The 66942-nt window shown below is 42.6% G+C and overlaps 1 long non-coding RNA gene across 1 annotated transcript; it reads left to right on the top strand.

Annotated features, from left to right (window-relative positions):
- Positions 1-16900: 16900 nt before the first annotated feature.
- Positions 16901-47938, top strand: LOC114805837. The gene is made up of 3 exons (XR_003753877.2): positions 16901-16996; positions 38665-38772; positions 47743-47938. It is a non-coding gene; the product is annotated as an uncharacterized LOC114805837 (long non-coding RNA).
- Positions 47939-66942: the final 19004 nt, after the last annotated feature.

Genomic DNA, 66942 nt, shown 5'->3' with positions numbered 1-66942 from the left:
TCACATAGCACCCCCAACTCCCCCCTACCCCCCCTTCACCCAGGGCCTAACTGTTACTATTCAGAATTCCTGCCCGGTTGAATTTAAGAATCATTTGTTTCAAAAAGTTATATGTCAAAAGTCCCTGAAAGTCACCGAAAAAGTCAAAGCAGCAAAATCTGCCATCTGTAGCCGCACACATAAATGAGTCCAAATCCCTATTGGTGCATTTTCATTACTGGCTAAAAAGTGTATGCTCTTCAAATGGTCCAACCTGCCTGTAGGTTACTACGGTTACCAGAGAATGACCATCAGATTAAAAAAAAATAATCATGTGAACAAACTACCTTGCAGTTGTAGGATTTAAAATATGTATATATGTGGGATTAAAATGGAAAGGAGATTTACAGCACTTCTACGAAATCATCTCAATTGATTGAACTCAAGATTTTTATTTTTTTGAGTTCCAAAATGATCTACATGCTCTACTTCTCAGCATTTGAGTTCTAAATTATAAGGATTTTAACATTTTGGAGAAGATCTGTTTACATTTCACTTCAAAATAACTGGTACTGCGCTCCCATAAAGTCCTCTTTAAGTAAGAACATTAGCAACAATACTTGTGTGAAAATAAATGATCACAGTTACATTTTATAACATTTGACAGATATGTGCCAGGATATCCCTTAAAAAATTTAATTTCAAAAAGTTTAAGCTTGTTGAACAAACATCATGCATTGACTTTCAGATGCAGCCAATATAAAACTATTCCCTAATTTTCTTTTCACACCAAAATTACCTCACCAGGTTATTTCAGTCTATTTGTGTGTGTGTGTGTGTGTGTGTGGTGGTTGTTAAGCACTTGCTTTGCTCCATGTACTGGACTAAGCACTGGGGTAGAAAGCAGCTAATCAGGTTGGACACCGTCCACTTTCATTCAATAGTATTTATTGAGCGCTTACTATGTGCAGAGCACTGTACTAAGCGCTTGGGATGAACAAGTCGGCAACAGATAGAGACAGTCCCTGCCGTTTGACGGGCTTACAGTCTAATCGGGGGAGACAGACAGACAAGAACAATGGCAATAAACAGCGTCAAGGGGAAGAACATCTCGTAAAAACAATGGCAACTAAATAGAATCAAGGCGATGTACAATTCATTAACAAAATAAATAGGGTAACGAAAATATATACAGTTGAGCGGACGAGTACAGTGCTGTGGGGATGGGAAGGGAGAGGTGGAGGAGCAGAGGGAAAAGGGGAAAATGAGGCTTTAGCTGCGGAGAGGTAAAGGGGGGATGGCAGAGGGAGTAGAGGGGGAAGAGGAGCTCACTTCCCGCATGAGGCTCACAGTTTTAATTCCCAATTTGCAGTCAAGGAGATAATTGAGGCAAAGAGAAGTTAAGTGACTCGCCCAAGATGTACAACAGACAAGTGGTGGAGTCAGGATTAGAACCCAGATCTTTTTACTCCTCGGCCTGTGCTCTATCCACTAAGGCACACTCCTTCAGTCTATGATAAGTAAGGTCTACAAAACATCTATAATTAAAATGAACCTCTGAAAGCAAATAGAAAATACTAATTTTAAAATGATTCAAAATAGAAAAAAAAAACCCAAAATGAAGAGCGACTGTTTTACTACCTTTTTATAAGTAAAGAGGGTAGCATGGCCTAATGGAATTACCTACAGGCCTGGGAGTGAGAAAATTCAGCTCTAATTCCAGCTTGGCTAGTCAATCTAGATGCGGAGACAGTCATTAATATAAATAAATCATCTGTCTTCTAGACTAAACTCATTTTGGGCAGGAAACGTGTCTATCAATTCTGCTATATTGTACTTTGCCAAGTGCTTAGTACAGTGCTCTGTACACAATAAACTCTCAGTAAATATATTTGATTGATTGATTGAATGCCCACAGTAAGGGCCCAGTAAATACCATTGATTGATTCATTGGTCGATTGGGTCAGTGGATAAGTCATTTAACTTCTCTGTTCCTCAACTTCCTCATCTGTAAAATGGGGATAAGGTAGTTGCTGTCCTTTCCTCTTCGATTGTCATGTATGTTATAGGGGTGGCATCCAATCTAATCTTCTTGAATCAAACCCTAACACTTACCACAGTGCTCTAGCACTCAGTAAATATCATAATCATTAAAATTCCTTTGTGGCAATTTTATTATTGCCAGAATGTTCATTCATTCAGTTGTATTTATTGAGATCTTATTATGTACAAAGCCCTGTACTAAGGGCTTGGGGGAGTACAGTATAACAACAAATGGACCCAGTGCCTGCCCACAATGAGTTCACAGTCTAGAGAGGGGAACAGACATTAATATGCATAAATAAATAAATAAATTACAGATATATACAGGTATATACACATGTGCAGTGGGGATGGGAGGGAGGATGAATGAAGGAGCAAATCAGGGCGATGCAGAAGGGAGTGGGAGAAGAGGTGAGGAGGGCTTAGTTAGGGAAGGCTTCTTGGAGGAGTTGTGCCTTCAATAAGACTTTGAAGTAGAAGAGAGCAATTCCTCCTCCCTTCCTCGTCACCATGATTTGCCCCCTTTGCTGTTCCCCCCTCAATGCCCCCCCGCCCTCCCCAGCCCTTATGTATATAAGTATACTTCTATAATTCTATTTATATTGATGCCAGTTTACTTGTATTGATGTCTGTCTCTCCCTGCCCCTTCCCCTCCCCCACACCTTCCCCCATCTAGACTGTGAGCCTGTTATGGGCAGTGATTGCCTCTCTTTATTGCTGTATCATACTTTCCAAGCGCTTAGTATAGTGTTCTGTACACAGTAAGCACTCAATAAATATGATTGAATAAATCCATCTGATATGAAGAGGGAAGGAGCTCCAGGCCAGAGGTAGGATGTGAAATAGGTAGGATAATTTCATCTTTATTATCCATACATGCTTTGAAATCTAGGTGAAAATCAGTTCACCAAGCATTTGTTCTGCTAGAAGAGCCTGGTTATAGTCTCACAGGATCTTTCTTTCTCTTATTTGGTGTCAGTCATGAATTCATTCATTCAGTCATATTTATTGAGCGCTTACTGTGTGCAAAGCACTATACTAAGTGCTTCATTTGGCATTGAACAATTCACTTACTAACCATGTCTTTATAGGAGATTTTTTGTTTAAAAATCCAGAATCCATATGTTCCTTACTGATTTAACTGGATGTGACCTTATTTCAACCAAGTGAAGGAGGAATTAGCAGACGTGTTCCCTGTCCATAAAGTGCTTGCCGTCTAGAGGGATATATGGACATTAATATGAATAATTAAGTCATTTATAAGATATAATTTAAAGATATGTGCTATGTGCTGTGGGGTTAGGGAGGAGAATGTCAAATGTCCAAAGTTCACAGCTCCAAGTGCACAGAGACTGAAGGGAGAGGGAGCAGGGGAAAAGGGGGATTAATCAGAGAAGGCCTTTTGGAAGAGTTGTGATCATGGAAAGGAGTGGATATATCACACACTTCCTTTCTCATCCTGGGAGAGGATGCTGGCCATGGCAGCCATGAAGGTAACAGCAGTAATTTGTACTTTTACTGGCTCCTGTTTCTACTTCTTTATGTGTTCTCTTGTGCATACCCTTTTACAAAAAAGAAACAAATGGTACTTGTTAATCAATCACTCAGGGGTGTTTATTGAGTGCTTACTACATGCAGAGTACTATACTAAGCACTTAGGAGAGCACAATACAAACTAGCCGTTAAGTGCTGTCGAGTCGTCTCTGACCCATAGCAACACCAGAGACACATCTAAACCAGAAGGCCTCACCTCCACCTGCAATTGTCTGGTAGCATATCCATAGAGTTTTCTACGTAAAAATACAGAAGTGGTTTACCACTGCCTCCTTCAGTGCAGTAAACTTTAGTCTCCAACCTCAACTCTCTACCATGCCATTGCTGTCCAGCACAGGTGGGATTTGACTTGTAACAGAGATTGCCTTCCGCTCGTTAGCCACTGCCCAAGCTAGGAATGGAACGGGTAGGCCTCTGTTTGACTCTCCCTCCCGGCGTCAAGACTGGTAGAGTAGTGAAAACTCTCTAGGTGCGACCCTGAGAGGAGGATACGTTCCCTTCCCATAATGAATTTAGAGTCTAGAGGGGGAGACAGACTTTAGCATGAATAAATAATTTAGAATATATAAATTAGAGATATGTATACCAGTGTTGTGGGGAGCACTTACTATGTGCCAGGCACTGTACTAGGCATTGGGGTTGATAGAAGATAATCAGGTTGGACACAGTCTATGTCCCACATGGGGCTCACGTCTTAATGCCATTTTACAGATGAGGTAACTGAGGTACAGAGAAGTTAAGTGATTTGGCAAAGATCACACAGCAGAGATGTGGTGGAGTTGGGATTAGAACACAGATTTCCGACTCCCAGGCACTTGCTCTTCACAATAGGTCATGCTGTTTCCCTATCTCTTTGAAGTATGATGCTCTATTAATAGTAATAATAATAATGATGATGGTATTTAAGTGCTTACAATGTGTTAAGCACTATTCTAAGCGTTGGGGAAGATACAAGGTAATCAGGTTGTCCCACGTGGGGCTCACAGTCTTAATCCCCATTTTACAGATGAGATAACTGAGGCACAGAGAAGTTAAATGACCTGCCCAAAGTCACACAGCTGACACGTGACAGAACCGGGATTAGAACCCACAACCTCTGACTCCCAAGTCCTTGCTCTTTCCACCGAGCCACGCTGCTTCTCTTAGTAACAAATAGTATCAACAATCACCAGTTATTAATGCCAATAATGATTATGGACAATAATTTATTATTAGCATGGTCCCTGCCCCACCTGGGCTCAAAGTTTTAGGTTGGGGGGAGAGCAAATATTCAATGTCCATTTTACAGATGAGGAAACTAAGGCATACAGCAGGCAAGTGACAGAATCGGGATTAAAACCTGGCTCTCCTGTCTCCCCTGTGCTATGCTCTTTCCTTGCTTTTTCTCTGTTTTGAATCCTTTCTACCTTTTCCAGGTAGCCAAAAAAAAAAATGCTACTCAATTTAAGCAGACTGTATAACCTTTGCTCTTTAGCTCTTCTCCAGCGTTACTTTGGAAAGCTGAATTTTCTGACAAGTTTTCATCTCTTAAAATTCATTCACTATCTTCGTTACAAAGTTTACCTTGTAATTTCGTTTTTACCTTGGGCTATAAAGTCTGGAGTTGGAAAAATATCTGGTGCTATAAAAGAAAGCCTAGACTGGTATTTCAACTCTAACACCATGGGCATAAAGTTAGAAGAAGAAACCTTTTCCAATGTGTCAAATAACATGGAACTTTATGTCTTTCCAATTTGAATAAGAAAGATGACAGTAGCAGCCTGCATCAAAGGATGACTAATATTTCTCACAAGCTTATACGTAATTTTTAATTGCAGGTAAATGTCTAAATTTAAAGTTTTTTTTGGTAGCCCAATATCAGTAAATCTCAATTTAATGGGAAAATTGACCTCTACCTTTCACATTATTTAGGAAGTGCAAAATCTTTCCACCAGAGCTTATTTAGGAGACTTCCCTGGTAGTTCCACACTTATGGAAAAGGAATCCCTTGCATTTATCTAAATTATTTCTTCAGACACTTCAAGATTTGGTCAGGCACTGTGTTAGTTTTTCTTCTATCTTTATGCAATTGGCAAAGGGCAGGTATCCCTATTTCTGTTTTACAGGTGGGACAATTGAGTAAAGAAAAATGGAGTAACACCCCTCCCTCAAAACAATGTAGATTTGATGAAGTTTGAAGAAGTCTGCTATTCTATTTTCATTGAGTCTCTCTGCTTCTGGTTTTAAACACACACTTAACATACCCTATTTATTTTGTCATTACCCTATTTATTTTGTTAATGAATTGTACATCGCCTTGATTCTATTTAGTTGCCATTGTTTTTACGAGATGTTCTTCCCCTTGACTCTATTTATTGCCATTGTTCTTGTCTGTCCGTCTCCCCCGATTAGACTGTAAGCCCGTCAAATGGCAGGGACTGTCTCTATCTGTTGCTGACTTGTTCATCCCAAGCGCTTAGTACAGTGCTCTGCACATAGTAAGCGCTCAATAAATGCTATTGAATGAATTAACATACGTGCACGGGCCTGGGCTTGAGAAGGTCCTGGATTCGAATTCCAACTATGCCACTTTTCTGCTCTGTGACCTTGAGCAAGTCACTTAACATCTTTATGCCTCAGTTACCTCGTCTTTAAAATGGACATTAACACTGTGAGCCCCATGTGGGGCATCTACTGTGTCTCACCTAATTAACTTGGATCTACCCAGTGCTTAGTACAGTGCCTGGTGCATAGTAAGCACTTAACAAAAACCATAAGAAAAATTATGTGCACATTAAAAATGCATACACCTACAAATACATTATTCCTTACTGAGTCTTATATCCTAACTGCTAAATGCAAAATATGATTTGAACTAAAAGCTATGGAACATGAGGTCAAGTCAAGGACTATGCAAATGTTTGCTCTTTAACAACTAATCTCCAACACTAACCTAGTATCTTTCCAAGCTCTTAACTTACTTAATTTAACTTTACTTAACTTACTTAACTTTTTGCACCCAGAATGTTAGAGCTGGAAAGAGATCTTAATCAAAACTGATCTTTGGTATCTGGAGTTTTGAACTAGATCTCATTCCTCCTAAAGTTTTCTTTGCTTTTCACTTTGGATGTTTTCTCTACTTTCCTCTATCCTCACATTTTCAATCTCTCTTTTCCATCTCTTTCTTTGTATGCCATTTTTCAGCTCCCCTTTGCTACCCCATTCTAATTCCAGAGGTAGTTGCTGTTGATTTCTTACTGTCTAACCCTAACAAAATTTTATTGGGACAGTTATATACAAAACCACAAGTTTCCAAAGATTTTTTCTAAGAAACTGATCTGCCTTCTCTTCTGCCAAGTCAAATCATTTCTCCATCCTTATTGGTTCCCATGCTCATTACCTTACCAGTTGTTCCAGACATTCAACTCCCTTCTCAAACCCACTGTTCTCCCTGCCTCCCCCATCTCTTGCCCCTATTGACCTGACTAGGTACTTTACTGAGAAAATTAAAACCATTAGGTGTGATCTCCCTAAAATCTCTCTTGCTCATCTCCAATCCCTCCCTCCTCCTGCTCCCTCCCTCCGCCTGTCCCTTTTTCAACTTTCCCAGGAGTATCTCAAAATATTATTGACTCTTATCAAAATCCACCCCCGTCCACCTGTGCTTCCTATCCCATCCCTTCACACTTTATCAAACTTTCTTCCCCCTGCCTCTTTCCCTTCCTGACCACCAACTTCAACTTTTTGGTCTCCAGTGGCTTCTTCCCCACTTTTTTCAAAGATGCTCCTGTCTCCCCTAACCTAAAAAAGCCCTCCCTTGATCCCACAGCTCCCTCCAGTTATGGCTCCAGCTCCCTCCTACCATTCTTCTCCAAACTCCTAGAATGAGTTGTCTACACCTGATGTCTCAAGTTCCTTTCCTCCAATTCTCTCTTAGATGCCCATCAATTTGGCTTCTGCCCCCTTTGCTCCACAGAAAATGCCCTCTCAGAGGTCACCAGTGATTTCTTTCATGCCACAGTCAATGACCTCTATTTCATCCTAATCCTCTTTGACCTCTCAGTGGCCTCTTTACACTGTCAACCACCCCTTCTTCCTGGAAACATTATCCAACCTTGGCTTCACTGATACTGTCCACCTTTGGTTTACCTTCTATCTTTCTGGTTGTTCATTTTCAATTCCTTTAGGGGGAGCCTCCTCTGCCTCCCACCCTCTAACTAAGGGAGTCCTTTAAGGTTCAGTTCTAGGTCTCCTTCTCTGGTCTGTCTACACCCACTCTCTTGGTGAACTCATTCACTCCCATAGATTCGACTACCATCTCTGTGTAGATGATTCTCAAATCTACATCTCCAGCCCCAATCTCTCTCCTTCTCTTCACTCTCACATTTCCTCCTCTGATTTCATGACATCTCTACTTGGATGTCCCACTGACACCTCAAACTCAACATGTTCAAAACAGAGCTCCTTATCTTTCCAGACAAACCCTGGCCTCTGTCTGACTTTCCTGTCACTGTAGACAGCATCATTAACCATCCTGTATCAAAGCCTGTAACCTTGGATTTATCCTTGATTCATTTCTCTCACTCAACCCACATGTTCGATCTGTCCCTAAATCTTGTTGGTTCAACTTTCACAACATCGCTAAAATCTGCCCTTTCCTCTCCATCCAAACTGCTCTCATGTTAATCCCAGCATTTATCCTATGATACCTTGATTACCACATCAGCCTCGTTGCTGAACTCCCTGCCTCCTGTCTCTTCCCAATCCGGTCAATACTTCAATCTGCTGCCCGGATTATTTATCTACAAGAATGTTAAATCCATGTTTCCACACTCCTCAAGAACCTCCAGTGGTTACCCAGCTGTCTCTGCATCGAGCACAAACTCCTTAATATCGGGTTTAAAGCACTTAATCACCGTGCACCCTCTTACCTTACCTCTCTGCTTTCCTACTATAACCTAGCTCACAAACTTTGCTCCTCTAATACCAATTTACTCGGTGTACCTCAGTCTCCTCTGTCTCAGCACTGGCCTCTCTCCCATATCATGCTTCTGGTGCTTCTGGCCTGGAACACCCTCTCTCTTCATATCTGACAATCACTCTCCCCACCTTCAAAACCATGTTGAAGGTACATCTCCTCTAAAAGACCTTCCCTCACTAGACTCTCATTTTCTCTTCCCCCACTCCTTTCTGTGTTGCCTTTGCACTCATATTTGAATTCTTTAACTTCGCTGCTTAGAATTCCTTAACTCCCATTCTCTCCTGGACTCCCTCCAATCTGGCTTCCGTCCCCTCCACTCTACCGAGACTGCTCTCTCTAAGGTCACCCATGACCTCCTTCTTGCCAAATCCAATGGCTCCTACTCCATTCTAATCCTTCTTGACCTCTCAGCTACCTTTGACACTGTCAACCATCCGCTCCTCCTCCCCACCTTATCTCTCCTTGGCTTCACGGACTCCGTCCTCTCCTGGTTCTCCTCTTATTTCTCTGGCCGGTCATTCTCAGTCTCCTTCACAGGTGCCTCCCCCCCCTCCCATCCTTTAACTGTTGGAGTTCCTCAAGGGTCAGTTCTTGGCCCTCTTCTGTTCTCCATTTACACTCACTTGCTTGGTAAACTCATTTGTTCTCACGGCTTTGACTACCATCTCTACACAGATGACATGCAGATCTACATCTCTGCCCCATCCTCTCCCCCTCCTTTCAGGCTTGCATCTCCTCCTGCCTCCAGGATGTCTCCACCTGGATGTCTGCCCGCCACCTAAAACTCAACATGAGCAAGACTGAGCTCCTCGTCTTCCCTCCCAAGCCTGGTCCTCTCCCAGACTTTCCTATCACTGTGGATGGTACGACCATCCTTCCCGTCTCTCAGGCCCGCAACCATCTTTGACTTGTCTCTCTTGTTCACCCCACACATCCGTTCCGTGACCAAGACCTGTCGGTCTCACCTTTATAACATGGCCAAGATCCGCCCTTTCCTCTCCACCCAAACGGCTACCTTACTGCTACAGGCTCTTGTTATATCCCGGCTAGACTACTGTGTCAGCCTTCTCTCTGATCTCCCTTCCTCCTCTCTCGCCCCGCTCCAGTCTATACTTCACTCCGCTGCCCGGCTCATCTTCCTGCAGAAACTATCTGGGCATGTCACTCTCCTCCTTAAACACCTCCAGTGGTTGCCTATCGACCTCCGCTCCAAACAAAAACTCCTCACTCTAGGCTTCAAGGCTCTCCATCACCTTGCCCCTTCATACCTCTCCTCCCTTCTCTCTTTCTACTGCCCACCCCGCACGCTCCGCTCCTCTGCCACCCACTTCCTCACCGTCCCTCGTTCTCACCTATCCCGCCGTCGACCCCTGGGCCACCTCTTCCTGCGGTCCTGGTATGCCCTCCCTCCTCACCTCCGACAATCTAATTCTCTTCCCCTCTTCAAATCCCTACTTAAAACTCACCTCCTCCAAGAGGCCTTCCCTGACTGAGCTCCCCCCTTTTTCCCTCTGCTCCCTCTACCCCCTCTTCACCTCTCCTCAGCTAAACCCTCTTCTCCCCCCTTTCCCTCTCCTCCTCCCCCTCTCCCGTCCCACCCCCTCAGCACTGTACTCGTCCGCTCAACTGTATATATCTTCATCACCCTATTTATTTTGTTAATTTTGTTTAATGAGATGAACATCACCCTGATTCTATTTAGTTGCCATTATTTTTATGAGATGTTCTTCCCCTTGACTCTATTTATTGGCATCGTTCTTGTCTGCCTGTCTCCTCCGATTAGACTGTAAGCCCATCAAATGGCAGGGACTGTCTCTATCTGTTGCCGACTTGTACATTCCAAGCGCTTAGTACAGTGCTCTGCACATAGTAAGTGCTCAATGAATACTATTGAATGAATGAATGAATATTTGTACCCTATACTCACACCTCCATCAGCCCCACAACAGTTATGAAGATAGCCATGATTTACTTATTTGTATTAATGTCTGTTACCAATTAGACTATAAACTTACAGCAGGGAACGTGTCTACCAACTGTTATATTGTACTCTCCCAAGAGGTTAGTTCAGTGCTCATCACACATTAGGCACTCAATAAAAATGATTGATTTATTGATTGATTGTTCCTCTCCTGACACTTCGTGAGAGCAAAATCTAACACTTGCAGACTACATCACAAACACTGAAAAAAAATATTGAAAAAATGTCAGACGTTCATTTTCTTACTCAGTAGGAGATATTTCTCAAGAAAGGGATCTAATAAAAAAGGTCATCCTGAAACACAACTATAATCAGTTAATCATATTTATCCAGCACTTACTATATGCAGAGCTCTGTACTAAATGCTTAGGCGAGTACAATATAGCAGAGTTGGTAGACGTTCGCTGACATCTTACATTCTAGAAGGGGAGACAGACATTCATGTACTAGTCAAGAGACACATTGTAGGCAAGAAGTTGGCAGTGAGATATGAGATTGAGGTATGGTAAGTAGGTTGGCATTAGAGGAGCGAAGTGTGCAGGCTGGGTTGTAGTAGCATCTTTAGCATCCTTGCTGCAAATTATTTATTTCTCACCATGTTGATAAGGACATGGCATTCTACGTTTTCATTTAAGGATGCAAAGAGAAAGTAAAGATTTGTTACCTGTCTATACTGTTTTGAGAAAGAATGTGCTGGGGAGCAATATCTTAACTTTAAAACTGTCAACTCCCAAAACAATGAACTGAAACATTCCTTTCAAATTGGCAAATTCTGCCATTTTGATAGGACGGTTCCACCTGAAACATGACTTTCTGTGATATGGACTGCCAGCACTTCATCATGTTAGGCTTTAGAACACTAAAGTCTTCTGAGTGGGTGGAGAAGGAGGGGTGAAGAAGTGCGATATGGGTTTAGGGGAACTTACACTGTGACTCAGTGCCTAGGAACTGCCAGTGATAGCGCCTCAGAATGACTTCACTGCTGTTATGGGAGGCTCCAGGATTGCTTTTCAGACATGTTGAAGAGTTGAATGTCTGGAAATGTCAGGGTCAAGCCACTGTTATATCATTCACCTCTCTCTAGACAACTGGAGGTAAGGGGAAGAGCAGGTTGAGGGTGAACAGCTAGGACCCATTTGAGGGCTATTTTGGCTGTCTCCCTACCAGTAAATTAATGTTTTGGCTGGAAACCTTTTCCCCATTTGGCAGGACTCTACAGTTGAAAATAAACACTTTGATTAATACTTCTGGTCCTCCAGGTATTACTCGTGCCCATTCCTGTCAGCTTCAGTTAATCCCCCCTGCCCCAGCTGACCTAAGCCCAGAAGGCCTTCAATAATGGTCACAGGTACTGGAAGAGAAAGCAAAGGAGCACTGGCATCCTAGAGGAAGGAGAGAGTACAGTGGAACCGGGAACACTGAGCATTACGTGTTAAATTTGGAGAGAGACCACTTTCCTAAGTTTTATATTCTTAAATAATATGCAGCTTCACTCAGTTGTCCTAAATGTCTCAGACATCTGCAGTGCTACTCTTTGGACTTACCCGGGAAGCAGCGTGGCCTGGTGGATAGAGAATGGGCCTGGGAGTTAGAAGGACCTGGGTTCTAATTCTGGCTCCACCACCTGTTTGCTGTGTGACATTGGGCAAGTCACTTCACTTCTCTGTGCCTTAGTTACCTCATCTGTAAAATGGGGATTAAGACTGTGAGCCCCATGATGGACAGGGACTGTGTACAACCTGATTACCTTTTATCTACCTCAGAACTTTGAACTGTGCTTGACACTTAGTAAGCATTTGATAAATAAAATCATCATTATTATTATTACACACTCAGGTACTGAGTGTAGCAAGAATGGGGGTTCAGTAATGGTGCTGCTCATCACAGACAGAAAATTTAGAAAAGCAGCATGGCATAATGTATAGAGCACAGGCCTGTGAGTCAGAAGGACATGAGTTCTAATCCCAGCTCTGCCACTTGTCTGCTGGGTGACCTCGGGCAAGTCACTTCACTTCTCTGTGCCTCAGATACCTCATCTGCAAAATGGAGATTGAGACTGTGAGCCCCATGGAGGACAGTGACTGTATCCAGTCTGATTTGCTTGTACCCACCTGTGCACAGTGCCTGGAACATAGTAAGTGCTTGACAAATACCATTATTATTATTATTATTCTGAATGGGAGTAGGTCAGTGTAGATGTCTCAGGTTTTCTGCAGTGCCATTATCATTTGGCTGAGGATGCTACCTTTTTATGGGTCCCCTATCCCCTTCAATCCTCTAGCTGTGGTCAGGGGGAATCCCAGAAGGTTCTGTTCTTGACCCCCTATTCCTTGTTTCACACTCACTATCTCAAGGGATTTATTCACTCACATGGCTTTATCACCTCCATGTGGATTACGCTCCAATCTCTCTCTCCAGTCCTGACTGCAGTGTGGTTTAGTGGAAAGAGCACAGGTTTGGGAGTCAGAGGTCGTGGGTTCCAATACTGACTCTGCCACTTGTCAGCTGTGTGACTTTGCAGCAAGTCACTTAACTTCTCTGTGCCTCTGTTACCTCATCTGTATAATGGGGATTGAGATTGTGAGCCCCACCTGCGATGAGCTAATAGCTTTGTATCTCCCCCAGCACTTGGAACAGTGCTTGGCACATAGTAAGTGTTTAACAACTACAACTATTATTATTATTATTCCCTCTTGCCGCCCAATATATCCGTGTGGATGCTCTGCTGATACATCAAATTCAGCGTTTCCAAAACTGAATTTCTCACCTCCTTCCCTAGAACAATTCTTCCTAAATTTCCTGTCGCTGTCAATAACACCATCATCCTCCTTTTCCTAGAAGTGTGTAACCTTGACAGCATTCTTGACTCCTCACTATATTTTGAGCCCTCACATCCAGTCAACTTGCTGAACTTGCTGATTCTTCCTCCATAATAATTCCCACAAGCCATTACTTTCTTTCCACTCAACACCTACCATCTTGGTCCAAGCTCTTGTTATGTCATGACTAGATTACTGCATCAGCCTCCTTGCTGGTTTCCTTGAATCCAATCTCCCCCTCCTCCCTTCAGTCCATTCTTCACCATGCCCTTATTGTACCCTCCTAAGTGCTTATTGCAATGTCTAGTGCTAAAATAATACCATCACATGATTGACTGATGGACTTAGAGCATCACAGAAACATTTAGGAGTAAATGTTTCACACTTCATTGGTTGCCAATAAATGTGCAGGGAAAATGTTTTGGCTGGATGGTCTTCCGAGGGTAGACATGGTCTTAATGGGTCCATGCCACTCCCTCATTATAAAATGACACTTTTGAGAAATGGATGGACTTGTTCAGTCCCCTAAGGGGAATTCCTGCTTCAGAACATAATGGTATTCTAGATGATCAGAAAGAGTTTATAAATGCAGCATCCAATTTAAGCGAACCTTTAGCACCTTGAACCAGTAAAGTGCATCTTCAAAGTTCCGTATAAATATTTGTTGATGCACCCATCACCAACATACATAGGGTGCTGACCTGTTTGCTTCATGAAAGGAAAATTAAACAGTGCAAGATTCTTGTTACCTTCCAATCCAGAGTTAAAACACTGAGAAGCCAAATATCTGAAAATGAGTGGACTTGAACAAGTAGAGGATATGCATAAAATACATTTTAAAAGCTGTATATTCTATGCTTTTATGTTTTCATTAATTCATATTTGAGTGTCTACTATATGTAGGGCCCTCTCAGGATCACTTGGAATGTTTCCAGTACGCTACCAGTTTCAGCTACGGGAGGGAGAGTCAAGCAGAGGAATATCCATTCCATTCCTAGCTTGGACAGTGGCTAGCGAGTGGAAGCCAATCTGCTATGAGTCAAAAGTCACCTGTGTTATGCAGCAGTGGCATGGGAGAGAGTCGAGGACAGTGACTCAAATTTGCTGTGCAGAAGGAGGCAGTGGTAAACCACTTCCATATTTTTACCAAGAAAACTCTATGGATACACTACCAGAGTGATTGCAGATGGAGGTGAGGCGTTCTGGGAGGGATGTGTCCAGGGAGTCTCTATGGGTCAGAAATGAGTTGACAGCATAAGACAAGACTATTTGTAGAGCAGTGAACTAAGGTTTTGGAAGATACCCTAAAAGTAACAGACATCATCTCTGCTCTTCAAGGAACTTACAATATAATAAAGGAGTTTACAATCTAATTTTCAAATCCTGTGTTTCAGGTTCATTGCTGGATTAGAGTTGTGAGGTAGGGCTGGGGACAGAACCAAGATAGGAATCTGATATGGGAACAGAAAGATGAGGTGAGAATGAAAAAGAAAGGAAATGAAAGAGGCAAAGGGAGTAAAAATGGGGGCTACTTCTTAGGTCTGCGTTGACCACTGGTGTCATCCCTCTGCCCCCTTCAGCAGCTGGCTCTGCTTCCTCAGCCCAGTACTGGGGGAGGCCCAGCCTAGGAACCAGCTACAGATCCTAATGCAAAAAGCATGAGCCTGGGAGTCAGTGGCCCTGCATTCTTATCTAGGCTCTGAACTTTCCTGCTGGGTGACCTTGGGCAATTCACTTAACTTCTCTTTGCCTCAGTTTTCTCTTGTGTAAAATGAGGATTCAATACTTGTTCTCCCTTCCCCTTAGACAGTGAACCCATGTGAGACAGGGACATGCCCAACCTGATTAGAACAGTGCAGAGCGTATAGTTAAGTGCTCAACAGATAGCAAAGTTACTCTGTCTTGTGCTTTATTCTTGAACAGGGCCCAGGCCAATCTCTCTGCCTCCCTCAGGCAGTGGAGAATTGCTTCAGACTTTATTCACTCCTGCCCCCCTCCCAGCTCCACAAAGCTTCTGTACTTATCTGTAAGCCCGTCAAAGGGCAGGGACGGTCTCTAACTATTACCAATTTGTACATTCCCAGCGTTTAGTACAGTGCTCTGCACATAGTAAGCACTCAATAAATACTATTGAATCTGTAATGTATTTATTTATATTAATGTCTCTCTCCCCCTCTTGACTATAAGCTTGTTGCGGGTAGGGAATGTCTCTGTTTATTGTTATATTGTACTCCCCCAAGTGCATAGTACAGTGCTCTGCGTACGGTAAGCACTCACTAAATATGACTGAATGAATGAATGAACCAAGGGAGTGATTCACCCCTTTTAAGGATTTGGTAACAACATTCATTTCTGGATTTAAAATATAAATTTAAAATATACATTTTAAACGGATATATTTTCAATATCTTTCTCCCCCTCTTACCTAAGAAAATGATTAATTCATTCATTTAAGGAAGAGAAAAAAATGAGATTAAGAATAAGGCACAGTAAGCGCTCAGTGAATAAGAATGCTTGATAATGCACATCTGTGTATTATTTTGTGCCAGTGAGTATATTAATTTACCTAAAGTTGCATAATTTGTCCAAAAAGGCCTAACCCCAATAATTAAAATAAAAGGAAATAATGAGTGCTGCCATCTATTGCAATTAAAATCACACTAAACATCAAAGGCCAGTGGAAGTTTCAGGGCCAAGAAATGCCCAAGGGTCAGTTGGGAACTTCCCTCCAAAGCTGGTACAATTCTAATAACACAACACAAAACAAGGCTACACCTTAAACAAGGATGTCTAATAGCCTTATTGAAAGTTCAAAAGATGCTAGGAAAACCTGCACTGTAGCAGAATGTACTATCTCTCCACTCCAAGGAATAAAGGCAAATCTCACTATAAATGTGGTTCTTATCCTTCAACATTAACACACATTTGATACATCCCTGCTCATCTGTGAACACACAATACCATGTGAGTACTGAAGTGGTAATAAAATGGTAACAAAATGTTAAATTGAGAACATTCTGTAGGAATATCCCTACTTTATCTCTGACTGATGTTTCAAAACTTTAAGTAGAATTAATGAATGTTAAGCTTGTTCTGTCAGGACCCCTATTGATGCAAAGTCTGGAGCAATTCTCCCCTGCCTGAGGGAGGCAGAGAGCACTTACTGTGTGCAGAGCAATGTACTAAGAGCTTGGGAGAGTACAATATAACAGAGTTGGTAGACATGTTATTCTTGCCCACAATGCGTTTACACCATAAAGAATTTGGGGGGGGCCTTGATTATATTGATAATTGCCTCAGTTCCTTTACTTTGCTTCTGAAGATCTAGTCTGGGATTGGGAAATCCTTGCATTCATGTGCTGCTACTCTCCTTCGCTTCCCAAATAATTGTAATTGGGGCAGCCTTTCCATCTCTGGACAATCATGCTTTCTGGAATCTCACTCTGAGATCACTACATTCAATTTGCAAAAAGGCTCCTCACTCCTGATTTCAGTTCTATGACCAGATACAGCTGGGTGATTCACCTCTTTTAAAACAGGGCTGCCTGCTGACATTTCAAGATGATTGGGAATGTGAGAGGGACTCTTTGAAGTCAGCACATTAACTCTCTTCAACAGTGGCCTATCCTGAAAGCAGCAAAGGTGATTTAACTGAAAAAGGTAGGAAACTTTAAAATATATATGCATATTCTGAAAAGTCTCTTTCAATTAAATATTGGTCCTTTTTTCTGTTTTCCTCCATTTCTACTGTAGCTAAAACTCACCTTTCTGAAATATCTGAGAGTTTAAAAATTTTTAACAAAATTGATCCAACCCTGAAGTTTTACTTGTTATTAACCCTATCTTAAATTTTCATTGCATGGACCTGGACTGCCAGATAATAATAATAATAATAATAATGTTGGTAGTTGTTAAGCTCTTAGTATGTGCAGAGCACTGTTCTAAGCACTGGGGTAGATACAGGGCTATCAGGTTGTCCTACGTGAGGCTCACCGTCTTAATCCCCATTTTACAGAAAAGGTAACTGAAGCACAGAGAAGTTAAGTGACTTGCCCAGTCACATAGCTGACAAGTGGCAGAGCAGGGATTTGAATCCATGACCTCTGATTCCCAAGCCTGTGCTCTTTCCACTGAGCCACGCTGTGATACCATTGCATATGTAGACTTAGGATGTGGCTCTGCAAATTTTCACATTTTAAAGTTTTTTCTCTCTCCATCTGCTTTTTAGTCTTGTTTTTAGAAGAATAATTTCCTTAAATGGGTGCTTTACAGTTTTCTTGAGGATTTCCAAGCAGGCAGTTTGCAACATAATTCGGAAGTAACCACAAGCAATCTGAGGTGATTTCTTAAACCCATAATTTGACACAAATGTTTTGTACCCAACCCTTTTTTTCAAAGAAGCCATGCCTGCAAGTCCAAAGCTGTTTAATATCTCCATGTTGTTTCCCCGCCCCCCCTCCATTTTATAATAATAATAATGTTGGTATTTGTTAAGCGCTTACTATGTGCAGAGCACTGTTCTAAGCGCTGGGGTAGACATAGGAGAATCAGGTTGTCCCATGTGGGGCTCACAGTCTTAATCCCCATTTTACAGATGAGTTAACTGAGGCACAGAGAAGTTAAGTGACTTGCCCACAGTCACACAGCTGTCAAGTGGCAGAGCTGGGATTTAAACTCATGACCCCTGACTCCAAAGCCCGTGCTCTTTCCACTGAGCCACGCTGCTTCTCTAGTAGTAATAACAATAATAGTATTTGTTAGGCACTTACTATGTGCCAAGCACTATACTAAGCACTGGGGTAGACACAAGACCGTCGAGTCTTACATGGTGCTCACAGTCTAAGCAGGAAGGGGAACAGGTATTGAATCTCCATTATGTAGATGAAGGAACTGAGGCACAGAGAAGTTTAAATGACTTGCCAAAGGTAACACAGAAGACAAGTGGCAGAGGAGGGATTAGAACCCAGGTCTTCTGACTCCCAGACCTGTGCTCTTTCCTCTAGGCCATGCTGATAATCTTAATTGGGGGAGGCAGAACACACACAGTTTTAAAAGGCAACAAAAGCTTTCATTTTTGTATTCTGAACTTTGGCTCTATATTGATTGGTGGAAAATATTTTTTCCACCAAATTTGGTTTGTAGGCTCAAGAACCTTGCTTTTTTAACAATATCATTTTTTATCTCTCTCCATTTGCAGCTGTGACTGAGGCTGCATGGGACAGGGATAGTTTGGGACAATATGTCTCCATGGAAACAATGGTGTTTGGGCAGCCCTGTGACTGTGGTAATGGATTTGGGCAGAAAAAGAAAATGCTTCCACATATTATTAGTAATGCTTCAGAGGCCTTTTAAGGACCTTGATCCCAGCTCCTCTGTCTCCGTATCCAAGTGCATTTCTGGATTTCCTCCCAACCCAGTTCTTTCTTATTCTTCCTCTGTTTCCTTCCCACCTGGTAAGCGCCCACTACTGCTTGGCTCTATTACTTCTAACTTATAAATCCATAGAAATTAAAAACATAAAAGGCAGTTATGTCATTTCTTGTGTTCAACACTCCTTCCTTTTACAGAAATTTAATATTCTCTCTTTTAACTACTGTCCTATTCTAGAAAGCTTTGAATAGCATCAGACCTTCCCCTACCTTCAAGACTTAGACCTCAGGTGTCAATCAGGCAGCCTTCTAGCGAATCAAGAGCCATGTTTGAGGACCAAAAATCAGAATAAATAAGCGTGATGTGCTCTGAGCTTTTCCAGAGGAGCTAATGCAATCAAAATCTCCTTGGCAAATCCCCCAGGATTGCAATGAAAATGAGGCTGCACACATTTACTTCATTAAGAAGCATGGCTTCTGATTTTTTTTTTCAAATAAGCATTTCTTTTCCTTCATGAAGTCTTTGTCCCGTTAAGAGGACACACTGAATTTTATGTCACCATTAAGAGAATGCTATATGGGGATAAGATTTTGATGAGCAAATGGACTGAGCCAATTCTTCCAGTGACACCAACAGCAAGAAATGAGTTCATGAACAAGTGGCCACAATTAAGTAATGATGATGTTGATATTTGCTAAGCATTTACTATATGTCTAGCAGTGTTCTAAGCCCCGGGGTAGATACATGCTTTTCAGGTTGGACACAGGCCCTGTCCTATATGGGGCTCACAGTCTTTATCCTTATTTACAGATGAGGTAAGTGAGGCCCAGGGAAGTGAAGTGACTTTCCCAAGGTCACCCAGCAGACAAGTGGCAGAGCTGGAATTAGAACCCAGGTCTTTCTGACTCCCAGCAGGAGTCTGTCTCTATTCTCTTAGAGTGACCTGCACTACCAAAATGCATTTGATTTAACTTTGCAGGAGTAAAGGACAATTAGCTCAAGGTGAATCATTACTGAATGATGAGTGGTACTACATGTTGGACCAAGCTCTTACGCAAAATTTTTCCTTCCTTCTTGACTTGCCTGCCACTGCAAAAAGGACTTACAATGCAAATTTAGTGCTTCCTCACAGTTCTGTGGCAGGCCATGCTTGCTATGGGCATGGTGCCTCCTTTTCCTCCAGAATGAATCTGGATGGCTTCCCAGCTTTGGTACTGTCCAATTTAGCCCTGGGCATTTATTTTGTGGGAAGACAACTAAAGACTGAAAGTGCAAAGTAAACAAAATAAAACTAAGATCCGTGTCACTGGGAGGACAACATTCTTTAGAGTTCAAAATCAGATCCCAATTTCTGATCTCCAGAACACAATAGAAGAGGCCATAGATTTGTATGAGTCACTGGGTTGTGTTCTGTAGACATCCCTTAGCTTTAATTATAAGGCAATGATCCAATAGTGAGAAGCTTCATGGCATAGTGAACAGAGCATAGGCATGGGAGTCAGAAGGTCGTGGGTTCTAATCCCAGCTCCTCCACTTGCTTTCAGTGTGACCTAGGGCAAGTCATTTCACTTCTCTGTGCATCAGTTACCTCATCTGTAAAATGGGGATTGAGACTGTGAGTCCCATGGAGGACAGTGACTGTGTCCAACCCGATTTGCTTGTATTCACCCCACTGCTTAATAGAGTTCCTAGACCATAATAAATGCTTAACAAATACTATTATTATTGTCAGTGGATTATTCATATTATATTTTTATTATGTATTTGTTAACCTTTTATTATATGTCTTGCACTGTTCTATGTGCTGGAATAGATACATGTTAATCAGATTGGACACAGTTCCTGTCCCACGTGGGGTTCACAGTCTATGGGGGAGAGAGTAAGATTGAATCCCTGTTTTACAGTTGAGGGAACTGAGGCACAGAGAATTTAAGTGAATTGCCCAAGGTCACACAACAAACATGTGATGTAGTTGGGATTAGAACCCCGGTCCTCTCACTCCCAGGCCTGTGCTGTTTCTATTAGGCCATGCTGCTTCTCAGGATTACACATCAATACTTGATACTGGACAATCCATGTGGTTAGAGAAGGAATAGCATGATTATTTGCTGTTGCTGGTGTAGTTCTCACTGAGCCTTGGGTATTATGGGGATGAGATCTTAAAGGCAGATATGTGCAGATGATGAGAGGTATATTCTTCTACTAACATTTTGAAGGAGAGCTCAGGTGGCATAGATGTGACCAATTGGAATGGTGCTTTGGCTGTATGAGGGAGCAGCCAGGACAAAATCATTTAAGTATATAGGAGATAGATGTTCAAAAAATTGATGAGAAGGATGGAAAGTCATTTATTGGGCTCCCACTGTGTGCAGAACACTGTATGAGCTGCATAGGAACATTCACTGGAAGTCAAATATACACTCCTGCCCTCAAGGAGTTTACAATCCAATTAGAACTTGAACTCTTTCTTGTACAAATTCCATTTTTATCAATATTTATTAACCCTAGGTAATAACTAATAATAATAATTATAGTTTTTGTTAGGTGCTTATAATGTACCTGGCACCGTCATAAGTGCTGGGGTAGATATAAGCAAATCAGGTTAGACACAGTCCTTGTCTCAGGTGGGGCTCACAGACTCAATCCCCATTTTACAGATAAGGTAACAGAGGCACAGAAAAGTGAAATGACTTGCCCAAGGTCACACAGACAAGTAGTGGAGGCGGGATTAGAACCCACGAGAACCCATGACTTTCTAACTCCCAGGCCCATGCACTATCCACTACACAATGCTGTTTCTGTGCTGTGATACTTGTCACGTACTTAATATGTGCCAAGCACAAGATAAGCACTGGGCTCTTGTCTTAGCCTTATGCTGTTGAGTCATTCCTGACCCACATCGCCTCCCTGGTCACATCTTTCTCTCAGAATGTCCCACCTCCACCTGTAATAGTCCTGGTAGTGTATCCATAGAGTTTTCTTGGTAAAAATATGAGGTGGTTTACCACTGCTTTCTGCTGCACAGTCAACTTGAGTCTCCACCCTCGACTCTCTCCCGTGCCACTGCTGCCCAGCACAGGTGAGTTTTGAGAAGCAGGTAGAGAAACAGCGTGGCGCAGTGGAAAGAGCACGGGCTTTGGAGTCAGGGCTCATGAGTTCGAATCCCAGCTCTGCCACTTGTCGGCTGTGTGACTGTGGGCAAGTCACTTAACTTCTCTGTGCCTCAGTTCCCTCATCTGTAAAATGGGGATTAAGACTGTGAGCCCCACGTGGGACAACCTGATTCCCCTATGTCTACCCCAGCGCTTAGAACAGTGCTCGGCACATAGTAAGCGCTTAACAAATACCAACATTATTATTATTATTACTTGTGGCAAATTGCCTTCCACTTGCTCACCACTGCCCAAACTAAGAATGGAATGGGTATGCTTCTGCTTGACTCTCCCTCCTGTAGCTGAGACTGGTAGAGTACTGGGAGTTCTGCAGGTGCAATCCTGAGAGGGGAAGCACTAGGGTAAGATAAAAGATAATCAGGTCCCAAAAGGGGGCTCATAGTCTAAGTAGGAGGGAGAGCAGGTATTGAGTCTCCAATTTGCAGATGAGCTAACGAGGCACAGAGAGGTTAAGTGACTTGTCCATGGTTACACAGCAGTTCAGTCAGAATTAAGATTAGAACCCAGATCTCCTGACTCCCAGGCCCATTCTCTTTCCACTAGGCCACACTGCTTTCTTGGAGAATGTCGGGCACTTGCCAACTCTTTGTGGGTGGGAGTAGAGAGAATAGGACAGAGGGAAGACTGTCCTTACTCTGAAGCAGCATGCAATTTAGTAACATCTCTTTGTGGGCAGGGAACATGTTTACTAACTCTACTGTACTTTCCCAAATGCTTAGTCTAGTGCTCTGCACATGGTAAGTGTTCAGTATATACCACTGATTGATAGCATCTATCCTAGTCAAAGCCTGTTGTTGTGGGTTCTGCACACACAGACAACTGAACCATGACAACATTCTCTACAGAGGAAATATCCTTACTTGGGTGTCAGGCATTCCCAGATTGCTAGTTTCTTCTCAGATCCCTTGCTCTTTTGGCTACTTCATCACATAGAGAAGCAGCATGGCATAGTGGAAAGAGCATGGATTGGGATTTAAGAAATCTGAGTTTTAGCCCTGGCCCTCCCGTTTCACCTGCTGGGTGACCCATGTAGGGCACTTCATGTCTCTGTGCCTCAGAATATCCACATCTGTAAAATGGGGATGCATGATTTCTCTTTCCAGCTTTTGGACTGGGAGATTCTTGTGGGACAGGACTGTGTCTGACTTTATTATTTTTTATCTGCACAGTGCATGGCACAGTGGATAGAGGACAGGCCTGAGAGTAGGAAGGTCATGGGTCCTATTCCTTGCTCATCCATTTGTATGCTGTGTGGCCTTGGCCAATTCACTTTACTTCTCTGTGCCTCAGTGTAAAATAAGGATTAAGACTGTGAGCCACATGTGGATCAGGGACTGTGTCCAACCTGATTTGCTTATAACCAACCCAGTGCTTAGTACAGTGCTTGGCACAGAATAAATGCTTAACAAATATAATAATTATTATTATACTTAGCACTTAATATCAATCAATAATATTTATTCAGCACTTACTCTGTACAGTGTACTATACTAAGTGCTTGGGAGACTTTCCTAGAGTTTGTAGACATGCTGACATGATCCCTGCCCTCGAGAAGCTTACAATCCAGTGAGGGAGACAGACATTAAAATAAATTGCATGGGGAGGGAGTGGAAAGCAATAGAGTAAAAATATCTGTGCATTCACGCTATATTAGAGAGAGTGGAGTGAGCACCCAAGTCCTTGGGCAAAGTGGAAATGGTGAAGAGACAGTAAGGGTGGAAAAGATTGGTAAAATGAGAGACTACTAGAGATGTGATTTTTAGAAGGGCCATGAAGATAGGGAGAACACTGGTCTGATGGAAGTTAAGAGAAGGGAGTTTCTGGCTAGAGTGAGAGAATGAGGTGGGTGGTAAGAGAGATGAGAATGAAGCAGATAGGGAGCAGAGTGACCTGGGAGGGACAAAACAAGAGTCTGAGTTTTCACATTTAAATGTGTTATTTTGGCTAGAGAAATCATCGGTAGTTATCCATTTCTCTCCATATCGAGCAGACACTTCTGACCCTTCAGTTCTCTTCCTTCCACCAATCTACTCCTTTTTCCACTGTAACCCACTTCACTCTCTTTTCATTCATTCATTCAATCATATTTATTGAGCACTTACTATGTGAAGAGCACTATACTAAGAGCTTGGAAACTACAATTCGGCAACAGAAACAATCCCTGCTCAATATCGGGCTCACAGTCTAAACGGGGGAGACAGACAGCAAAGGAAAACAGAACAAAATGAAATAAGCAGTCTGGCACAGACATCATCAAGATAAGTAGAATCATAGAGATATATACATCATTAACAAAATAGAGTAATAAATAATATATACCAATATGCACAGTGCTGAGGGGAGGAGAAGGGGGAAGAGCAGAGGGTGGGAGAGGGGGGAATGGGGAGGGGAGGAGCAGAGAGCAAAGAGAGGCTAAGTCTGGGAAGGCCTCCTGGAGGAGGTGAGCTCTCAGTAGGACTTTGAAGAGGAGAAGAGAGTTTGGTGGATGTGAGGAGGGGGGGCATTCCAGGATAGCGGTAGGACGTGAGCTGGGGTTGACTCCGGGACAGGTGCGAACGGGGGAGCATGAGGAGGTGAACAGCAGAGGAGCAGAGTGTAGAAGGAGACATGGGAGGTGAGGTAGGAAGGGAGCTAGGTGATGGAGAGCTTTGAAGCCAAGAGTGAGGAGTTTTTGTTTCATGTGAAGGTTGATGGGCAACCACTGGAGGTTTTTGAGGAGGGTAGTGACATGCCCAGAGCGTTTCTGTAGGAAGATGATCTGGGCAGCAAAATGAAGAATAGACTGGAGTGGGGAGAGACAGGAGGAAGGGAGATCAGAGAGGAGGCTTACACAATAATCCAGTTGGGATATTATGAGAACTTGAAGAGGAGCCTACTCACCTACTCACTCTGCCACATTTCTTTTGCCTCCAAGACTTAGCTCATGTCCTCCCTTCTAACATGGAATGCTATCTTTTTTCATATTAAACTATCATGGCACCTACCATCTTCAAAGCCCTTCTGAAATCTTAACTCTTCTGGGAGACTTTCTATGATTAATTTTTTCTTCTCCTCAGATTATATCCCCCTCACCATTACCTCAGCCCTTTTGCACCAGTTATGCACTTGGTCACTCACAAGCACTTGTAGTATTGTTTTACTGGTGTTTATTATGCACTATGTGCCAGGCATTGTACTAACCAGTGGGGTAAGTACCAGAGAGTCTAGTTGGATGCAGTCCTTGTCCCACATGGGGCTCGTAGTCTTAATCCCCACTTTACAGATGAGTTAACTGAAGCACAGAGGGAAGTGAAATGACTTGCCCAAGGTCACACAGCAGAAAAGTGGCAGAGCCGGAATTAGAACCCATGACCTTCTATAATGTTGGTATCTGTGAAGCGCTTACTATGTGCCGAGCACTGTTCTAAGCGCTGGGGTAGACACAGGGGAATCAGGTTGTCCCACGTGGGGCTCGCAGTTTTCATCCCCATTTTACAGATGAGGTAACTGAGGCACCGAGAAGTTAAGTGACTTGCCCACAGTCACACACTGACGAGTGGCAGAGCCGGGATTTGAACCCATGACCTCTGACTCCAAAGCCCGTGCTCTTTCCACTGAGCCACGCTGCTTCTCAGGCCTGTCTCTATGCAGTAGGCCTCATTGCTTCTCCATTTCTGCATATATTTTACATGCTCTATTACTTAGATTTGCACTTGGCTATATGTTCACTTTTGTATTACTTAAGCTCTCAGCCATATCCATATAACACTTTCTTTGTCCCACCAGTAAATCATTTTTCTGTCTTCCCTGTTAGATGGTAAACCTTCAAGTACAATAATTCTGTCCACTAACTCCATTTCATTCTTCTTAGCATAGTCTTCTCCCCACAGTAGGAGCTCAAAATTGCTACTGTTTTGTTGATAGTGTGTGGCAGTACTGGCCCAAGTAGAGTTAAAGAGAAATTTAATTCTTCTCAATCATCAAAATGCATTTGAATAAATGGAAGAAAATGGACATAATTTGTTTAGATTTTCAAAAGTGTGGGGGTTGGCTGAAAGGAAGCAAAACTGGATGAGGCTAAATACCACTTTGGGGTGAAGTTGCATGTAGATGTCTTGCTGGAAAGTTGGAACTGATGCGCTAATCATTTAGATGTTCAAATTCAGTATTTATGAATTCTCTTGACTTAAATGTACTATTTGGGAAGCATGGTGGCCTAGGATCCAGAAGGCCTGGGTTCATTCATTCAATAGTATTTATTGAGCGCTTACTATGTGCAGAGCACTGTACTAAGTGCTTGGAATGTACAGTTGAGCTGAGAAGCAGCGTGGCTCAGTGGAAAGAGCACGGGCTTTGGAGTCAGGGCTCATGAGTTCGAATCCCAGCTCTGCCACTTGTCAGCTGTGTGACTGTGGGCAAGTCACTTAACTTCTCTGTGCCTCAGTTCCCTCATCTGTAAAATGGGGATTAAGACTGTGAGCCCCACGTGGGACAACCTGATTCCCCTGTGTCTACCCCAGCGCTTAGAACAGTGCTCGGCACATAGTAAGCGCTTAACAAATACCAACATTATTATTATTATTATTATTACAGTTCGGCAACAGATAGAGACAATCCCTGACCACTGACGGGCTTACAGTCTAGTCGAGGGAGACAGACAAAAACAGTAGTAATAAATAGAATCAAGAGGATGTGCACCTCATTAACAAAATAAATAGGGTAATAAAAATATATGCAAATGAGCACAATGCAGAGGGGAGGGGAAGGGAGAGCAGGAGGAGCAGAGGGAAAGGAGGCTTAGCTGAGGGGAAGTGGGGAGGGGGGCAGCAAGGCAGCAGAGGGAGCAGAGGGAAAAGGGGAAGCTCAGTCTGGGAAGGTCTCTTGGAGGAGGTGAGCTCTCAGTAGGGCTTTGAAGAGGGGAAGAGAGTATGGCAGAGGTGAGGAGGGAGGGCATACTAGGACAGCGGGAGGACGTGGGCCAGGGGTTGATGGTGGGATAGGTGAGAATGGGGGACGGTGAGGAGGTGAGTGGCAGAGGAGTGGAGCATGCGGGGTGGGCAGTAGAAAGAGAGAAGGGAGGATAGGTAGGAAGGGGCAAGGTGATGGAGAGCCCTGAAGCCTAGAGTGAGAAGTTTTTGTTTCGTGCAGAGGTTGATAGGCAACCAGTGGAGGTTTTTAAGGAGGGGAGCGACATGCCCAGAGCATTCTGCAGGAAGATGAGCCAGGCAGCAGAATGAAGAATAGACTGGAGTTGGGAGAGACAGGAGGAAGGGAAATCAGAGGCTGACACAATAATCCAGCCAGGATATTATGAGAGCTTGTACCATTAAGATAGTCGTTTGGATGGAGAGGAAAGGGCGGATCTTGGCGATATGAAGGTGAGACCGGCAGGCCTTGGTGACAGATTGGATGTGTGGGGTGAATGAAAGAGCTGAGTCAAGGATGACACCAAGGTTGTGGGTTTGAGAGACGAGAAGGATGGTTATACCATCCACAGTGATAGGGAAGTCAGGAAGAGGACAGGGCTTGGGAGAAAAGATGAGGAGCTCAGTTTTGGACATGATGAGTTTTAGGTGGCGGGCAGACATCCAGCTGGAGACATCCTGGAGGCAGGAGGAGATACGAGTCTGAAGGGAGGGGGAGAGAACAGGGATGTAGATGTAGATGTGTGTGTCATTTGCATAGAGATGATAGTTGAAGCCGTGGGAGCAAATGAGTTCACCAAGGGAGTGAGTGTAAATGGAGAACAGAAGAGGGCCAAGAACTGACCCTTGAGAAACCCCTACAGTTAGAGGATGGGAGGGGGAGGAGGAGCCTGCAAAGGAGGCCGAGAATGAAGGGCCAGAAAGATAAGAGGAGAACCAGGAGAGGACAGAGTCCGTGAAGCCAAAGTGAGATAAGGTGTGGAGAAGGGGATGGTCTACAGTGTCAAAGGCAGCTTAGAGGTCGAGGAGGATTAGGATAGAGTAGGAGCCATTGGATTTTGCAAGAAGGAGGTCGTGGGTGACCTTAGAGAGAGCAGTCTCGGTAGAGTGGAGGGGACGGAAGCCAGATTGGAGGGGGTCCAGGAGAGAACTGGGTTCTAATCTCACTCCATCACTTGCCTGCTGCGTGACCTTGAGCAATCAATCAATCATATTTACTGAAAGCTTACTGTGTGAAGAACACAGTACTAAGTGCTTGGGAGAGTACAGTATAACATAGTTGGTAGACACATTCCCTGCCCACAGAGAAACCTTATAGTCTAGAGAGACTATAAGTCACTAAGTCAATTCACTTAATTTCTCTCTCTCTGTTTCCTCAACTGCACAACGAGGATTCAATATTCCCTCACTCTAGCCTGTAAATTCTGCTAATTCTGTTATACTGTACTCTCCCAAGTGCTTCTTACAGAGCTCTGCACAGAATAAGTGCTCAATTAATACCATTGATTGATTGAATACCTGGTTTCTCTCCTACTTATCCTGTGAGTCCCCTGTAGGACAGTGACTGTCTCTGACCCGATTGACTTGTGTCTATGCCAGCTCTCAGTTCAGTGCTCGATGCATAGAAAACACTTAACAACTACAGTTAAAAAATTGGAGCCAAATCTCAGTGAACTTTGAGTTCAAGCCAGAGAGAAGTCAGATAAGAAACAAAAATAAATGGGATTTCATTCATTCCTTCAGTCATATTTATTGAATGGTTACTGTGTCCAGAGCATTGTACTAAGCACTTGGGAGACTACAGTATAACAATAAACAGACACACTACTTGCTCACAATGAGTCCCTGGAAGCCAACTAGAGTTCTTGCTTGATTTACCTGGGTTTAGCTTTTCTTTTCACTCTTCTCTTTTTAGATTAAGAAAGGCACCCACAATAAACAAGAAAACTGTTCAGACTCCCAACTCGTCTCACAGATAAAATGATTTGTCTTTCGATGGGGCTGATGTAGACAGTAATAGCAGTGCTGAATGACTGAAGTTGTTTGGCAAATAAAGCCTCTGCAGGGACAGTATGCTGGATCAGAGCTGTACTCCTCTAATGCAAAAGATGGGTATAGGCATTAGCACAGAGTACCCTGAAAAAGGAAAGGGAGAGAAAGGTGGGAAAAAATTATGTCAGCTAATAAGCCAATTAACCCAGAATATATAATTGCCATCCCTTCGGCATAGTGGATAGAGCACAGGCCTGTGAATCAGAAGGTCATAGGTTCTAATCCTTGCTTTGCCATGTCTGCTGTGTGATCTTGGACAAGTCACTTTACTTCTCTGTGCTTCAGTTACCTCATCTGTAAAATGAGATTAAGACTGAGTCCAATGGGGACAGGAACTGTCCAACCCAATTTGCTCCTATCCACCCCAGCACTTAATAGTGTGTCTGGCAGATAGTAAGCACTTAAATACCACAGTTATTATTATTATTATAAATGTGACTTGAGTGGCAATGCTAAATATTCACGTGAGTGTGGGAGCAGTAACTGCTATGAGTTCTGGCAGAAACTGTCCTATAGTTTAAAGCTGCAGTTTCTATCTACAGAACCTGTGGCTGGGTCTGTTTTGCTCTGTGTTTTGTAGTCTTCCTAATGCTTTTCTTCAAGAAAGCCAGTCTGCCCCCACTTGCTGCATGACAGAGTGGTCTTAATTGAATTTTTAAGTCTTTGCAAAAGATCTCTCAAACTAATATGCCTGATCACATTTCCCATTCCTCCCTCCCAAATCATGCGCCATTCACCTATGGACTAGTTCTTTGACCCAATATCTGGTAGGATAATATAGTACAATAAATGTAATGTGCACAAAACTAGTCTGAAATATGAAGTGAATCCAGGATTCCTTTGTTGGGACTAGAAACTCACGCTTCTTAAGGATCATAAGATGAGGAGGCAAAAGTGCCAGTACTAAGTACAGCAAATATTAAACTTGACAACACAAGGGACAGCTTTTGTGTGTATTCACTGTAGCCAGGGATACGCTGACCTTTTCAGTCACATGCACCACTAGGTGAATATTACCATCAGCGGCAAATTCTTTGGGTACATGGGACAGCTGTATACATTTAGCTAGGATGTAAAGTACTAAAGTCATCAGTAAAATTAGGCTGGGAAGGGGGTGTTGCAATTTTTTCCTTTGCCTAGGTGGCCATTTTGTATCCTGAGGAATGATCCTGAGGGAAAGAAGTGACCAATTTTAGATTACCAAATCCCTAAGAATAAGGGCTCGGTCTGATGAATTCACTTGTATAGCATTGCAGTAGGCCTACACAGGTAAGTTCTTAATGAATGTTTTTGATGGTGACTTTACCCCAGCTCCCTCTGTCACCTATACACTTGGAAATGTACCCTTTGAGCACTTGATATTCACACCACCCTCAGCCCCTCATAATTTATTAATGTTGGGGCCTGTCTCCCCTTCTGGACTGTAAGCTCGCTTTGGGAAAGGAACATGTCTACCAACTCTGTGGCATCATACCCAAGTGCTTAGTTCATCATTCAGCACATGGTTAAGTGCTTGATAAATACCATTAATTGATTATTTCAGAGATGTAATCTCAAAGAATCATTATATTTTCTAGGTAAAGATGTTATTTGTAGATGGCTTTTTCATTAAAATTACTGAAATCAGCTTGCTTTGCAGAAGTCAGGAAAGGAGAAACTTTTCTTGAAGAGATGTTTTGGGAAGCCAGGGATTCCAAAATGAAGTCTTGAAAAGAGTGTCAGACCCAGCCTGAAGCTAACACTGCATGAGAAACTGTGTTTATGATCACATGAGGCAGATTAAATGGTTGACTGTATAATTCTCTCCAGCCTCTCTCCGCAGCTTTCTCAATGTCACTGTGACATCTAAAATGAAGAACTGGTATCTATATGTAATATGAGTTTATATATATGCATGAATTACCCATAAATTCAGTATAGGCAGCATTTCATTCATTCATTCAATAGTATTTATTGAGCGCTTACTATGTGCAGAGCACTGTACTAAGCGCTTGGGATGAACAAGTCGGCAACAGATAGAGACAGTCCCTGCCGTTTGACGGGCTTACAGTCTAATCGACTCACTGGGCCTTCAGTGGACTGAAAATGTTACGGTTGCTTGTAGAATGCCCAATTTATAGTTAATTATTCCATTGATGTACTTCATTTATTTCCTGTGAATGATGTGCCTTGATATAGCCTGATTAATCCATGACATTGATAACATTTTTTTAAGGTATCGGTTAAATTCATTCATTTGTGTTTATTGAGTGTTTACTATGCTAACTGCTTCGGGGAGTACAGTGCAACAGTAATAATGCTTACTATGTCCCAGGCACTGTTCTAAGTAGGTGATAAATATAAGGTAATCAGGTTCGACACACTCTCTGTCCCACAAGGGGGTCACAGTCTTAATTTCTCTGTTCCTCAATTACCTCATGGGAATTAAGTGACTTTCCCAAGGTCACAGAGCAGACAAATGGTGGAGCTAGAATTACAACCCAGGTACTCTAACTTCCAGGCCTGTGCACTTTTCCTCTAGGCCATGCTGCTGCTTAATTTTTTTTTCTTTTTTTTTTTTTTTGTAGTTACATAGCTCCTCTCTTCAGGAAGCTCAAACGGACTTATAGCTATCACTCCAGCTACTCTTAAGGTGCAAACTACCATCTGATCGAAAATTGCTTTTGAATGCTACATTCACTCGTTCACACCATTTGAGTACCATTTAGTGCAGTGAAGCAGCAATTTACCACATGCTTTTTAATTGGTTTCCATTGTTCCAGCTTTTGCCAGAGTAAGAAGTGATGTAAATTCTCTACCCCATCAAGCCTTCTCCTATTTTTAGCTGAGTTTGAAAGAAAACCAGATTCAAGATTCTGATGTATTAGGGAACTGCTTGAGTTTGTGCTGTCAATTCTCAGAATGTCCTGGATCCACTGAAAACAGGAAGATGCATAGGTAATTTTAAGTATCTTTTATTTTAGGGGGCCAACACTAATTAACCCTGGAGAGCTGACTTTGGGAGCTCTCCGGGGACATCTCAGTTCAGAAGTTCAGAAATGATTAAAGAGGTCAGAATCTGGTTCTGGGCTAAACAGTTGGTTTCCTAGGATATACGTAATGCTCAAGTAGTACATTAGACATTTAGGGGGATACATTAACTCTTTAAAGCTCTAGGGTACCATAGAAGCAGCATGGCTCAGTGGAAAGAGCACGGATTTAGGAGTCAGAGCTCATGGGTTCTAATCCCGGCTTTGCCACCTGTCAACGCTGTGACTTTGAGCAAGTCCCTTAACTCCTCGGTGCCTCAGCTACCTCATTTATAAAAATGGGGATTAAGACTGCGAGCCTCACATGGGACAACCTGATTACCCTTTATCTACCCCAGCGCTTAGAACAGTGCTCAGCACATAGTGAGCGCTTAACAAATACCAACAATATTATTATTTTTTAGTAATTTAATTGATCCAGAGAGGAATGCAACTCCCAAGATGTCAGGCACCCTACTAGAGAATATTTCTGGAAAAATTCTGAATGAATAGCTATTCCTTGCACATTGCTGTGTGCCTGGAGCCAGGAATGGTTTAGCACATCAGTAGTAAACACTATTCATTTTCTTTGTTTTAATATCTGTTTAGCATAGCCTGAAGGGAAATGAAAATCTGCAATATTTATTAGTGAGCTGATAATTTTTTCTACTTCACCACCACACTGCTGTCTAAACCATTCAATCCATCTTCAAAAAGACAGACTGATTCCACAGGAAAGCTCATGTTTGATTGTATTGGTTGAATGGCAACCTAATTCTAATGTCTTTAATAGCCTAGTGACACCTGCTTTGAAAAAAGAGGCATGTGTTTTAAATGATAACTTTTATTTAAATATCATAAAAAAACCCCTCTTTCTTGTGAGTCAAACTGTTTGGGACTGGGCTAATTCAGGAACTTCTGAGGGTTTAGACCATGCATTTTAAATACAGAATTAAGTTTTCAAAGGAGACTGGGAAATGTCCTGTACGAGAGGGATTTAGATTAGGATGAATTCCCCTTGGTTTGAACTTTGTCTTCAAGACAATTATCTCAGTATTTCTTCCCACCTAGGAACTGGGACAGGTTTCTTGCTAACGGGGGAGAAAGTGGAAATAGTCTTTAATATCAAGTGTGGTATCTCACTTTCTAGAGGAGGGAGTAGATATTTCAGCTTGAATGTTTCCTTCAGGTGATCTTGGGCAAGTCAACTTCTCTGTGCTTCAGTTCCCTCATCTTCAAAATGGAGATTCATTGTTCTCTCTCCTACTTAAACTGTGAACCCCATGTGAGACCTGATTATTCTGTATCCCAGCATTGAGTGCAGTGCTTGGCATATAGTAAATGCTTAACAAATACCACTATTATTGTTATTATTATTATCATCACAGCTGCAGTGGAATCAGAGAGAAGCAGTGTAGTTTAGTGGATAGAATGTGGATCTGGAAGTCAGAAGGACCTGGGCTCTAATCCCAGCTCCATCACTTGTTTGCTGTTTGACTTTGGCAAGTTACTTAACTTCTCTGTGCCTCAGTTACCTCATCTGTAAGTTGGGGATTAAGACTGTGACCCTGTGTGGGGCATGGACTGTGTCCAACCTGATAAACTGGCACATAGTGAGTGCTTAGACTGCGCATTTTAAATACAGAATTAAGTTTTAAAAAAATCTCTATTGTCATATCTGGAATTATTTAGTTCCTAAGGGCATCCCTTGATTTGCTTCCTCCTTCAGTAGACTCTTTTCATTTCTACCTAATTCGTCACTAGCTGAACCTTTCCAAGCTCGACCAATTATCCATTTGATGGAAAACAGCTAAATCTTATGCTTCTAAACAGCAGAAGGTGACTGACCTCTCTCCCAGGTCAGATGAGTGAGGAAGAAATGTGGCAGGTTTCTTTGCAGTTTGTTGACGCTATCTGGATTTATCTTGGTGGTGAGATTGTGTCCTCAAGAGTTGCTTGGGTCTGGCTAATTGAATACTTTGTAGCTATGTCTTCCAGTGTCAGGGGCCACCCACCCTCTGATGCTCTTGTTTTTAGAATAGCAATCACTACAGAGCCCAGACACATACTTTCTGTGTTCTTTGCCCAAACAAATCAGTTTGGACTAGGGCTAAAGTATTACGTTTCAAGTAAAGCACTGAGAGGGTCAAGGTTCTGTGATGGAGAACATGGGCTAAAATCTAGTTTGCATAATAGTTCTCTTCCTTTCCTGCCCTTTTCATGGTAAGAGTTCAGTGATAAAATCATACAGTTCCTGCCCAGATAGAGTTCACACTTCAATTATCCCCCGCCTCAGTCCTTTCATTGAGTCAGTCATATTTATTGAGTGCTTACTGTGTGCAGAGCACTGTACTAAGCGCTTGGAAAGTACAATACAGTAATAGAGACAATCCCTACCAACAACAGGTTCTTTCTGATCCTCCTCCAGTCTACTGTATTATATTGTCTGCTGCAAAAACTCCTGGCAGTAACATGAGAACTGAAAAAGAGACAGGGTAGAAAAGAGCTAAGGAACTCAAACCAGGCCCTCTGGGGTGACTCTGTCGCTTCCAGGTTGAGAAGGGGCATGGTGTAGTGGACGTAGCTTGGGTCTGGGAGTCAGAGCACTTGGGTTCTAATCCCAGCTATGTGACCTTGGGCAAGTCACTTGACTTATCTTTGTCTCAGTTTCCTCAGCTGTAAAATCGGGATGAAATACCTGTTCTCCCTCAGAATGTGAGCCCCACGTAGAACATGGATTGTGTCCAACCTGATTACTTGTAAGCACCCCAGTCGTTAACATTATGCTTGGGACGTAGTAAGCACTTAAATTCCATAGTTGTAATTGCAGGACTGGAAGTAATATAAGCTCTAGAGGTGAAGCAAGGACACCAACAGCAAGGAGGGCTGAAGGTCAATTATATTTACTAAACCAGGGTTTCCCAGGAGGCTTGAGATGGATGAGGTTCTGGGGCTTAAAAACATCTCTCTCTGTTTGCACAGGGCAGAGCACACAGATGTCAGTAAGGGGTTGGTTTATTCTTGGGCAGATTCAAGGCAAAATTGGGTCTTTTGAACATAAAAGCCAGTACTCTTTCCTCCTGCAAACCTGGACCAAGACTGAGCTCTGGTTGTGAAACAAGGCAAACAGATGCCTGAATCACCGTCTTTAGCCCTTTTATTCCCCCGTGCTCCCTGTTCTCCCTGTGAACAACTGGCCAAGCCAGGGAACCATTTGCCAGCGAACAGCTTGTTAGGATGATTTGTCTGGACCTTCTTTAATCCGTCAAAAATTAACACATCTGTTTTATTTTTCTCAGGGAATAGTAATGTTTTAACTTGAAATTCATTTTTTTTTACCATATTCATTCCCTTGCTTTTTGCAAGAAACAACTTTTTTCTTGACTTTCTCCATAAAGAAGTGCTCTAAGGCACTGGCTCAAAAACTCTCTCCAAAAACTCTGGTCTGAGCATAGGAGAGAGTGCATGCTGCCTTGAAACAGCTAAATAAAACTCAAAGAAAGGCATAATTTAATATTCAATTTAGGCCAAATCTCACAGGATTTGGGATCCTAGCCCTCGGTGTGGGGGAAAGGAACCACCTGGACAAGAGACAAAGAAACACACTTTCAGCAGTCAAGAGAAGAAGGAAATCTATTTCCTTTTATAATAACTGTGGTATTTATGTGCTTCCTCTGTGCCAGGCACTGTACTAAGCATTGGTGTGGATACAAGCAAATTTGGTTGGACACAGTACCTGTCCCATGTGGGGCTCACAGTCTCAATCCCCATTTTACAGATGCGGTAACTGAGACACAGAGAACTGAAGTGACTTGCCTAAGGTCACACAGTAGACAGGTGGTGGAGGTGGAATCAGAACCCTTGACCTGCTGACTTCCAGGCCCGTGCTCTATCTGCTATGCTGTGCTAATTGTGATCTGTTAAGTGCTTACTAGGTGCCAAGTACTGTACTAGTTAAATGCAAATTACAAGTTAAATAGGTTGGACACAGTCCCTGTGCTCCAAGGGGCTCACAGTCTAAGTAGCTGCTTCAGAAAGACTTTAAAGCTGGTTCTGGCTGCTTCCTGAGACCCAGAGAAGATTCAAGAGCTTACATGACTCTTCATCATGATGGTTCAACTATGTGGAAGTCCATGCTCTTGGAAGAGGCATATCATTCTTCCTCGAGTTCTGCTGTGCCTCACATTTTCTTATTTCCCTGGCTATTTGCCTTGGCTTCTTTACCTTCCTGATTCCTGGCTTCAGAGAAGAGCATTGTGGCCTAGGGGAAAGATCATGGGCATGGGAGTCAGAGGATCTGGGGTTTAATCCCAGTTCTACCACCTGCCTGCTGTGGGACCTCGGGCAAGTCACTTAACTTGTTTGTCCCTGAGTTTCCTCATTTTTAAATGGGGATTCAGTATCTATTCGACTCCCTAATAACACTGTGAGTCACATTTGGGTCAGGGGACGGTCCAACCTGATAGTCTTGTATCTAACCCAGTGCTTAGAATAGTGCTTGACACAGAGTAAGCACTTAAAAAATGTCAGAAGAAAGACAGGACTCACAAGGGACGACATTATCAGTAGCACCGATCATCATGTCTCCACACTAACAACCCTGAGATCTATGTGTTGTGTTCATCTGGAGTCAGATTTATGGGCTATATTTCTATCCCAAATCACTGAAAGACTTTTGTACCTTCAGCTTTTATAACTGCCTTTCCCCTACTCTATTTTCTAAACTCATAGAACTCACTACAATAGTAGTAATCCTTATAGGCAGATAAATTGTACAGTTCTTCGGTTTCATCTGTTGAGCCACTGAAATCCTTCAACCTCCACTGTTTTGCTTCACAATTAATTCAAGTGTTGCACTGTAGGCAACAGTGAGCTCCCTGCTGTGCCTTCCTTCTCCAGTAGACTTACGGATTGTTATTATCTAACAGCAAAGTGTTTATATCTCAGTTATTTGTTATGTATCACAGAGAAGCTGGGGAACTATTCTTAAAAGCATTAATATGATATTTTTTGGAGTATTTGGGAAAGCACAGTGCATTATTTTCCCCAGGGACATTCTGGATTACGTGATTTGTTCCAGCCTTCCCTGATTTTAAGAGATAACCTTTCAATTATTCATAAAGATGGAGGTGAAAAAAAATCAACAGCCAGTCTATGCTAATCGAAAAGCCAATGAGAGTATTTGCTACAAAAACAAACTTTTCAGTGACATAGAGAAAGCAGTTTGGGACAGCAGCGTGAAAGGAGGGAGTGAGATGACAGATCGGATTAGGCAGATTTCCACTGCTGTCCAAATGATCTGTGTTAAGAGCCTTTAAAAAGCCTGGGTTATGTTACTCAGAGCTGTGCAAAATTACTGTTCTTCCCAGAGGCAACATGTTTTGGTATAAATCACAGAACATACCCATTCAAGGAGGTAAAACCTATTATTAAAGATCAACTTCCCTGGTGAAGAATTTACTGTTTCACAAGAATAACTTATTCATTCATTCACTCATTTATTGAGTGCTTCCTCTGTACAGAGCACTGTACTAAGCACTTGGGAGAGTACAATACAACAATAAACAGACATAATCCTGGCCCACAACAATCTTACAGTCTAGACAGGGGAGACAGACATTAAGATACATAAATAAATTAGATATGTACATAAGTGCTTTGGGGTTGATGTGGGGTAGAGGACAAAGGGAGCAAGTCAGGGTGACAAAGAAGGGAGTTGGAGAAGAGGAAAGAGGGGCTTAGGGAAGGCCTCCTGGAGGAGATGTGCTGTGTCAGTAAGGCTGTGAACAGGGGGAGAGTAGTTGTCTGTCAGATTTGAGGAAGGAGGGTATTCCAGGCCAGAGGCAGGATGTGGGCAAGAGGTCGGCGGTGAAAAATGTGAGATCGAGGCACAGTGAGAAGCTTAGCATTAGAGAAATGAAGTGTGCTGGGTGGGTTGTAGTAGCAGAGTAGCGAAGGGAGGTAGTAGGGGGTAGACACATTCCCCGCCCACAGAGAGCTTACACTCTAGAGGGGGAGACAGACATTAATATAAATAAATAAATTACAAATATGTATACAAGTGGTGTTTGCTGAATTTAGCAATACTCTTAAAGCGTCTGTTACAAATTAAGACTAGGACATTCCAAATTACATTTCTGGACTTTGAGATATCTACGTTTTAGGGCCAGAAGTTTGGCTTCTCCCTGGGAAAATAATCTTACTTTAAATACATGGAATTTGCTCATGGAATAAGCAAAAACAAATTGCAAAAATGCTGAAAGATAAAACTTCATTAAAAAGAGTTATTTGACTTACATTCCCACTCCAGGAACAAATTTCCTTCTTCTGGAAGGAAAAGGTGAGCATTCCTGAAATCAGACTCTTGAGGGCTTAGATGAGTGTTTGGAATAGGGTGTGGGTGTGTTCCAAAGCATGGGGCTATTAGAGCTAATTCCTGAAGTGATTCTAAATTCTTGTGGACAGGGAATGTGCCTGTTGTATTGTTATATTGTACTCTCCCAAGTGCTTAGTAGAATGCTGTGCACACACTAAACCCTCAATAAATACGACTGACTACTATCGGGATTGAGAGGCTGCTGACTTCATCTATTTCCAGACTTGGAGTCTGTGTCCTTTCCTCTAGAGCTGAAAAATCCCACCTTCCTCTTCCACCGCGCCACCCCCTGGTGGCAAGATCGTACAACGTCGTACTTTAAATTTGAAAGACAATCGATCAGGGATTACACAAATCCCTTGTTTGTCTGGTCAGCATGGGGCTGGGATGATATTTTGGGAAACCCATCAGTCAACGGAATTTATTGAGCATTTATTCTTTGCAGAACACTCTACGAAGAATTTGTCAAGTGGCATCACCTAGCTGAAAGAGCAAGGGTTTGGAAGTCAAAAGACCGGTTCCAATCCCCACTCTGTCTGCGGTGTGACCTTGGGTAAGTCGCTTAACTTCATGCCTGAGTTTCCCCATCTGAAAAAAACGAGGATTGAATACTACTCCTTCCTACTTAGGTGGTGAGCCCCATTTAGTAATAATAATAATAATAATAATGATGATGTTGGTACTTAAGCGCTTACTATGTGCAGAGCACTGTTCTAAGCGCTGGGGTAGATACAAGGTAATCAGGTTGTGCCATGTGAAGCTCACAGTCTTAATCCCCATTTTTACAGATGAGGTAACTGAGGCACCAAGAAGTTAAGTGACTTGCCCAAAGTCACACAGCTGACAAGTGGTGGAGCCGGAATTAGAACCCATGACTTCTGACTCCTAAACTCGTGCTCTTTCCACTGAGCCATGCTGCTTCTCTAGGAACAGTTCTTCTTTAGAACAGGGGCTGTGTCCAGTCTGATTTTCTTATATCTACTCCAGATCTTAGTACAGTCCTTGGTATGTAGTGAAGTGCTTAATAAATTTCAGAAAAAATGGAGTTGGTAGACACAATCCCTGTCCACAGGGAGCTTGCTTTCTACAGGAAGGGGTCACTGGGGTTGTCTTAGGTCATGAGGGATTTTTTTTCTGATTTGAATGGGAAAACCCATTTGGGCTCCCTTCCCCTGCTGCCCGTTCTCTTGCTTCTTCCCTCCTTCCCTTCCTCATTTCCCCACTTGCTGCTCCCCAAGATTGGTGAAGAAGCTGTGATGTCCACCACTTTGGAGGCTGCCACTCTGAGAAGAGAAACTAGATCGTGGGGAACTGATTGATTTCTTGCCTCTGCATAGAGGAGAGCAAAATGCTTCCACCTATCTGGGCAAAAGAAAAGATTCAGGTTTTATTTTTATATTGAAAGGAAATTTATGCTTGTAACTTAAAATTGTGAAGATACAAATTATTGTTTTCCTTTGCAAAGAAAGCAACAGATTTAGGAAGGGAGATACTGAAAGAAATGCAACTTAAGCCACTTGGTGGGGATCTCTTTATTTTAATCTAGTAAAAAAAATGGCAATGGTCTTTGAGTGTTCTTTTTAAAAATGCAGATTCATCATCTTTTTGGGGAATTTTCTGAGGTCTGCTAGTTTTACCACCTGCCCCATCATGCAGTTGCTGCATGAAGTAAACGGTGATGTTCAGTATCTTGCAATCTTTTAAATACACCACACTGAGCTCTTGGAAACAGACTGGAGACATTTCATGTGCGTGTGAGTGTGTGTAGGGTATACAACAAGGGTGTGGCTTGCTAATCTACCAAAAAATTAGATTGGCTTCATGATGTCTGCACATAGTCTTTTAATTTTTCACCCTTAAAAATAATGCAGTTATGAGTGAGATTTTATCCAATCGAGTAGATGACTGAAAAATATGATGTGTGACTGACAATGTATTCCCTCTTGACTTTTTTTTTTTAAGAAAGTCCTTTATGCCGCTAGTGCTAGTTGCAGACCTTGGTTCTGGGAATAACAATCTTTTCAAAGTCTTTGTTCCAGGTGAGAAGCACTTCTTCCGTTGGCCTGGTCAGTCTATTTATTTGCTATTGTTGCTGCTACATCATTTGAAACTAGGTTTCACTGTGACTTTTAACATGTTTATTCTGCCCTCACTTGTTGCATATGGCTCACCTCTGCCCTTTACACAGCAGATGATTGGGTATTCTGCTAGTATCCATTCTTCTTCCCTGTATCAGTGAAGGAAGCTGTGTTGCTCTGGCCACTGTCTTGATTCAAGTGGCCCACCTGAGTTTTCAATCTCATTGTCAGTCCCGTCATGTCACGAGATGCTAATTATGGCACATGGGTAACAGCGATGCAACTTTTTGGGAAGCCAGATATGCCTTTTGCAGGAAGCAGCGTGGTTTAGTGGAAAGAGCTTAGGCTTTGGAGTCAGAGGTCATGGGTTCTAATCCCACCTCTGCCACTTGTCTGCTGTGTGACTTTGGGCCAGTCGCTTCACCTCTCTGTGCCTCAGTTACCTCATCTGTAAAATGAGGATTAAGACTGTGAGCCCCACGTGGGTCAACCTGATTATCTTATATCACCTCAGCACTTAGAACAGCACACAGTAAGAGCTTAACAAATACCATTATTATTATAATTATTGTTATAAATTCAGGTTTCATAGACCTTTAGAGAGTAGTATGGCCTTTCAACCTTGCAATCCTTAATTCATTTACTGTATATTAGTTCACAGTTTTGTAGGAGGAGAAATGTTTTGCTGATTTTTGATTTCCACATGGGTAAATGTCAGTTCATCTAAAATATTTCACAGTAGTGCCTGGAATAATGCTTGAAATGGTATAAAAGAAAATATCCTTTTTTTTTTTTTACAATTTTCCCATCAGCAAGCCATCATCAATCAGTCTATCAATCAAACATATTTATTGGGTGACTACTATACATAAGAGCCCTGTGGAAAGTGCTTGTGAAAGCATACCAGAAGTGATTGACTTTTATATCTATATCTCTTTCTAGACTGTAAACTCCTTGAAAACGAAGATCTTGTCTACCAACTCTTGTACTTTCCCAAGTGTTTAATACAGTCATCAGCATACATCAAGGACGTACTAAATGCCATTGATTGATTGAGATACAATTCCTACTATCATAGTCAAAATAATTTATAGAAGAAGAGAAAGGTAAAATGGTTATGTGGATGAGTAACAGAATATATTAATTGATTTGTTCAGAAGTGCTATGGTTTGGGGGGTGAGTGCATAACTACATAGTTGGGGCTGAAACACTGATGTGAAAATTAATAATAGTAATAATTATGGTATTTGTTAAACACTATGTGCCAAGCACTGTTCTAAGCGCTGGGGTAGATACAAGGTAATCAGATTGTCCCACTTGAGGCTCAAAGTCTTAGTCCCCAATTTACAAATGAGGTAGCTGAGGCACAGAGAAGTTAAGTGGCTTGCCCAAGCTCACACAGCAGACAAGTAGTGGAACCAGGATTAAACTCACATCCTCTGTCTCCCAAATCCGTGCTCTTTCCACTAAGCCACACTGCTACTCTAAGTTAATAATAAATAATGTTTACTGAATGCTTACTGTGTGCAGATCACTTAACTAAGCCTTTGAGAGAATACAATAGAGTTAGTAATCAATCAATCATATTTATTTAGTACTTACTGTGTAGAGAACACTGAACTAAGCACTTGGGGGACTACAGTATAACATAGGAGGTAGACATGTTTCCCGCCCACAGTGAGTTTCCAGTCTAGATGGTGAAACAGATATTAATGTGAAGGATGACTATGTACATAAGTATTGGGGGCTGAGGGTGGGATGAATACAGCGTACAAATCCAGGTTCGATCCAAGGAAAATGGAGAAGATGAAATGAAGGCTTAGTCAGGGAAGGTCTCTTGAAGGAGATGTGCTCTCAATAAGGCTTTGAAGGTGGGGAGAGTGATCATCTGTTCAATATGAAGGGGGAGGGAGTTCCAGGCCAGAGGCAGGATGTGGGTAAGGGGTCGGCAGAGAGATGGGCTAGCTCATGGTACATTTAGCTTCTCTAGCATCAGAGGAACGAAGTGTACTAGCTGGGTCGTAATAGAAAATGAACAGGTACAATCCCTGCTCATGAGGAACTTAAAGTCTAGTGGTGGAACTCTCTAAAATAAGTTACAAATAGAGGAAAACAGCAGAGTTTCAAGATATGTACATCAGTGCTATGGGAAGGGAATCAATCAATCAATCACATTTACTGAGCATTTACTAGGTGCAGAGGACTGTACTAAGTGCTTAGGAGAGAGTTGGTAAAGGGGGGTGTCCCTAAGTACTTAGTGGGTAAGGACTCAAATGCATAGGTGACCCAGTGAGGGGTTGGGAAGATGAAAGAGCATTTAGGGAAGGTTTCCTGGAGGAAATGTGATTGTAGTAGAAAGGGAGAATAGTAGAGAGTATCTCCAAAATTAGGGGGAGTAGTGGCCTGCTAGATGTTGAGTGGGAATTGCAGCTAGGAGGGGGTGACCACGAGGTCTATGGTGAAAGAGGCAAAAAAGAGAGAGGAAGAGTGAAGAGGTAGTGGGGAGGATATGTCCTGTAGAGAAGAAAAATTCATCATTAAAGTCCTCTTGAATGGGACATGATTTCAGAAGGACTTTAAAGCAGCGTGGCTCAGTGGAAAGAGCACGGGCTTTGGAGTCAGAGGTCATGAGTTCGAATGCCAACTCTGCCACTTGTCAGCTGTGTGACTGTGGGCAAGTCACTTAACTTCTCTGTGCCTCAGCTACCTCATCTGTAAAATGGGGATTAAAACTGTGAGCCCCACGTGGGACATCCTGATTCCCCTGTGTCTACCCCAGCGCTTAGAACAGTTCTCGGCACATAGTAAGCGCTTAACAAATACCAACATTATTATTATTAAAGCTAGGGAGAGCTCATGATATTTTGGGGAAGTCCACTAGGAGAGTTACTTGTACTCAGAGCTTGGGAAAGCGCAGTTCAAGGAAGACACACATTTCTAGCCCACAAGGAGCTTAGTCAGTCATATTTATTGAGTACTTGCTGCATGCAGAGCACTGTATTAAGCACTTGGGAGAGTACAATATAACAGTAAACAGACCATTCCCTGCCCACAACAAGCTTTACAGTCTCATGGGAGAGGCAGCCATAAAAACACTTTTGAATAAATTCAGTAATTGAAAGCACAATTTAATACACACTGAGGCACACTAAATTTATTACCAAAAATTGTAGCCAATTCCCCTTTTGATTGGACTGAAAATAAGGTTAGTAAGGGCCACTGACATAGTAACTACTTTTTGATGAATATGAAGGATATCTGGAATTGTACCTTTTTATAATAATGTTGGTATTTGTTAAGCGCTTACTATATGCCGAGCACTGTTCTAAGCACTGGAGTAGACACAGGGGAATCAGGATGTCCCACGTGGGGCTCACAGTCTTAATCCCCATTTTACAGATGAGGAAACTGAGGCACAGAGAAGTTAAGTGACTTGCCCACAGTCACACAGCTGACAAGTGGCAGAGCTGGCATTCGAACTCATGACCTCTGACTCCAAAGCCTCTGCTCTTTCCACTGAGCCACACTGCTTCTCTTTTATGTGAAGAAACGATCTAGTTTTAAGATAGTCATGACAAGTCTGAGAAACCTTTGGCAAATCATTTGAGCTAATTTGCCAAAAAATAATAAGGTTATCTAGTGAAAACAATTCCTTTACGAAGAAGCAGAGTGGTCTAATGAGAAGGTTCTTGTCTGGGATTCAGGTGGTCTGGGTTATAGCTTAAAACCCTTGTTGTATTTTACTTCATACTATATTTGAAACCTTCTAACTGTACCTCTTTCTCAATTCTCCTGCCTCAATTCCCTCCCCGACCCTATTTCCAAGGCTTAAAGCTCCCTCTTTCTCCATAGTAAGCGCTTAACAAATACCATCATCATCACATCAGACTCCCCACATTCAAATCTCTGGTAACAATCCACCTCCTCCAGTAAGGTTTCCCCACTCAATTTCCCAGCATCCTGAGCTATTTCATTCCTTTAGCCAACTCTAGCATTTATGGGTATGTGCCTGCTCAATTTATTATTTTGTCCACTGTAGTTTTAAATGTTTTTATATTTGTCTCTTCCTCTAGAGTGTAAACTCCTATGAGCAGGGAACTTGATGCTTTCTTATTCTGTATTTCCCCTGTGTCTAGTATAGTGAACCACACCATGTGGAGGCTCAATAAATAATAATATTGGTATTTGTTAAGCGCTTACTATGTGCAAAGCACTGTTCTAAGCGCTGGGGCAGATACAAGGTGATCGGGTTGTCCCACGTAGGGCTCACAGTTTTAATCCCCATTTTACAGATGAGGTAACTGAGGCACAGAGAAGTTAAGTGACTTGCCCAAAGTCACACAGTGCGGAGTTGGGATTAGAACCCATAACCTCTGACTCCCAAGCCCGGGCTCTTTCCACTGAGCCACGCTGCTTCTGCTGATACTTACTATTACTATTTCTACTATCATACTACTTTTTGATTTTTGCTGTAAGATATGGGGCAGAATTAAAGAGCACTTTATTGGACTGGGGTCCAAAACTTCGTGAAATTTTAATCTCTTCTCAGTAGGAAGTTTTACAATTATACATCAGTGTCACTTATTATGTAGTGAGCATTGGAATGTGGGATTCCCCACACAGTACCAGGAACATATATTGGCTATTCCAAGTCTTTTCTCCATCTCTCAGGTGGGTTGGTTAAAGATGGAATTTGTTTTCTGCTCAGCTCAGAAAGGGCCAAATGAAGAACTTGTCTGCTTTTCAGGCAAGGTATGGAGTGCAAAGGTTCTTAGCTCTGAAAATTTATTTAATCAGATCATATTTTCCACCCCACTACTTGGTAGGAGCAGGACTTGAGAGAAGCATGACTCTTTGCATTCTCCATGTTTAGAATCTTGGCCCATTTTTGGAAGCACCATCTTAAAAAAAAAAAGAGAAATGAGTCAGTGATCCCTAATAGAAAGAACACAAAACTAGGAGTCAGGAGAGTGGTTTAAATCCCAGTTTTGCCACTTTATTTTCTATGTAACGTCAGGCAAGTCACAACCTCTCTGTAGCTCAGTTCTCTCATCTGGAAAATGAGAATAAAATACCCATTATTCCCATGTAGAGGGTGCTAAGAGCCCTATGTAGGACAGTCCAAATTTCTTTCTGTTTGAACTTGTTCCAGTGCTCAGCACAGTGCTTGGCACATATTAAGTTCTCAATAAATACCATTATTTAGAACTAGATTGCTATAATCTTAAATTTTAAATGAGATACATAGGTGGTCCCCCCCGCCCCCCCGAAGCTAGTTTAATTAAAGAATATATTAACAAGCACAACTGTTCTCTACCAGCCCATATCCCACTTCATGTTAATTTCACATCAATAAGTAAATTCCCTCAATTAGTTTTCCTCTAGACAGATTTTAGAGAAAACAAGATTTATGTCTATAAAGACCTTAAAATATTTTAGGTAAAAAATTTCCTTACAAGATAGGTAAATTTGCATATATTTTGTGCCTTAATACTTATAATTTTACCAAGGGAATTTTACCAATTTTACCATTTTACCTTGAGAAAAAATGTTATCATGAGTTTAGTGAAGCCGCGTGACCTAGTAGATAGAGCACGGGCCTGTGAGTCAGAAGGACCTGGGTTCTAATCCCAGCTCCACCACCTGTCTGATGTGACCTTGGGCAAGTCACTTAACTTCTCTGTGCCTCAGTTACTTCATCTGTAAAATGGGGATTGAGACTGGGAGCCCCACAGTGGGACAGGGACTGCATCCAACCTGATTAGTTTGCAACTACCCTAGTGCTTAGAACAGTGCTTGACACACACTTAACAAATACAATTATTATTGTTTACCATTTTTTAATGGAGGAAAATAATGTGTCACAGTGATTATGTGGCCTAACAGAAAGAGCCTGGGCAAGTCATTTGACAGCGCTATGCTTCAGTTTCCTCATCTGCCTTGTTGGGAATATGTCACCCGCTCATCCTACTTCAGTGATTATGAGCCTTTTGTGGCACATGGACTGTGTCCAAGCTAAGAATTGTATAGCTATGCCAGTGCTTTGGCACAAAATAAGTGTTATTATTATGGCACATGATCTAGCTTCCATTCAGAATTTTTTTCTGTTTGACAAAAGCCTGGCTTGTACAAATTAGGCAGATCTCATTCAGTACTCAAAACCTTTGGCTCCTGGCCAGTACATAGTATTTAAAAGAGGAACATCAAATGTTTTACTGTTTAAAATAATTTTTATTGGTGATCCTTGATTATAACACTAGCCTCTTCTTCTCAGGTTGAAAGGAAAGGTTAATTTTTCTAATTCTTTTTTTTGTTTGTTTTCCAGTGAGTACCTTAGATGGTGGCAATTATATACCACAGAGTGTGTGTGATTTAGTGGCCATAGCAATTATCTGGGAATCTGAGAAGCAGCAGGGCCTAGAGGGAAAACCACAAGCCTGGGAGTCACTGGACTTGGGTTCTAATTCAACTCTGCCCCCTGTCTGCTGTGTGACTTTGGGCAAATCACTTAATTTCTCTGTGCTTCAGTTACCCTCACTTGTAAAATGGGGACTAAGACTGTGAGCCCATGTGTAGCATGGACTGTATCCAACCTTATTACCTGGTATATACTCCAGTGCTTAATACAGTGCCTGGCACATATGATGTTCTGATTAACACCATAAAAATAAACAAAAAAACCTAGAAACGTCTTACCGGTAGGAACATGGGACTCATAATGTTGTAGGTTTCTAGAACCTGTTAGAAGAAAGTAAAGCATGAAAGTTTAGAAACAAATAATTTTCTGCTTTAATATTGATGGAGAGCAACTTAAAAGTCCATCAAATCATACCTAACTGAAGACTGCTTCTCGATTTTGTTTTACACAATTGACCATGTGTAAAATGCAAAATTACTGCTGCTTAGCTAACCCTCCATCTCCTTGACGAGGAGAATTGGTAGGTCTCTCTTGAATTTTATGGCCTCCCTGAGTATCGTTTCTAGTTTGTGCCATTTCATGACGTGAAATTATACACATTGTTAGTTGAAAGCTGGCCCGAATACCAAAGATCGAGCCTTTTCAATTCCGTTTTCACTCCTACAAAATCTTTCCCCCCTTTCTATAGCCAGTATTATAATAGTGGCAGAAGTTAATGCATACTGAGTCGAATTGCAGGAAACTCTCAGGACAACACTTTCTCTGTTTCCAATTTTTGTAACTGAAAAACTCACACCATATTGTGTGGTATGGTAAACCAAATCTAAGAGGAATTTGAGGGAATGCTGGGAAGCCATAGAAAAGGAGATGAAATTTCCAAGAAATCCCAAATTTCTAGTTGACAGTTTGTTTCCAGTGACATCCCCTTTGAGCTGAAAGGGGAGTCTTGATGAAGGAAACATGTCGCTCCACTGCATTTCATTAATGACTGTTTCATATTCATCTTCTTCCATGTGATTTTCAATAGGAACCATCTTTCTTTTGGGACTCTGAAGTGCTGAAGTACCAGGGAGAGCAATAATTTGGACTGGAAGAGCTGCAGAGGGCTTCAAGTGTAAAATTGTTATGGACTGTATTACATAAACAATCCTTCATTTTGTTTTCACACATACTGACTCTTAGAAGTATGCTAATAAATTTGAGGCAGGTATTCATTTGTGCATTGCTGCTATATAAGATTTTAACTTTTGTTGGACATAACGGTAGTTTGGATAGAATCAGCCAGTTGGTTGGGATGTTGCCATTGGAACATATTTTCCCTCTGTTGGTGAAATGACCTGTTTTGGATAAGGATGTTCAAGTCTTTTTTAGTTAATGTTTATAAGTGCTTACTTTGCACAAAGCACTGTGCTATTCATTGGGATAGATGCAGTTAATCAGCTCAGTCACAGAATGATTCATAATCTAAGATGAAAGGAGAGTACATGCCTATTTTACAGATGAGGAAACTGATTGTAAACTAGATTGTAATCTCCTTGAGTGCAGGCATTATTCCTACTCATTTTATTGTAATATCCCTAGCATTTAGTGCAATGTTTTGCTCCCAGTAGGCACTCAAAAATACTGTTAAATGCTTGACTGATTAAGGGACTTGCCTAGGTTAAACAGAAGAATGTGTCAGAGCTGGGATTCAAACACAGATCTCCTGACTTCCAGGCCTGAGCTCTTTCAACTATAGCAGGAACGAGACAGTGAGAGTGAAAGACCACTATGACCGGCTACTTCGTACTGGTTCTTGGATCTGATGTCACAAAGCCAAGTATCATCCATCATTATAATGAGACCATCATCATCAAGCCATGTTATCTCCCTCCTAATTTCAATCACTCAATCAGTCAGTGCCTTAGAGCTGATTGTGTGCTTAGAGCTTACTGTGTGCAGAGCACTGTTCTTCCAGGAGTGCAGTAGGATTAGTAGATGTGGTCCCTGCCCTCAAGAACCTTGCAAACTAGTTTTATAATCCATTTCTGGGTGTCTAAAATGGGGATACATGCCATCAGGGAGCTTACAAACTAGAAGGGATCTTTCTTCTAAGACAGTAATCCAGATAATAGTTCAAATCACCAGTAGACTGCTTCCATTTTGTAGTTCTCAGTGATCAGTCAATTAAATTATCTTGGATTTCTGTTTGGTAGAATACTAGCTTCATCTATGTGCCAGGAGATTTCAGGGTGCAGCTTGTCAGAAAACTAAAGAACATAAATGAGGCAGGTGCTGCCAGCCACATGAGGATAGATCATGGATCTGTGGAGGAAAATGAGGAGAAATTATATGGAAATCACTTAGAGCAAGTTTGGAAAGATGCTAATAGGACCACAAGAATAGATTTTCCTGTTATTTTAGGATTTGAAGAAAACGGTTATTGGTAGGAACATCCATTAGGCATGTCATTGTTAGATATGATGCATAGAACAGACCTTTAAGTGTCAGAATAACAAAATAAACACTAGAACTAAACAAATCAAATTCAGAGAGTAACTGGCCAAATGGATAATGAAGTCTCGCTGAGCTCTTCTATTACTCTTTACCCCCTGCAACAAAATAGGAGCTGCATCAATGGTAACTCATGATTCTTTCTCATCTTAGTAAAACAGAGATCTTCAGAAACCTGAGAGGAGGCAGGCAGCTCAAGCCAAGAATTACATGCATGACTAATGGTGGGATGTGAAAGGTGAAGAGTTCATTCATTCAATAGTATTTATTGAGCGCTTACTATGTGCAGAGCTCAGTACTAAGCGCTTGGAATGTACAAATCGGCAACAGATAGAGACAGTCCCTGCCCATTGACGGGCTTACAGTATAATCGGGGGAGACAGACAAAAACAGTAGCAATAAATAGAATCAAGGGGATGAACATCTCATTAAAACAATAGCAATAAATAGAATCAAGGTGATGTACATCTCATTAACAAAATAAATAGGGTAATGAAAATATATTCAGTTGAGCGGACGAGTACAGTGCGGAGGGGAAGGGAGAGGGAGAGGAGCATAGGGAAAGGGGGGAAAGAGGGCTTAGCAGAGGGGAGGTGAAGGGGGAGTAGAGAGGGAGCAGAGGGAAAAGGGGAAGCTCAGTCTGGGAAGGCCTCTTGGAGGAGGTGAGCTCTAAGTAGGGTTTTGAAGAGGGGAAGAGAATTAGTTTGGCGGAGTGAGGAGGGAGGGCATTCCAGGACAGCGGGAGGACGTGGGCGGGGTCGACGGCGGGATAGGTGAGAATGGGGGACGGCGAGGAAGTGGGTGGCAGAGGATCGGAGCCTATAGGGTGGGCAGTAGAAAGAGAGAAGGGAGGAGAGGTAGGCGGGGGCAAGGTGATGGAGAGCCTTGAAGCCTAGAGTGAGAAGTTTCTGTTTTGTGCGGAAGTTTATAGGCAACCGCTGGAGGTTTTTAAGAAGGGGAGTGACATGCCCAGAGCGTTTCTGCAGGAAGATGAGCTGGGCAGCAGAATGAAGAATAGACTGGAGTGGGGAGAGACAGGAGGAAGGGAGATCAGAGAGAAGGCTGACACAATAATCCATCCGGGATATTATGAGAGTGTGTACCAGTAAGATAAACGTTTGGGTGGAGAGGAAAGGGCGGATCTTGGAGATATTATAAAGGTGAGAAGGGCAGATTTTGGTGATGGATTGGATGTGTGGGGTTAATGAGAGAGCCGAGGCAAAGATGACACCGAGGTTGCGGGCTTGAGAGACGGGAAGGATGGTGGTGCCATCCACTGTGATAGGGAAGTCAGGAAGAGGACAGGGCTTGGGAGGGAAGATGAGGAGCTCAGTTTTGGCCATATTGAGTTTTAGGTGGCAGGCAGACATCCAGGTAGAGACGTCTTGGAGGCAGGAGGAGATACGAGCCTGAAGGGAGGGGGAGAGGACGGGGCAGAGATGTAGATCTGTGTATCATCTGCATAGAGATGATAGTTGAAGCCATGAGAGCGAATGAGTTCCAGGAATGGGCTGACTACTGATCATTCATTCAATCATATTTATTAAGCATTTACTGTGTGGAGAGCACTGTACTAAGGGCTTGGGAAAGAACAATGCAACAATAAACCATGACAATCCCTGCCCACAATGAGCTCACAGTCTAGAGGGGGAAAGACAGTACAAATGAATAAAATTACAGATACATACATAAGTGCTGTGGGGCTGGCATGGGGGGAAGAGCAAAGGGAGCAAGTTAGGGTGATGCAGAAGGGAGTGGGAGATGAGGAAAAGTGGGGCTTAGTCTGGAAAGGCCTTTTGAAGGAGATGTGTATTCAACAGGCTTTGAAGAGGGGGAGAGTAATTGTCTGTCGGATTTTAAGAAGGGAGAGCTTTCCATGACAGAGGTAGGACATTGGCAAGGGGTCTGTAGCGAGACAGGTGAAATCAGGGCACAATGAGAAGGTTAGCACTAGAGCTGTGAATTGTGAGAGTTGGGTTGAAGAAGGAGAGAAGCGAGGTGAGGTAGGAGGGGTCAAGATGATGGAGTGCTTTAAAGTCAATGGTGAGGAGATTTTGGTAGATATGGAGGTGGATGGGAAACCACTGGAGATTTTTGAAGAGGGGGTTGACACATCCTGAATGTTTTGTAGAAAGATGATTCAGTCAGCAGAGTGAAGCATGGACTAGAGTGGGGAGAGGCAGAAGGTTGGGAGGTCAGCAAGGAGGCTGCTGCAGTAATCTAGGCAGGATAGGGTGAGTGATTGTATCAGCGTGGTAGTATTTTGGATGGAGAGGAAAGGGCAGATTTTAGCGATGTTGTGAAGATGGGACTGACAGGATCTGGTGACAGTTTGAATATGTGGGTTGAATGATAGAGAAGAGTGAAGGATGACACCAAGGTTATGGGCTTGTGAGAAGGATAAGATGGTGTCATCCACAGTGAGGGAAAAGTCAGGGAGAGGACAGGGTTTGGGTGAAAATGACATATTGGACAGGTTAGGTTTGAGGTGATGGGAGGACATCCAAGTAGAGATCTCTTGAAGGCAGGAGTAGATGTGATCCTGGAGAGAGGGAGAGAGATCAGAGGAGGAGACGTAGATTTGGGTATCATCTGCATAGCGTTGGTAGTTGAAGCCATGGGAGTGAATGAGTCCTCCAAGGGAGTAAGATTAGATGGAGAATAAAAGAGGACCCAGAACTGAACCTTGAGGGTCCCCCACAATTAGTGGGTGAGAGGCAGAGGAGAAGCCCATAAAGGAGATTGAGAATGACTGGCCAGAGAGATAGGAAGAGAACCAGGAGAGGACATAGTCAGTGAAGTCAAGGTTGGATAAAGTTTCCAGGAGAAGAGAGTGGTCCACAGTGCCAAACTAAAGACTTTTACTCATGACTCAAGAAGTTTTCTGACTCCATACACACTACCACTGTGGCAACATTGAAGAGTGTGGCTAAGAACTACCCTCATGTCAGATGGTGAAGTTGGTATACAATAGTTCCTTACATTCTAGTTTGGAAGTTCACTGTGGGCAGGGTACTTGTCTACCAAATCTGTTGTATCTAACTCCCCCCAGTGCTTAGTACGGTGCTCTGCACACACTAAACGCTTTATAAATATCACTGATTGATTGATAGCCCCTCGGCATCATAAGGGTTTTGTTTGCAGTTTTTCTTATTCATGATTGACAGAATCCATGCTTATAGTTGTGTGGTGGTCCTTGGGCACACCCCCAACCTCTCTGTCTGCAGACTCTTTGGTTATCAGCAGACCCTCCTTTGAAGTAGCTCCTGGTCACTTCCCTTCCTGCCCAGAAAATTTGGATAACTGTTAGCATCTGCGAGACAGGGAGGCAATTTTGAGGTATGAAGAGTGGTGACAGGAAAGCCAAAGTCTGGAAACGTGGCAACAGGGAAGTGGCTCATCAGGGGTGTAACCCCTGGTGAGTTCACCATATGGAAATCCGAGGAGCAATCATTTCAATCAATCAACGACATTTATTGAGTGCTTGCTATATGCAAAGCACTGCGCTTCCAGCAGAAATGATTTCTGCTGCGCCGATAATGGAACTGCATCTACCAAGTCCATTGTAATGTGCTTTCCCAAGGGCTTGGTATAGTGCTATGTATACAGAGTGCTCAATAGCTACCATTAATTGTTTGTTTGATTGATTGATTGATTGAATGGAGGATGTTGAGTGGTGGGGGAGTGCTTGTCTAGCAAAGCCACCCAGTTCACACCAGCATCTTGGTATTTGGCTGTGTGAGGGCATAAACCATATGTTGTTCAGTGCCCTGGAACTGTGACCTGGTCCTTCTTGCTGGTGATGCCAAGGGGAATAATGCTTGATGAAGGGGATGTCTTTAATATACATTTTTAAAATAGTATTTGTTAAGTGCTTACTATGTGCCAGGCACTGTTCTGAGTGCTAGGGTAGACAGAAGCTAATCAGGTCGGACACAGTCCCTGTCCCACATAGGGCTCACACTCAATCCCCATTTTAAAGATGAGGTCACTGAGGTCCAGAGAAGTGAAGTGACTTACCCAAGGTCACACAGCAGAGAAGTGGCAGAACTGGGATTAGAACCCAGGTCCTTCTGACTCCCAAGCTTGTGAACTCTCCATCCTTTCCTAATTTGAAAAGGGTGGGATGAGTACCGTAATGTGGTGTCACACATGGAACACATGTGTTTCTTCATGACCCAAGTGGAAATGGCCCCTATCAATCACATGAAAGAAAACTAGCAACTAGAGTTTGGGAAAGTTGTTTGTTGAAATCAAATAGATCAGCTTGATTAAAAAGTCCAAAAGTCAGTTATTTTCTCTCTCCCACCCCTTGAGCCTTTAGCATTTTAATCCTGAGAAAATGGCCAATTTGCCCTGGTATTTATCTTTTTATATACTCTCCAACAAGTCTGCTGCATTGATTCTTCAGGAGACTTTTCATTCATTAATTCAATCATATTTATTGAGCACTTACAGTTTGCAGAGCACTGTACTTTCACTTTTTAATTTTTTGTGTAATTTCCATTTGTCTTTCAGCACATTCAGTTCCTACTGCAACATTACACAGAAACAGGTAGGGACATTTAATAATAGAGTGGTAAAATACATAGCTTTCCCTGAACCAACTTTTTCCACTATTTGTAGCTCATTGATTTAATCCTTTGTTTTCCCTAAACTTCCATGTTTAAAAATATGGGGTTGAGTATAGCATAATAATTATGTTGTTTGCTAAGCACTTACTATGTACCAAATCCTGTATTAAGCACTGGAGTAGATACAAGTTAATCAGGTTGGACACAGGCCCAGACCCTCATGTGGCTCACAGTCTAATTAGGAGGAAGAACAACTATTTGATTCCCATTTTACAGATAAGGAAACTGAGGGCCAGAGAAGTTAGGTGATTTGCCAAGGCAGATATCAGAGCCCCTGGATCAGACTCTGATTTTTTTATTTTTAATGGATTCTGTTATACATTTACTATGTTCCAGGAACTATACTAAGCACTGGGATAGATGCAAGTTAATCAGGTTGGACACAGTCCCTATCCCACATGAGGGTCACAGTCTCAAACCCATTTTAAAGATGAGGTAACTGAGGCACAGAGAAGTGAAGTGACTTGCCCAAGGTAACTGAGCAGACAAGTGGCAGAGCTGAGATTAGAACCAGATCTGAGATTAGCAACCAGGTCCTTCTGACTCCCAGGCCAGTGCTTTATCCACTAGGTCATGTTGCCAACATCAGTCATTTCATTAAGATTGAAACACTGTGTTTAATGTTGTTAAATTGAAAGTTACCATTAATTCTGCATATTACCTTGACTCCAGAAGCAGAAATATATTTATTATTCTGGATAATATCTTGCTCAGGGTCACTGCCCCGAGAATGGAAATCCTCCAATTAGTCACCTGGGAAGCAGCAACTAGTACCACTCCATAATACCCAATGATGATTTCCTAATACTATTTTAGAGTCCTAAGAAAACATAAAATTGTCAGTGTAAGTGACGGAGGCATTGGTCTCACATTTGTTTATAGTCACTAGTTGTCTTATTATGTTCTCATTTGATTTGGCCCAAGTCCAGAATCTATGAAAATTATGTATTTCATACCTCAGGCAAAAAGCCTTGCTTGAAAATTTAAGACTCAAGTCAATTGCAAGGAAAGTTATTTGTCCCATCGTAGAGCTATATGTATTTTCTTCAAATGCTGCTGAAGTCGTTTCCAAAATCCATTGTGACTCCATGGACACAGCCTCTTTAGAATATCCCATCCTCTGTCATAAAGTCATTCTGGTATATGCATCCATAGATTTTGCTTGGAATAGATAGAGAAGTGGTTTACTAATACCTTCTTCCACAGAGTAAAAACTTAAGTCTCTGTCATTGTTCTTTGGTCAACGTTTTGATCACTAGAACATCCACTTTTGATTCTTTCTTATGCTGTTGCTGTGCAGCACAGGTGAATTGACTTTGTCTAACACTTCTGCTTAGACCTTTCCATTATGGATAGCCCTATATGGCAATAGCTCTAAGTTCATCAGTATACGCAAACTCTCCTACCACTGATTCATAGCTCTTTACAGTCAGTGACAGGCTGTCACTGAGCTTGAGGAGAGCTTATTTCCTTGCAGAAAACACAGGAAACCCTGGCCTACACACAGAAAATAGTTTCCCAGGCCATACTAGCTGCCATTCTGGTCACAGGATGAGGTTTTGATGTCTGCCCCATCAGCTTCACTCTTTCCATGGTTACATGGCATGTTCTGCCACTCCTGCCATCTTTAAGGAGGGTGGGTGACCACTCCTGGGACTCACGAGCCATTGCTTCTTTTTTTATGGTATTTTTTTAAGCGCTAACTTTGGGCCAAGCATTGTACTAAGTATGGGGTAGATCAATCAGTCAATGAATAAATAAATCAGTCACATTTATTGAATGTTTACTGTGTGCAAAGAACTTATCCTAAGCACTTGGGAGAGTACAATATAGCAGAGTTGGTAGACACGCTCCCTGTCCACAGCGAGTTTACACTACAGAAGGGGAAACAGCCATTGATATAAATAAATAAATTACGCTAATGTACGTAAGTGCTGTGGAGCTGAGGGATGGGTGAAGAAAGGGTGCAAATCCAAGTGCAAGGGTGATCCAGAAGAGAGTGGGAGAAAAAGAAATGAGGGCTTAGTCAGGAAAGGCCTCTTGGAGGAGATGTGCCTTCAGTAAGACTTTGAAGGTGGGAAGAGTAATTGTCTGTTGAATATGAAAAGGGAGGGTGTTTCAGGCCAGAGACAGGGCGTAGGCAAGAGGTCTGCAGCCAGATAGATGAGAATCAGGTCCAGTAAATAGGTTGGCATTAGACGAGCAAACTTTGCAAGCTGGGTTGCAGGAGGAAAGCAGTGAAGTAAAGTAGGAGAGGGCAAGGTGATTGAGTGCTTCAAAGCCTAGGATTAGGAGTTTTTGTTTGATGCAGAGGTGGATGGACAACCATTGGAGGTTCCTGAGGAGTGTGGAAACATAGATTGAAGGGTTTGTAGTAAAATGATGCTAGATAGGTTGGACACAGTCCTTGTCATTCAATAGTATTTATTGAGCGCTTACTATGTGCAGAGCACTGTACTAAGCGCTTGGGATGAACAAGTCGGCAACAGATAGAGACAGTCCCTGCTGTTTGACGGGCTTACAGTCTAATCGGGGGAGACGGACAGACAAGAACAATGGCAATAAACAGAGTCAAGGGGAAGAACATCTCGTAAAAACAATGGCAACTAAATAGAATCAAGGCGATGTACAATTCATTAACAAAATAAATAGGGTAACAAAAATATATACAGTTGAGCGGACGAGTACAGTGCTGTGGGGATGGGAAGGGAGAGGTGGAGGAGCAGAGGGAAAAGGGGAAAACGAGGGTTTAGCTGCGGAGAGGTAAAGGGGGGATGGCAGAGGGAGTAGAGGGAGAAGAGGAGCTCAGTCTGGGAACGCCTCTTGGAGAAGGTGAGTTTTAAGTAGGGTTTTGAAGAGGGAAAGAGAATCAGTTTGGCGGAGGTGAGGAGGGAGGGCGTTCCAGGACCGCGGGAGGACGTGACCCAGGGGTCGACGGCGGGATAGGCGAGACTGAGGGATGGTGAGGAGGTGGGCGGCGGAGGAGCGGAGCGTGCGGGGTGGGCGGTAGAAAGAGAGAAGGGAGGAGAGGTAGGAAGGGGCAAGGTGATGGAGAGCCTTGAAGCCTAGAGTGAGGAGTTTTTGTTTGGAGCGGAGGTCGATAGGCAACCACTGGAGTTGTTTAAGAAGGGGAGTGACATGCCCAGATCATTTCTGCAGGAAGATGAGCCGGGCAGCGGAGTGAAGAATAGACTGGAGTGGGGTGAGAGAGGAGGAAGGGAGGTCAGAGAGAAGGCTGACACAGTAGTCTAGCCGGGATATAACGAGAGCCCGTAACAGTAAGGTAGCCGTTTGGGTGGAGAGGAAAGGGCGGATCTTGGCGATATTGTAGAGGTGAAACCGGCAGGTCTTGGTAACGGATAGGATGTGTGGGGTGAACGAGAGAGACGAGTCAAGGATGACACCGAGATTGCGGGCCCGAGAGACGGGAAGGATGGTCGTGCCATCCACGGTGATAGAGAAGTCTGGGAGAGGACCGGGTTTGGGAGGGAAGATGAGGAGCTCAGTCTCGCTCATGTTGAGTTTTAGGTGGCGGGCCGACATCCAGGTGGAGATGTCCTGGAGGCAGGAGGAGATGCGAGCCTGAAGGGAGGGGGAGAGGACAGGGGCGGAGATGTAGATCTGCGTGTCATCTGCGTAGAGATGGTAGTCAAAGCCGTGAGAGCGAATGAGTTCACCGAGGGAGTGAGTGTAAATGGAGAACAGAAGAGGGCCAAGAACTGACCCTTGAGGAACTCCAACAGTTAAAGGATGGGAGGGGGAGGAGGCTCCAGCGAAGGAGACCGAGAATGACCGGCCAGAGAGGTAAGAGGAGAACCAGGAGAGGACAGAGTCCGTGAAGCCAAGGTGAGATAAGGTATGGAGGAGGAGGGGATGGTCGACAGTGTCAAAGGCAGCAGAGAGGTCAAGGAGGATTAGAATGGAGTAGGAGCCATTGGATTTGGCAAGAGCAGTCTCGGTAGAGTGGAGGGGACGGAAGCCAGATTGGAGGGGGTCTAGGAGAGAATGGGAGTTAAGGAATTCTAAGCATCGATTGTAGACGACTCGTTCTAGGATTTTGGAAAGGAAGGGTAGTAGGGAGATAGGGCGATAACTGGAGGGGGAAGTGGGGTCAAGAGCGGGTTTTTTTAGGATGGGGGAGACATGGGCATGTTTGAAGGCAGAGGGGAAGGAGCCCTTGGAGATTGAGTGGTTAAAAATAGAAGTTAAGGAAGGGAGGAGGGCAGGGGCGATGGTTTTAAGAAGGTGAGAGGGAATGGGGTCCGAGGCCCAGGTGGAAGGGGTGGCACCTGTGAAAAGGGAGGAGATCTTCTCTGAGGATACTGCAGGGAAGGATGGGAAAGTGTCCCATATGGGGCTCTCAGTCTGAACAGGAGAGAGTAGGATTTAATCCCAATTTTACAGATTAGGAAACTGAGCCACAGAGAAGTTGAATGATTTCCCCAAGGTCACACAGCAGCAAGTGGCAAAGGCAGGGTTAGAACCCAGATCCTTTGACTTTTAGGCCTGGGCTCTTTCCACTAGACCATGCCGCTGCGGCTTTCCTATGATTCGTTCCGGCTCTGACACTGAAGAGAGGGAGTATGGTCAAAGTTTAAGAAGTGGTACCTTGAACCCTAAATTGTCTGAAGCAGTATTAACCAACTGTATTGTGGTAGCTGCTCCCTTTAGAAGTTCAGTACACACCCCACTTCTTGCTTTGCTTACTTGGGATCCCCGTCAATCAACACAACAATTGTTGGTGATTGAGGATGAGTGTAGTAAAGTATGTTTATACATGTCATGCACTGGGAGAGATTTTTAATCAAAATCACAAGGCAATGCAGTTGGAATTAAAAAAAATATTAAATGCCAGTGGGTTAAGCACTGTGGTAAGTCCTGGAGTATATGAGATAATTAGTCCAGATACAGTTACTCCTCCATATGGGACTCATCTTCTAGGAGTAGGGAAGCTAGGTATTATTCATTCATTCATTCAATCGTATTTATTGAGCGCTTACTATGTGCAGAGCACTGTACTAAGTGCTTGGAATGTACAAATCGGCAACAGATAGAGACAGTCCCTGCCCTTTGACAGGCTTACAGTCTAATTGGGGGAGACAGGCAGACAAGAACAATGGCAATCAACAGAGTCAAGGGGAAGAACATCTCATTAAAACAATGGCAAGCAAATAGAATCAGGGTGATGTACATCTCATTAAACAAAATCAATAGTGTGATGAAGATATATACAGTTGAGTGGACGAGTACAGTGCTGAGGGGATGCGACGGGAGAGGGGAAGGAGCAGAGGGAAAGGGGGGAGAAGAGGGCTTAGCTGCAGAGAGGTGAAGGGGGGAGTAGAGGGAGCAGAGGGAAAAGGGGGGAACTCAGTCTGGGAAGGCCTCTTGGAGGAGGTGAGCTTTAAGTAGGGATTTGAAGAGGGGAAGAGAATTAGATTTTCGGAGGTGAGGAGGGAGGGCATTCCAGGACCGCAGGAGGACGTGGCCCAGGGGTCGACGGCGGGATAGGCAAGACCGAGGGATGGTGAGGAGGTGGGTGGCAGAGGAGCGGAGCGTGCGGGGTGGGCAGTAGAAAGAGAGAAGGGAGGAGAGGTAGGAAGGGGCGAGGTGATGGAGAGCCTTGAAGCCTAGAGTGAGAAGTTTTTGTTTTCTGTGGAGGTTTCTAGGCAGCCACTGGAGGTGTTTAAGAAGGGGAGTGACATGCCCGGAATGTTTCTGCAGGAAGTTGAGTTGGGCAGCAGAGTGAAGAATAGACTGGAGCGGGGCGAGAGAGAAGGAAGGGAGATCAGAGAGAAGGCTGACACAGTAGTCTAGCCGGGATATTACGAGAGCCTGTAGCAGTAAGGTAGCCATTTGGGTGAAGAGGAAAGGGCGGATCTTGGCGATGTTATAAAGGTGAGACTGGCAGGTCTTGGTGACGGAACGGATGTGTGGGGTGAACAAGAGAGATGAGTCAAAGATGACACCGAAGTTGCAGGCCTGAGAGACGGGAAGGATGGTTGTACCATCCACGGTGATAGGGAAGTCTGGCAGAGGACAGGGCTTGGGAGGGAAGATGTGGAGCTCAGTCTTGCTCATGTTGAGTTTTAGGTGGCGGGCCGACATCCAGGTGGAGACGTCCTGGAGGCAGGAGGAGATGCGAGCCTGAAGGGAGGGGGAGAGGACAGGGGCAGAGATGTAGATCTGTGTGTCAGCTGCGTAGAGATGGTAGTTGAAGCCGTGAGAGCGAATTATTATTGGTGGTATTATTATTAATGATTATCATCATTGTATTTGTTGAGTGCTTACTATTTGTCAAGGAGTGTTCTAAGCCCTAGGTTTAGGTATAAGTAAATCAGGTTAGGAAACTGAGGTTCAGCGAGATTAAATGACCTGCTCACATGGCAGACCAGAATCAGAACTAGAACCTGGTGTTTTTTGATTTCCACTTCCATTCTTTAACCACTAGGCTATGTCATCCCTATTGACATGAGATTTGTGTTTCAGAACAAGGTTGTACTACCAGCTGATGAAAGAACTGCCTACCTTGATTAATTTCCCTCTCAACTTGCATTTCCTTTGACCTTTGCCATAGTCGATCCTGATAGGTACACCACTATCAATCAATCACGTTTACTGAGTGCTTACTTTGTGCAGGCCACTGTACTAAGCACTTGGGAGAATACATTATAACAGTAAAGTGATATGTTCCCTACCCTGTAGAGTTCTTCTCCAGATCTGGGCTACTTGCCCATGAATTGGCCAAACCAGGTGACCAGCAGCAACTCAGGGCTGCATCTTCTGCCTCTCCTTCAATTCCTTCCCCTAAAAATTATGACTTTATGGGGAGTGAGGACCCTTCAGGCTTCTCCACGAGAAGTTTCCGGGCTGTCAGTGGAAGCAATGCAGTTGAAATTTTAGACCCAACAGGGGGCAGTCACACCACAGTCTCTTCAATCCCACAGAAAGACAGGCCCACAGAGACCCAAGTTTCCCAGAACTTTAGAATTTGGAAAAAAAAAAGGTGAGGAGAGAGCAGTTAGAAGAGCTAGGACCTAGTGTTGTTCACAGATTATGGTGAAGTCAGTGATTCGGTGTTATGTTCTTGTTCCTGCTCGATTCTTGATGCTAAAGGAAGAAGAAAAGTTGAAAAAGGATTCTGAGTTGCTCTTTTTGAAAGGGATCTCCAATAGAAAATTTTCAGATTTGTTTAACTTTGGACAGCATAATATTTGAGGCACAGTGGAATGTTTGCATTCTGTACAACAAAAACAACAACAAACCCCCACGTCCACCCCCCCCCCCCCCCAAAAAAAAACAACTTTGGAAAACTGATGCAGAGATAACAAGCAGTAAGTAGAGTCAATACAAACATATTAAGCACAATCATGATTTGGCTCTCTGTAGCTGAAGAGTTGCAGAAACAGATTTTCATATGGTAAAGATTGGAGAGGAGAGAGATAGATAAGGGAAGGGACCAGAAAGAGGAAGGAATGAGAAAGAAAAAAAAAAGAATTATAAAATTCTAAATGCTACTGCATTTGAAGAGTTCATCCATTGCCATGGAAACAGTCAACATCCTAGCAACAGCTTGTGGGTACCAAGTTGGCATGCAGAGCTTATGACTTTAGACAAGGGGAAAACTAAGCCACAGTGAAATTATCAATTTTCCCAAATTGATTGATTGTTACAAGTTTGAAATAGGTAATGATAATATTTGCTACATAAATAGGTTAATGTGTAAGAAGAATGAAAATGTATTTGCATTGACTTTTATTTTGGCATCATTGTTAAGCTAGTCACCATATGTGATTGGAATTGTACATTCCAAGTGCTTAGTACAGTGCTCTGCACACAGTAAGCGCTCAATAAATACGACTGAATGATTGAATGAAAATTCACTTGAAGAACTACAATGATCAAGGATTATAAAATCAAATTTAAAATCACTTACAGAAGAGCAGAATTTAATTGAACATTTTCATTGATTCCAGGAGCTAATATGCTAACATTTGTTTCGATTGTTTTTCTCTCACTCGTGGTTAAGATATCAAGTTAAAATGTGCAATAATTAGCTGTGGATTCATTGATTTTAATTTTTTCTTTGGGTTTTTTTGTAATAATGATAGCATTGCTATTAGCATAGTTAACTGCAATAGCACAGCATAAAGTTGAAAAATGTGCTATTAAGTCTGGAACTTTAGCTAATATTTCTTCCTGAGGGACAGTATGTTTTAGCTCAGTTCACTGCCAGAGTGACTGTTTAAGGTTATTTGCATATGTTTGATGACTTTCTTGCTGAAACATAGTATTTACTTGGTCCATATAACTTCTATCTTGGAACAAGTTATTACAGGTGTTAAACCAACTGCTGCTGCATGCCTGGAGGAAGTGAGAAAGGAAGGAGAGAAAAATAAGGGAGAGGTGGTGGTGAGAAATTATATTTAAGGAGCTCATTATAATGCCTGGGGCTATTTCAGGCCAATTTTCAACAGGGTTAAAAGCAGACTGGAATATCTATTTGTGATATAATATCCTAAATCTATTTTAATGTCTTCCTCCCTCTGTAGACTGTAATCTCTCTGTGGTTAGGATTCAAATGTGACAAAACTGTAGTACTGCACTCCCCCAAGCTGTTAGTACAGTGCTCTGCACAGAGTAAGTGCTCAATTAATACCACTGACTGATCCAAAAGAGGAAACATCTCAAGTCACCTCCTTAGTCTTGAATGTCGGCCGAGTGCTTTAATCATTCCATCATCTGGTCACGGATGAGAATGCAAATCCAAATTCAACTGAAAGCCTCCCTAAGACCTTGAATGGCTTTTAAAAATTCTTACTGCCTGTTCCTATAAATCTGTTTGGAGAAACAAGATTTAAGGAAGTCAGCTCTCTTGCTGCCTCAACTAGTTTGTAGACATCATATTAATTCATTTTTACTGATACCATTAGCACTCATATCTGCCCTAACAAGCCACCATTTAGATGCTAGAATGCCATCAAATTTAGGATCATATACCAAAAAAATTCACTGGATTTCACCATGGACTAAATAGATGGAGGAAATGAGTTGTCCCATTTAAGATTTTGCCAGGACTTTCAAGACATTGAAGAAGTAAAGAATTTATTTTCAGGCTGGCCTTTTCCAAGGGGAAGAGCCATCTCCGGTTCTGCTATTTTTGGAGAAGGTTCTGGTTAAAGGGTTGGTTTTATGGGATTCCAACATGCAATGCTAACAATAACAATAATTATAATGGCAATAATAACCATAATAATAATTGTGATGTTTAAGTTTTGACTTTGCAATGTAAAGTGTTTACTATGTGCCACGCACTGTAATAAGAGTTAGTGTAGAAACAGCGTAGTCCCTATCCCACACAGGGCTCACTGTTTAAAAGAAAGGGAAAACAGTTATTTAATCCCTAGTTTACAGATGAGGAAACTGAGGCACAGGGAAGTTAGAGTTTCACAAGATTACACACAGCAGGCAAGTGGTAGAGTTGGGATTTGGACTCTCATCTTCCGATACTCAATCCTGTGATCTTTTCACTAGACCATGTTACTTCCAATCTGGAATTCAGCCACATTCTAAAGAGTGATATGGTAAAATAAGAAAGCAGCTGGTTTGGGACATAACTGCTGCAGCTGACAAGGCTTTGTGCTAAGAGCTTTGTTTTCCTCGAAGCTGTTTTCCATTATCAAAGTCAGTGGTAGACTTAAGAATCTGCAGCTTGGATTGGCAACAGAACTTAGGGACCAAAATGTGAAGGGTTATTTCTGAGAAAGTTTATCTAGTGGATATACCTGTCTAATATGCATGTAGAAAAATCAACTTCTGGTAGCAGCATCTGCGGGGATGAGGCCACAAAGACAAGAGTTTTATATTGTCTCACCTTTTCCATCCCCAAGCCCCTTCTAGGAAACATAATGTCAGTATTGCCAACTGATTCACAAATAGCAATGTAGACTAGTTTGTCCCTCTTTGCCTTTAATACCCCAGCCTCATCTCCCATCAAGCAAAGCCCAGGCAAGCTGGTAAAATGATGATGATGATGATGATGGTATTTGTTACACACTTACTATGTGCCAAGCACTGTTCTAAGCACTAGGGTAAATACAAATTAATCAGGTTGGACACAGTTGCTGTCCCACATGGGGCTCACATTCTCAATCCTGATTTTACAGATGAGGTAACTGAGGCTCAGAGAAGTGAAGTGATCTGCCCAAGGTCAGACAGCAATCATGTGACAGAGCCAGTATTAGAATCTTCTGACTCCTAGGCCCACACCCCAGCTGAGTGAAGTATTGTAGAGAGATATCTGCATCACTGGGCAACAGCTGTCAAACCAACAACTTTTGAGCCAAGCAGAAGATTCATAGGAAAATGCAAATATATTCCAAAATAAAAGATTGCTTGTAAAACCTCGCAATCCCAGACAGCGTATAGGGGATCCCTGTAAATGATAGTCCAACCCGTGATAAAAATGTGGTTTAAAATGTTTTTGCTTTAAACATGTGGCTTCACATTTTGCATTGGACTTTTGTTTTACCTGGTACAGTCTTACTTGCTGACCAGAGGCCTGTTATAGCTCAAAGTGAATGGGAGAATGATTGATTATGTAGGGAATATAGGAATGCAGGCAATTAGTGATCTGATTTGGCTAATGTACTGTGGAAACCTGGCCTTCCTGACCCAGACTACAATGCTGAGAACTCCAGAGAACTTGCCAAACGACATACTGTATGGTTGCAGTTAAATGCCTAATGTGATTATCAATCCACTGCCTTGTGTGTAGGCCTAAGAAACTCTGCAATACAGCATGGGGCAGGAAGTCTTCCAAATCAAGAAATCTTAAGAATCAGTGGCCGAAGTGGGAAGCATCCACTCTTGAGGGATTCCTAGATTCCTCTGAGTTTGTTCTGAAACACAGATAAAAGATAAGTGGCCTAAGGCTGCTTCTCCAATCTGAGGCTGAGGGTATCACAATGTCTGTGTATGCAGGGAGATGTAATTTTTACTGTGCAAAGTCAATTTTAGTCCAGAATCCATATGGTGCAAATTTATCTTCAGGCATCAGTCTATTCAGACAAAGCTAATGCTTTCTCCCTGCCCATGATAGGCCAACACACACTTTTGCTACTAGGCCTGATACCATGTACCATTAGTTTTAATCAGGTTGGACACTCCCATATCTGTGCCTAGTAGGTAAAGCACAGACCTGGGTGTCAGAAGGACATGGAGTTCTAATCTTAGCTCTGCTACTTGTCTAGTGTGTGACCTTGGTCAAGTTACTTCACTTCTCTGGGTGTCAGTTACCTCATCTCTAAAATGGGTGTTTGAGACTGTGAGCCCCATGTGGGACAGGAATTGTGTCCGACCTGAGTAACTTGCATCTAACCCAGTATTTAGTATAGTTCCTGGGACATAGTAAACATTTAACAAATTCCATTAAAAAAGAAATCAGAGCCTGATCCAGGGATTCTAATATCTGCCCTCGGAAATCATCTAACTTTTCTGGGCCTCAGTTTCCTTATCTGTAAAATGGGGATCAAATAGTTGTTCTTCTTCCTAATTACACTGTGAGTCACATGAGGGTCAGGGACTGTGTCCACCCTGATTATGTTGTGTCTACCCCAGTGTTTAATACAGGATTTGGTACGTAGTAAGTGCTTAGCAAGCATCATTATCATTATTCTATCCTCAGCACTATATCTTTAACCTTGGAAGATAAGACAAACAAAGGATTAAATCAGTAAGCTACAAATAGTGGAAAAACATGTTCAGGGAAAGCTATTTATTTTGCCACCTTATTATTAAATGTCCCTACCCATTTTTGTGTAATGTTGCCATAGGAACTGAATGATTGTGCTGAAAGACAAATGGAAACTACGCTAAAAAAACCAAAACAAAGCAAAAGTACAGTGCTTTGCACATGGTAAGTGTTCACTAAATGTGACTGAATGAACAAAAAGTCTCCTAAAGGATCAATGCAGCAGGCATGTTGGAGAGTATATAAAACAGACAAATGCCAGGGGAAATTGGCCATTTGCTCAGGATTAAAATGCTAAGGGGTGGGGGTGAAGAAAGTAACTGATTTTTTGGACTTTTTATTCTAGCTGACTTGTTTGATTTCAACCAACTTTCCCAAACTCTAGTTGCCAGTTTTCTTTCATATGATAGAAAGGGGCCATTTGCATTTGGGTTTTTAAGAAACACATGTGTTCCATGTGGGAAACCACATTACGATACTCATCCCATTCTTTTCAAATTAGGAAAGGAAATGAAAAAAGTCTGACTATTAATTTGGCCTTCAATCACAAAGACATCAGTATCCTTCTTGAATTTCTTAAGTCTGTACCATCACGTTCCTATGAGGCATTGTTTTACAATTCAGCCAGTAGCTGTGTTGCTGTCACATAGTTAAGGAGAACTGAAATACACCACATTTTTATAATTCCTTTTTCTTTTTGTCCCTCTAATACCCATACTTTATGAACAAGATTCCATTTTCTAGGTACATTAGGTAATGCAGTAATGTCATTAAATGTCCACTGTGTGCAAAGCACTGCACTAACTGGAAGAAAAAAATACAAGTTCTAGAATTAGTCCTAGTTCTTGGCCCCACAGTGGCTCACACAATCTAAGAAAAATGGTGAGAGAGGGGACTAGAGCAGATATGGAAGGAAATAAAAAGAAGATATAGGCAAGGACAATGATAAATCCAAGAAGTAGAAGAGTACAGGGACTACAAGGAAAAGAGTTTCAGGATTTCCTTAACTCATATTCATCTGTCACAATAGTCAGGGCTAACACTTTAGCTGTAGTTACTCCTAAAAGTGTTATTTTAATGTCTGTCTCTCACTCTAGACTGTAAGCTCACTGTGGGCAGGGAACATGTCTACCAACTCTGTTATACTCTCCCAAGTGCTTAGCACAGTGATCTGCACACAGTAAGTGCTCAGTAAATACAATTGATTGATTGATTGACTGATTGAGAAGGTGTCTTGTTGTAGCTGCTCCTCCCTGCTGGGGAGGAGCTGAGCAGGGGAGGATGGGAAGTTCTGATAGTGTTTCTCCCAAGCAGCAAGAGCTCAGGTCTGCTGGAGAAAGAAGGGACAGAG

Source organism: Ornithorhynchus anatinus, chromosome 2 (assembly GCF_004115215.2).
Source record: "Ornithorhynchus anatinus isolate Pmale09 chromosome 2, mOrnAna1.pri.v4, whole genome shotgun sequence".
Taxonomy (NCBI): domain Eukaryota; kingdom Metazoa; phylum Chordata; class Mammalia; order Monotremata; family Ornithorhynchidae; genus Ornithorhynchus; species Ornithorhynchus anatinus.
The sequence above is the reverse complement of the archived record's forward strand: the minus strand, read 5'-3'. Positions and strand labels throughout refer to the sequence as shown.